The following is a 71,865-nucleotide window of genomic DNA, read 5'->3' on the forward strand; positions in this document are numbered from 1 at the left end:
TTGAAGAATTGCTTATTCCTCCAAATATGATCTCATGGGTGGGCATGTGACATAGGCTGGGCTACTCAGATGCTTGCCCCTTGGGATTTGAACCTGGAGCAGAAGAACACTAATCATGTCCTAGAGCTGCCATAACAAAGTACTACAAACAGGGTGGCTTAAAACAACAGAAACTTTTTGTCTTACAATTCTGAAGGCTACAATTCCAAAATCAAGTAGTTGACAGGGCCAACATGTTCCCTCTGAAATCTATCGGGGAGAATCCTTCCTTGCCTCTTCTAGCTTCTGGTGTTTGCTGGTAATCCTCGGCATTCCTCGGATGCATCAACCCAGTCTCTGCTCCCACCATCGCATCGTCTTCCCCCTACATGTCTCTGTCTCTCCTCCTATATGGACACCAGTCTGGATCAGCCACCCTACTCTGGCAGGACTTCATCTTAACTTGAGTACATCTACCAAAACCCTACCTCCCAATAAAGATCCCATTCATAGGCATGGAGAGCTAAAACTTCAACATATATTTTGGAGGGACACAATCTAACTCATAGTGACATGAAGCCTGAGAGCATATGGAACTTATTCATCTGAAGAGAGGAGCCTGAAGAGACTCCTTGGATCCTTAATATGCCTTGGACCCTGGTTTTCCAAAGTCTAATGGGGAGATTTTCCTTGATCCCATGAACTATACCTTCATATCCTTACCATAAACTCCTTTTAATTTTGTCTTTTTACCCTTTGAGACAGAATTGGTTCATGCTGCCTGCTACTGAAATATCCTAACAGCTAAACCCAGTCCTCCAAGACAAAGGGGCTGAGTGTGGAATACACACACACACACACACACACACACACACACACATACACACAGAGTCATCTCTCCCATCTCCCCCTTAGACCTTGAAAAATGAGTTTGGCAAGAAGAGGTCAAGGGGTCCCTTTATTAACTTAAATGAAAACAAAAGGACTTTCCCAGTTCCCCTTTATTCAACAAGGGCACCTCTTTGCCTCTGTATTTTAGTTCAAGAAGCTCAGATGGTTCACCAGCTGGATTGTGTTGAATTCTTGCCTAAACTTGTCACAGGGCTATCATGACAATTAAATAGGGGAAACAAATTTGAAAGAAAAACATGAGCTACAAAGTACTACACAATAATGAAGGCCCATATCTTCAAATGAGGAGGATTAAGCAGTAACTTTAGATTCAAAGACCCCTTCAGTTAAAAAACAATGCCTTATCCTACTTTATTTCCCTCTATAAACACTTTTATGATCTGAAATTATGTTTATTTGTATTTATTTACTTATCCACTATTGTTCTTTCTCCACTAGAATACAAGCTCCACAAAGGTAGGGGCTTGGTTTCATTCACTGCTGAACCCACAGTGCCGGAAGGAATAAATGAGGGAATGAAAGCAACAAGCTCCAAACCAGCTTGAATGTTAGCACTGTAGACAAATTACTTAACTTGAGTTTGAATTTCCCCATCACTAAAATGGGGATGGTAAAACCTACTTTGCTAGGTAATATCAGGAATTAAGAGGAAGTAGTAAGGCTGCCTATTCATAGTGTCATCTAGACACAACAGCATCAGCACCACCTGGGAGCTTGCTAGAATGCAGATTCTCAGGCTCCAACCCAGGCCCACTGAACCGGAATCTGCCTTTTAACAAGAAACACAAATGACACATATGCACATTATAGTCTGAGAATCTTTGAACAGAGGTATATGAAAATGTTTTATAAACAATAAAGCAATAAACACATACATTATCACTACCGTATTTTCAGTTGTTTGCCATTAAGTACCCTATTTCACTTATGTGTCACAGGCACATATCCCAAGAGCCTGGTAGAGCACTTACCACAGTTTAAATACTTAATGCAAGGGGCACCTGCGTGGCTCAGTCAGCTAAGTGTCTGACTTTGGCTCAGGACATGATCTCACAGCTCATGAGGTCAAGTCCCACATTGGGCTCTGTGCTGACAGCTCAGAGCCTGGAGCCTGCTTTGGATTATGTATCTCCCTCTCTCTCTGCCTCTCCCCTGCTTTCTCTCCTCCCCCCTCAAAAATAAACATTAAAAATTGTTTTTAATTTAAAATAAATAAATACTTAACATAAGACACTGCCTGATAACAATAAATAATAATCTTAGAGATCTGATATACTGCTGGAGAGTATATTAACATGTAAAATCTTTCTGGGAAAATACTCTTTAAACTTTTGTGCACATGCACACAATTTACCAAGATGTCTAGGACAACCTTCAGTTAGGGAAAAAGACAACTCAAGACAATATATTTGATGGGTTAAAATAAATTCTGTATACACAAACAACAGAAAGCTTGCAATCACATGATTAGGGAAATACTGTATCCCCACTACATTGACTAAGCAAGATTTATGCAGTCTAATTTTTTAAAATCATTCTATTGGGGTGCTTGGGTGGTTTACTCGGTTAGGCATCCAACTTTGGCCTAGGTCATGATCTCACCAGTCCCAAGTTCAAGCCCCACATATGGCTCTGTGCTGACAGCTTAGAGCCTGGAGCTTGTTTCAGATTCTGTGTCTACCTCTCTCTCTCTCTCTCTGCTCCTCCCCCACTCACGCTCTGTCTCTCTCAAAAAGAAATACACATTAAAAAAAATTTTTTAATTACTCTATTTGTTTCCCAGTCTGCCTATTGACACAGGAGGAGGGGTATTTATTCAGATGCCATATGCAAGAATTGTGTCCCCATGTTACCTACACTCTGTCTGACTTGGATACAAAATCAGGGGTTCCCACAACCTCCTTCCCTCAAGGCTTGATAATTTGCTGGAACTCACAGAACTCAGAAAAATGCTGCATTTACTCTATCAGTTAATTATAAAGAATACAAATGGACAAATGAAGGAGGTAGTTAGAGTGAGGTCCAGAAGGGTCCCAAAGGCAGTGGTCTTTGTCCCCTTGGGTTTGGGGTGCACCCCCCTTCTGGCATGTGGATGTGTTCACCAATTCAGAAGTTCTCCAAAACCCAGAGTTTAAGGGTTTTTATGGAGGTTTCTAAACGTAGGCATGATTGTAGCAGTTAGTGATTAACCCAATGTCCAGCCCACCTCCCTGATGATCAGAGGGTGTTGCTAAAAGTTCCCTGATTTTAATCAAGGTCTGATCTTTCCAGGCACCAGCCCCCATCCTGAAGCTATCTAGAGTCTCACCAAGAGTCACCACCTTAGACCAAGAGAACATTCCTGTCATTTTTATCATATGGGAAATTTGAGGGTTTTAGGAGCTCTGTGTCAGGAACCAACCAAAGACCAAATATCTTCCTTATTGTACCACAATAACAATGTTTACATTATCTCATAACTATAATTCATAGTTGCTTTGTTTGTAGATGAATTTTTAAAATTGAAAGAGTTATAATTTTATTTTATTTTCTACAGCCACTTGCTTTCCTGAATTTTCTGACTTTATTTTTACTTTTTGTACTATTTTGTTTTTACCATACCCCAGGTTTTTTTTCCCAAACTTCTTATAATACCAGATATTCTATGAGGTCTTCATTTGCCTCAGAGACCTCTTCCCAGGAACCTCAATTCTCCTTCTTACTCTTTTTGGATTGGATTTACTGTTTTCTGCATCCTGGGTCTTCCCCTTTCTGGATTCATTTGATCGTTTTCTAGAGCTCATCTTCGAGAACATTTCTAAGGCAGGTTATGTGAGAATCAAAGTTTGAGTCCTTCCAAATATCTTGACTGATAATTTGTCTGGGTATAGGATGTTGATTTGGGTCCCTTTGTAGGTAACTTGGTTTTTCTTACTAAAAGCTTTTGGGGTTTTTTGGGTTTTTTTCTTCCATAGTGATCTTACATTTCACAATGCTGTTCTTTGGTTTAGCTACTTCTTTTTCATTTGTTGGGTATCCAGTAGACTCTTTAAACTGGAGGCTCAGGTTCCTTATTTCTGGGCAGTTTCTTGTATTATTTCTGTGACCATTTGTTCCACTCCACTTTTGGTCTTCTCTTGTATTAATCTTCCAGGTTTCTTATCTTTGTACTCATTCATTTCTGTTAAATATTGTCATGTCAATTATAGGTCAATAAAACCAGAAAAAGTAAAATAAAGATTCAAAAAATATTTTTTATCTGCCTTGCATATTGGAGGATTTTCCTGAAAAAAAAAAAATACTTGAGAATAGGGAGATTTTTTTTTTTTTTTTAAATCTGGGAGCTCAGTGTCCAAGGTTCAACTGATAAGGTTTGCTAAGGGTGAGTGGAGAGTTGGCCTTTAAGCCAAGTAAACTTTCAAAGGAGACGTTTAACTTCTACAGAGTGAGCGCTCTGGATTTGGGCTGGCAGGGTGGAGATCTGGCATTCACAACTTAGCCTACAGGTGACAGTGGGGGACTGACTGTTCTGTATGGAGATGTTCTATTCATTCCCTTATTTTTGGCAACACATCTCACTACCACTGTCATACCTGGCATTTCCGAGTCCTGAGTTTCTCTGAAAACATTCTGGAAAGCCTCAGTTATACCTCCTTTTCACATACTCCTAGAGTATGGATTTCACTGCCCTTCATCATTACCAACCACTCTTCTTCAATGTTCCATCCTATAGAAAATCCTTGAAATCTCTCATTGCCTGATGACCTTTCTCCTGTTAACCTTTGTCATTGTAGGCTTATAGCTTTTTATTCCTATACTATTATTTTAGCAGGGAATTCCATAGGGAGAAATGATAAACAGGAGTAGCCAAGTTAAGTTAGATTTCAAAAAATAAAGAAACATGACTGTTCTCACACTCAGCATTCTAGATTTTTCAAAATCATAGCTGAGAAGTCATTCCTGTATTTCCAGAGTACCCTACAACCACACTGGGATTTGGAAAGAGTTCACCGTGGTGCTTTTCCTACTAACCTAGGAAGAAACGATCACATTTTTCCTGTGGTGCCATCTAAGAAAGTTAATAAAGTCACACAGGTTCACCTACATGACCGTTTCTCCCCTTGTTTGATCCCCTACCTGAGAGCAAGAAAAGAGGAGAGGGAATACAGTCCTACTTCCCTGAGATGAGATGCAACATTCGAGGAGTCTCCAGTTCCTCCTTTCTCCCCAAGACAACCTGCACTCTTTTTCTTTTTTTTTTAATGCTTATTTATTTTTGAGAGAGAAAGCATGAGTGGGAGAGAGGCAGAGAGAGAGGGGGACAGAGGATCTGAAGCGGGCTCTGTGCTGATAGCAGAGAGCCTGATATGGGGCTCGAACTCACGAACCGTGAGATCATGACCTGAGCCAAAATCAGATGCAACTGACCAAGCCACTGAGGTGCCCCCAACCCTCACTCTTTTCTTATTTACTACTCTAAATAAACTTATTGAACATTTACCATCTTTCAGGCTCTGTGCTCAAGTGCTTTACAAACATTCTCTCATTTCATAGTACCTTATGAAGTGGGTACTACTGCTCCCATTTTACAGAAGCAGAAACTAAGGCTCAGAGACCAAACTAAAACATGCCCAAGCCCTCTGATCTATTTAGTGTCAGCAATGCAAGCAGATAAACCCAGATTTGTCATTTTCCAAAACCTTTAAACCACCATCTTGTAAAGTCACTGCCCGAGGTGAGAATACCAAACATGGTCCCTAAACCACTATTAAGTTTGAAAACTCTGGGTTACAAGAGTCATCATCTGTAATAGTCTTCCCTCCCCCTGCTCACCAGAAGGTCATGGCTGGCTCCAGTACCCCAAGCCTCCTTACCCTCTTAGCAAGTTGCTTCAGGGTCAGGGCATGCTCCTATCCTCCCCCTCCTCCCTTTTCTCCTCTTCCTCCTCCTGGTTTTAAATAATTTTAGACTTACATAAAATGTCACAAAAATAGTACACAGAGAACCTTACACCTTTCACCCAGCTTCCTCTTGTTAACATCACACAAAACCACAGTACAATTACAGAAACCAAGAAATTAGTGTTGAAATAATGCTATTAACTAATCTACTGCCCTATTCAAACTTCAAAAGCTTTCCTTCTGATGTCCTCTCACTGCTCCAGGATTCAGTACAGGATCTCAGATGGCATTTAGTTGCCATGTCTCCTCAGTTTCCTCTTATCTGAGACAGTTCCTCAGTTTTTCTGCCTCCTATGACCGTGATGTTTTCTTGTGATTAAATTGAAGTTACACATTTGGGCAAGAATCCCACAGAAGGGATGCTCTGCCCTTCTCAGGAGGTGTGTGAGGTCAATGTGCATTACTACCAATGATGTTCATCTTGATCACCACTTCTTTCCACTGTTACTATCTTTCTCTAGGTAATTGACAAATACTTTGCAAGAAGATCCCTTGAAACTGCAAATATCCTGTTTCTCGTCACATTTTCACTCACTAATATTTAAATCTATCAATGATTCTTGGCTACGATGATTCCCCCAAGCACATCCTGTCTCCAGATCTCATTCACTTCCAAATTAAAGTCACATCTGAGTATACCTGAGGGACAGAGTCCACTTTGTAGGCCTGTGCCCCAGCTGCAGGGGAGGTCGGGAATTTGAGTCCTGATTTCTAGACTGGGATACTAACATAAGGATTTCTACAAACATAAAGAGGACTTTCCAAGGATGATAGGCAGTCATGAATATGACTGATATCCACTGTAATCACCAAGTTATTTTTTTTTAACGTTTATTTATTTTTGAGACCGAGAGAGAGACAGAGCATGAACGGGGGAGGGGCAGAGAGAGAGGGAGACACAGGATCGGAAACAGGCTCCAGGCTCTGAGCCATCAGCCCAGAGCCCGACGCGGGGCTCGAACTCACAGACCGCGAGATCGTGACCTGAGCTGAAGTCGGACGCTTAACCGACTGAGCCACCCAGGCGCCCCACCAAGTTATTTTAAAATGAAAAAAGCAAAAACACAAAACACTACTTAATACAATACTATCACTTGTACAAAGAGCAAAAATAGTCTACATGCATAGACTATCTCTGGAAGGTTCTAGAAGAAATAGGTAACTTTTTTCTGAGGAAGGGAACTTTATTATCAAAGAGGGGGAAGACTTGATTACCACTGTATACTCTTTTGTACCCTTTGATTGAGATGGATGTAAAGGAGGTAAGGAGAAAGAAAGAAGGGAGGGAGGAAGGGAAAGAAGGAGGGAGGGAATGACCATCTTTCTTGCTCCTGTCATCCTCAATGGTGGGCTCTAGTGTGGCCTCCAGCAAGGCCTTCTTAACTTTTCTTTCTCCATCTAGTGCCTGTAGGTACACCAGGACACACCCTTTCCACCCTCACAAGGAGAAAATTATAGAACTTGCCTGGGCATAGAAAGTGCTCGTTACCCATCCAGCTGGAAAGGAGGGTGTAGCTTTAATAGCCACATTCGGCTTCTTCGCACCGAACACAACATGTTCTCCACAAACACGAACACAGCTCCTTAGTCCTGAGGACTGAGTGAAAATAAAAATACATTTCAGAAATCAGTTGCCATTTCTTAGTTGCTAGACATTTAGCATGTTCCTAATACTTAACAAAGAAGTTTACATAGGATAACACCCTGTGTGGTCAAATAAAACCATAGATAAAGGAAAAAACAACAACAACAAACTCCACCCCTTTCTCCTCCCAGCAGCTTTTTCTCATTCTCTCTCAGTTAATTTATATGGAGGACTGAGGGCTCCTACAGTGGGAGTGCAAAGATGCTGGAGGAAGAAAGTTGTTTGTGTCTACAAGACAAGCAGGACCTTCAAAGGTCCTCTGAGCACTTATTTCCTTTTCCTGTTCAGTGAATAAGAATGTGGTCACATTTCTTATCCAGTCCAATCCACTCATATCCTATATGATAATGCAGACATGACTAACATACCTTTGGAGAACACTAATTGTCACATCAGTTTTTCAGTATCTCGGTGTCTGATAACAGTTATTGTTTTAATATTTGTTTGCACAGTGGACACAAAGTTTTGAGATCAGGAGACAGAGCTCCTCTTTATCCTCCACCTTCTGCCAACAGAAGCCAACCACAACTATCTGCTAACTTAAAAACATCTGAAAACAGGTTTCTAGACACTACAGGTTATTATAGGCAACTATCAAGCTCTTATCCAATGCTTCAAAGTGCATCTCAAAGGGGTGCCTGGGTGGCTCAGTCGGTTAAGCGTCCGACTTCGGCTCAGGTCATGATCTCACGGTTCGTGAGTTCAAGCCATGCGTCGGGCTCTGTGCTGACAGCTCAGAACCTGGAGCCTGTTTCAGATTCTGTGTCTCCCTCTCTCTCTCTGACCCTCCCCCATTCATGCTCTGTCTCAAAATAAACGTTAAAAAAATTTTTTTTAAATAAAAAAAAAATAAAGTGCATCTCAAAAATCATCTCCTTTCCAAAATCTTTTCTCATACTCCCCCCAACTCTGCAAATTTGAAGTAGATACCCCACTTCTGTATTCTCCAGCATCATAAATAGATCTGAAGATAAAGTCTGTGCCTAGATAATCTGAGTACTTTCAGCACATATCACAGTGTCTGGCCCATGGTAATACAATGCCTGAATAAATAAACTAATTCATTGCTTGATTAGTATCTGTAGATTAAATAACTGATTCTGTGTGTTTTTTAAGAAAGGGTGATTGTTGTGTGTGTGTGTGTGTATATATATATATATATACCTGTATACATATATATACATATGTATATACGTATACAGGTATATATATATATATATATATATATATATATATATATATATATATGTATGTATACATACATATATATGTATATTTATATACATATATATGAAATTTTAAAGCCAGAATACACCTTTTAATTCATTTCTAACCCAGGACCTTAAGGGATGTGTCAGACCTGTGTCATAAGAATGATAATAACCAGGTAGTAAGTAAAAAAAAAAAAAAAAAGTCAAGGACACAAAATATGGATGAAACTCAAACTCAAAAACATAATGTTAAACAAAGGAAACCAGACATTAAATAGCACATACATCCTGTATCATTTATGTACAATACAAAGATCAGCAAAACCCATGTAAGTAGTTAAAAGTCAGGATAGGGGTTCCTGCTGGGGGGACCGGGGCGGGGGGGAGTTGGGGTGGGTAGCTGCAACTAAAAGGGGGGACTAAGGAACTTTGGGGGACTGGTAATGTTCTATTTCTTAATCTTGATGCTCATTATACAGGTGTCTTCCATATGTGAAAATTCATCAGCTATATATTCATGATTTGTGTTCTTGCATAGAAATATAAAATATATTTCAATTAAAAGCTTAAAAGACAGAGGTGCCAGTGTGGCTCATTCGGCTAAACATCTGACTCTTGATTTCAGCTCAGGTCATGATCTCATGGTTCCTGAGATTGAGCCCTGCTTGGGATTCTCTCTCCCTCTCTCTCTGCCCACCCCCCCCCCCCACTCTCATGTGCTCGCTCTCAAAACAAATAAGTAAACATTTTTTTTAAAAAGCTTAAAGAATAACAGACCAAACAGAAAGCTTAAAGCCAACTAAATTCTTCAGCAAAACCCAGATATTTTCAACTAAAATGAGACCCCAATTTGGTATAAATGAAACCATTACTACTTCAAGGTCACACAGGAAATTGTAAAGAATGTCTATGTCCTAAGCAGCCATGCGCAGTCTCCACAAAGCAAACCTTTAAACATTTGCTGCCCCAGACAACATATCTGCTCAGTTGGTGTTGGGCACACAGGGAAGTGGGACCAGATGACAGCTGACATCATTCCCATAGTTGACAAACTTTACCAAATTAGGAAATTCAGTTTCAAGTTTTAATTGCTTTGTTTTAATTATAAAAACCCACATTTGCTAACAATTATTCAACTGACCTTTTAAAATTAAATGTAAAATACTTTCAAAACCCATTACAACGGCCGAATATGGTAATGTTCAAGCAAAAACAAAGATTCCACTTCTAAATTTTATAGCGTTTTAAATGAAGTTCTTACAAGCGTTATGTACTTGGTGTAAATCGCTTAAAGCCTATATTATACTGCATGAAATTCTGCCATGAACTGAATGAAATCCCACCCTGCAGTGGCTGTGGACTTTCCATCTCTCTACCCATTTCACAGATGAGGAAACTATCAATGCCTTGACTTTTTATAAAACCACTGCATCCTTAGAGCTCAGCCCCAGGCCCAGCACGTAGTAAACACTCAACGGATGTGCGTAATATGAACCAAGGAGGCTTGGACAGGTTGTGTAAACTGCCCAGTCACCCACCCTTCAGGGTGGCCCAGCCTTCTTCGGGAGTAAATCCGACCGGAGGCGACGGGCTGCACCAGGTGGTGAATCTGAGGTGAGCCACCGGATTCCGGCCTGGGGCATGGCCTTGGGTTGCCCCTGGGTCTCCCATTGTGCATATTTGCGGCGCCTCGCCCTTCTCCGGGGTCTACATCATCCTCTTACTCAGAGACGAGCCGCTCTTGTGATCGCAGGTCCCCAGGCTCTTTAAAGGAGACATGGGACTCTCCGGGCCTGGACGTACCCCCGGGGTGTGAGTGACAGGTATACCTGGAGGGCAGGGGACGTAGCCAGTCTAACCACCCGGGCTGCTAGCCCCAGCGGCGCCTCGGGGAACCGGGAAAACTGGAGGCGGCCTGCGAGGGTCGGCTGAAAGGTCGCTAGAGGGGCGCAGAGGGTGAGCGTCCGCCCCGGTTCTCCCCGCCATCCCGCCGCAGCCCTTCGGCCACCCTCGGCCCTCACAACTCTGCGGAGCGCTTCTCCGCTCCGGGAGCGAGACCCAGCAGGCCCGGGGCTGGGCGTGCCCTCACCTGCCGCGGCCCGGCCTCCGGGGTTCGCGCAGGGCGGAGACCGCGCACCCGGCGCCCCGCTGGAGGCGGGCGCCGAGCTTCGGCAGGAGGTCACGGGCGGCTTTCCCGCAGCGGCCGCGCGCAGCACGGCCGGCCCAGACCAGCGGAGCCGCCGCCTCCGCGAGCGCGGGCCCCGGCGCCCCGCTTCGCCAGTTTCGCCACCTTCGCGCGCCGGCCGGGCGGGGGGCGCCTCCGCTCCGGCTCTGGGGGCGCAGGCGTCCACGTGCGCGTCCGCGAGGCTGCACGCCACCCTCGGCCGGAAAGCAGGTGGGTGCCGAGGGCTGGCGGGGGCGGATAGGGGACTGAAACGGGCACCACCGATGCCCGAAACCCCTACCTCTTCTTTTCAGCAGCCCTTTGCACGTAAATAGGTGCTGAATTAAAAGTAATGTCCCTGCTTGGGACCACTTTCCCCAGCCTTGCGTATCTGGTCTCGCAAAATAAACTCTCCGTCTAGCCTCAGGGGCTGCGCTCATGGGTCGAGGAGCAGGTTTCTATCCACACACCACACACCTCCTGGCCCCAGGACCCTGCAGGGCTGCAAACCGACAGGCCCAGGGGCCTTTGGACAGGCACTCTGATCTTCTAGGGGAAGCATCAGGGGCTATTTCCCCCGTTTTTCTGTCTGGCCGCCTGTCTGCCTCTATGTCTGTCCTTCTTTCTTGCATTTTCTGTTTGCAAGGTGGACAGCTGGGCTTCACCCAGGGAAGGCAGGTCTGCTGGTGCACTTTGCTTCCCGTTCTGGTCTCCTTGGATGTACTTTCCCCGTTGGAGTTTGCTGCTCTCCTCAACAAGTAACAGCTTGCTGCAGATGAGTTCTCTCAAAAATGAAGGTGCAGAAAGATAGGAGAGGAATGTGGGGAAACCAGATTGTCTAATTTTAGCCTGAATTTCGCTGTAAGGGAATCACCATGTATTGCCTAGGTGAGAAGTGTTTTGACTGCCCAGGTTAGGAAAAGACCTATGACTGATACTCATGAAATAAGCAGTAAGGAGTCGCTTGAAAGTACAAATTTTTTAAAATACCTAAACCTCAAACCATAGCGTTTTAGAAATTGTGAGGGTCTTGAAGTCAAATAGTTCAATGCCAAGTTATGGAGTTATCTTTATTGCCTCCTCACTGGGAAAGATGTTAGTAGAAACACTTAGTGAAGGCTCCTGAGAGTTTAGCTCATGTGGTTGTAAGAGTTTTAGTTCATATTGGTGTTGCAACTTTGTCAAGGACGTGTTCCAGTGTAGTGGTTGAAAGTTTGGAGCTAGAAACACCTGGATTTCTGTCTGGGCTCCACCATCTAACTTGCTGTGTGACTTCCAACAAGTTGCCTTACCTCTCAGAGCCCGAGTTTCCTCATTTCTAAATGGGATTGCTGAGCAGGTAAAGAAGATAACACGTACTCCATGGTTCACACAGAATACTTCACCAGGTAAGTACAGAATAAATGATACTTGAGCCTGATGATGACAGTGAAGTGAGAGTTTAGGCCCAATTGCATAGCATTCACTGCCCATGCAAGAGGTGTCCGCAGGTGCCTCTGTGCATGCAGAGGTACAAGCGTTACATCGCTGGGCTCCTTCTGGTCATAAAAACACAAGGCGCTGCTTCCGAACTCTTGAACTTGATTTGAACAAATGAAATCTGTCCTAAGCCTGTTCAGATTTGCAGTGTATCATTTTTGTGTATTTTGAGATTCTCTGATGCTTTCAAACGTGAACAGTTTCAAATGCACAAAAAACTGGTATAACACTGGTGGTATCATTATTACTTATTATTAAAAGTAATGTTTCTCAGGTATCACCATGGTCCCTGGCTTAATATCGATTTGGGGTAGGTTGAAGGGGGGGACTGAGTCCTGGAGCTGATTGTTCACGTGGCTGTCTGGACTCAAAAGTGTGAGCCACAGACCAGTGTCACCAGGAGCTTGTTATAAATGCAGGGTCTCCACCTCTGAACAGAATCTGCTGAACAGAATCTGCAGGTTAATAGATGCCCAGCGGACTTGTGCACTTTCCATCGGAGAAGCTCCTTCTTAGGAGTTGGAGTGTACTGATGTTTCTCAAAAATAGGCCTTAAGTTAAAAACTGAGAATAGACCGAGGGTTGATGGGGGGCGGGAGGGAGGGGAAAGTGGGTGATGGGCATTGAGGAGGGCACCTGTTGGGATGAGCACTGGGTGTTGTATGGAAACCAATTTGACAATAAATTTCATGTTAAAAAAAAAAATAGGCCTTAAAGAAAACATGCATCTCTTATAAGCCGTCTCTATGTAGTAAAATGAAAAAGATGTGTTATCATTTAAATGCCTGATAATTTTATTTTAAATCTTTAAAAAAAATTTTTTTAATGTTTATTTATTTTTGAGAGAGAGACAGAGTGTAAGTGGGGGAGGAGCAGAGAGAGAGGGAGACACAAAATCTGAAGCAGGCTCCAGGCTCTGAACTGACAGCACAAAGCCCGATGCAAGGCTCAAACTCACGATCCATGAGATCATGACCTGAGCTGAAGTCGGACACTTGCCAACTGACCCACCCAGGCGCCCTATTTTAAATCTTTAAATAGCCAGGAGGGGTAGTATCATGAGCTTTCTGTTATAAAAAAAATTTTTTAATGTTTATTCATTCTTGAGAAACAGAAAGAGACAGGACATGAGCGGGGAAGGGGCAGAATGTGCTTTCTGTTTTAAAAGTAAGACAGAGCTGGGCTGCCTGGGGGGTTCAGTGGGTTGAGAAACCGACTTCCGCTCGGGTCATGATCTCACGGCTCGTGGGTTCGAGCCCCGTGTCGGGCTGTGTGCTGACAGCTCAGAGCCTGGAGCCTGCTTCAGATTCTGTGTCTCCCTCTCTCTCTGCCCCTCCCCCACTCATGCTCTGTCTCCCTGTCTCAGAAATAAACATTAAAAAAAAAAACCAACAAGGCAGAGTCCCCTGTTTAAAAAAAAAAAAAAAAGAAAAGAAAAGTAAAACAGAGCTGTCATTTTAAGTTCAGCCAGTTTTGGATTCAGTGTTCCTATTTCCCCCTGAAACATGTCAGTTGTGATACTGCTTAGCTCATTTTTATTCTTGTTCCTCGAAAGAGAGGAAACTCTGAGTCTGAAGTTTTCACCCCATCTGTGTTTTGAAGAGTGGGCTTTGTGTGTCTGTCATTCCTGTTTTCAATCTTTTACCAGAGTTTTGTCCAAAAACTTAATTGATGCACTGAATTTACCAACTCTTATATAATATAAAATGGTAACTCAAGTAAATCAAATACCTGGCAATAATTGTTAATGACCTATATCTTCATATGCATTTAAGGTAAAACTACATATTATATGACTGAAATAGAAACTATTTTGCTATACTTTTGTTTTTTTAATTTTCATACCAGAAGATGTCATCAATATTTGTAGGAGGAATATAATAATATACATAGATAAAGATTTTCATGGCATCCTTTTCTAAAATAAACTTTATCGAGGCATCATTTGTATATAACAAAGGCATCAAACTGTATGTTTAAAATCTGCATTTCTGTGGTGAGCACAGCATAACATAGAGTTGTTGAATCTTTATATTGGATACCTGAAACTAATGTAACATTGTCAACTATACTCAAAAAAGAATCCGTGCATTTTTATTGCATGCAAATTATACTTCCATGAAAGTGATTGTTTAAAAAGATATCAAGGATTGCCATGATTTGTTACCTATTGCCACAGTAGTTCAGAGAAAGTCAAGAAAAGTCCATAGAGACAGAAAATGAAGATTGATGCATTGGGCAGGCACAGAAAAAAAATAGGTCCTGGGGGAATAGAAAGATAAAGTTACACAAATCTGGAAAGCTTGAGACCTTATAAGACTTTTTGTCTTCAAGGTTCAGATGTTAAATTTAATATTGAGTACTGGGAACCCTGCAGAGTTCCTGAAGAAGAGGCTAAAATGGAAGAAAGTTTTGCCCTGCAGGACGTACTGGCAAGCTCCTGTTTCCTTCTCACTTTCTGATCCATGTCTCACTTTTTGTCGGCAGACACCTGCTTTTGCCACGATGCTCTCATCCACGGACTTTGCATCTGCTTCTTGGGAGCTTGTCGTCAGAGTTGACCATCCAAATGAGGAGGAGCAGAAAGATGTCACATTGAGAGTGGCTGGAGACCTGCATGTTGGGGGGCTGATGCTCAAGTTAGTAGAACAGATCAGTAAGTTCCCGTTTCTTGATGGTTTCCCTACCTTTGAAACCCTCTCTGTTGTAATAACAGTAAATGGCTAATCTAGGCTGTCTGATCATCTAAGTTTTTCTGTTTATTTTTCTTACGATGGCTCAGAGAGCAAGCCCCCTCCCCACAGGAGGAAGAGAAATAGAGGATCCTGCAAAAGGATGTGTCTGTTTCTTTCACGGTATCTAAATATCACTGTGGGGGTGCCTGGGTGGCTCAGTCAGTTAAGCTTCCGACTTCAGCTCAGGTCAAGATCTCGTGGTCCGTGAGTTCGAGCCCCGCGTCGGGCTCTGGGCTGATGGCTCAGAGCCTGGAGCCTGCTTCTGATTCTGTGTCTCCCTCTCTCTCTGCCCCTCCCCCGTTCATGCTCTGTCTCTCTCTGTCTCAAAAATAAATAAAAAACGTTAAAAAATTTTTTAAATATCACTGTGATGAGGTTCAGGCTCTGTTTTCTACCCACCCCACTTTAGAGACTTTGAAGAGGTGCTGAGGCTTGTTAAGCCTTAGGTTGTAAAAGGGAATGGGGAGCTGAAGACCCATTTGTTGAAGTTCTTGCACACAATGGATGGACTCTTAAAGTTCGTTCTTATTCTACTTCATCGTATTTTTCATGTTTGCAGACATATCCCAAGACTGGTCAGACTTTGCCCTTTGGTGGGAACAAAAGCATTGCTGGCTTCTGAAAACACACTGGACCCTGGACAAATATGGAGTCCAGGCAGATGCAAAGCTTCTCTTCACCCCTCAGCATAAAATGCTCCGCCTCCGCCTGCCAAATGTGAAGACAGTGAGATTGCGTGTCAGCTTCTCGGCTGTGGTTTTTAAAGCTGTCAGTGATATCTGCAAAATCCTGAGTGAGTACCCCAGAGGGGCCCTGTGCCCTTTGGACTGTTAGCAAAGGAGGGCAGGAAAATTATGTGTGCTTTCTGCCTGCAAGCATTTGGCTTTACAGAACATTTCCCTTACTAGGAAGCATACTTTTCAAGTCTGGTTCTGGGGACTTCAGCCATGTAAGTAGAGTTAAACCAAATGGAACATTATTGGAGGAAATCAGATTCACTTCCACAAAGCTTAAAGCTATTTCAAAAGAAGCCTTTAAACAGAAGAAACAGACCCATTAAGATCCCCGCCCCCCAAAACAAATTCATTCCTCTGAGCCATAGTAATATCATCATTATATTTAAGACAAACAAGCAAGAGTTCCATTAAATCATTACCACCATAGAGTTGATATATGTTTACTGATTTTGAGATAATAGTGTTGCAATGTCTTAACTGCTTTCCTAATGCTTGGCTCTAGTAAATACTCTATCCACAAAAATTATTTGTGGAGTTTAAGGAGAAAAGTACACTTAATTATGGATTGAAAACTAATTCTTATGGCTTTAACAGTCATTAGGGACAACACTACCCAAACCATTTATTTGTGGCACTTCTATAATGGAAGTAAACCCTGCATCATGGTTCTTATTTCATATTTTTTGAAAGCGTGTAGGTACATTCTATGGTTCCAAGGCTGAGATTCAGCATTTGAATATAGTATATACAATATATGAGTGAGTGACCTATCTTTCCCATTAAACTATTCATTCATTCCTTCAACAAATATATATTGATTAGGCAGGCATTGTGTTGAGTGCTAGAGATTGCTTAACAGTAAAAATAGGCCTAAATCCCTTCCCTGCTTGAGCTTACATTCTAGGATACAGAGGCATAAAATAAATAATAAATGTAAACATTAATTTAAAAATAGGATGTTTGGGGCGCCTGGGTGGCTCATTTGGTTGGGCATCTAACTTCGGCCCAGGTCATGATCCCGCGCTCCGTGGGTTCTTGCCCCGCGTCGGGCTCCGTGCTGACAGCTCGGAGCGTGGAGCCTGCTTCAGATTCTGTGTCTCCCTCTCTCTCTCTCTGCCCCTCCCCTGCTTGTATTCTGTATCCCAAAAATAAATAAATATTAAAAAAATTGGGGGGTGGGGGGCGCCTGGGTGACTCAGTCAGTTGAGCATCCAACTTCATTCGGCTCAGGTCATGATCTCACTGTTCGTGAGTTCGAGCCCTGCGTCCCACTCTGTGCTGACAGCTCAGAGCCTGGAACCTGCTTCGGATTCTGTGTCTCCCTTTCTCTCTGCTCCTCCCCTGCTTGTGCTCCCTCTCTCTCAAAACTAAATAAACATTAAAATTTTTTTTTTAATTTTTAATAAAAAATTTTAAAAAATAAGATGTTAAAAGGAGATTTTGGTAGAGAAAAAAAGAAAAGCTGTGACAGTATATGCAGGACTAGGAGTTCCAGTGGGCAGTAGGGGCTGGTGTGGTGTTAAATACGGTGAAGACAGAAGCCATTACTTGAGCACACCTGTGTTCTAATACCTAGCACAATGCCTGGCACACATTAGCTACTCATTAACTATTAAGCGAACAAATGAATGGAACCTTCTAGTACAGAACTCCTCAGCAGTGCCCTAATACATGGTGGGCAAATGGCAAGCACCAGGGCACCTTGTTTTCAGTAATATTCCAATGAGGATTGGAAAACAAAGTAAATGATCAAATAAAACCCAGTCCATAGTAGACTGGAAACACACATCATGGCTGGGACTGAAAATTTGAGGTTCCAAAATATACAGAAGCAGTCAGATGTTCTTCTCTTTTCCAGATTACGTCTTCATAGTAGTCATAAAGGGCTCAATGTGCCATTTTTAGTCACCTTTTTTATATCTGTTAAATTGAAGCTAAATCAAATTTAGTAATATGATGAGTTTTCCCACAAAGATAGGACAAGACACAAATCTTGGGCTTGGAGATGTAGGTTTTGTTTTGTTTTGTTTCTAATGCTTCTACTGGAAATTCTGATTCATCTCCAGGTCTCGTATATAAATTATGCATTTGGAATGGGCTCAGGTGTGTGTTGCAACCTGACAATCAAGCATCGTTAGTTATAGAGGAAAAGGATGGAGCTGAACTGCTAGCCTCAGCACTAAGCAATGTTTGAAAACTGGCAGGACCTATGGAATCAGTGCATTTGCCTCCCAGAAAGCTGCTCACAGACTCTAACGTCCATATTCCTTGGCTTTCACTTGGAATCATATAGAAGCTCATGGTGGTTCATGGTTATCAGGAGCTCTGATTGGCAATGGCAGTTATAAATATATTGGACTAATGCAAAAAAAATGGGAATCATCTTGGTTTGAGTTCTCCAGAAGCAGACCCTGAGATAAGAATTCAAGTACAAACATTTATTTTGGGGGGAGGAGATTCCAGAAAACACTGGTTGGGGGTGAGGAAGTAAGACTGGAAAGAGAAGCTCTTCAGTAAGAGAGCGTCACCAATCAAATCACACTCGGGGGCAATTGGGGGGCTTCTGGGAGACAATGTAAACATGCCTCAGAGCTATCCCACCCAATGGGTCAGGGACTGGGGATATTAATATACCGCTCATGTCAGTCACTGATGTCTGTTTTTGGAAGTGTTAATTCTCTGAACTTGTGTGGCCTGTTGCATCAGTATTTGGGCAGTGCACACTCTGGCATCCAGAGCAAGCCCTCAGGCAGAAAGACTCTTGTCCTTTCTGCCACTGGAAGTCGGGTCAGAGTGCACTGAAATGGTGAGGGCCCAGAAGAGATGGGCAGGACACCAATACTGTCTGCCGCAGGGATGAAATTAGCGATTGTGCACAGTGAAAGGGAAAGGTTCTCGGGATCTGTGTTCAAGAAAGAAAATGGTGGGGTTCTTGGTTGTTATTTTTTTTTTTTTAATTTTTTTTTTCAACGATTATTTATTTTTGGGACAGAGAGAGACAGAGCATGAACGGGGGAGGGGCAGAGAGAGAGAGGGAGACACAGAATCGGAAACAGGCTCCAGGCTCTGAGCCATCAGCCCAGAGCCCGACGCGGGGCTCGAACTCCCGGACCGCGAGATCGTGACCTGGCTGAAGTCGGACGCTTAACCGACTGCGCCACCCAGGCGCCCCTTGGTTGTTATTTAAAAAAAAAACTGAAGAAAGAAAAAAGAGAGGGAGGGGAAATTATAGCCAAATGCTACCTGGGTGATGAAAGCATGAGGAGGCCATTATACTATTCCTTTTGCTTTGTGTATGTCTGAAATATTTTCATAAGTTAAAAAACAACTAGAAATTTTATTAGACTAAATCTTCTGATCTTTGACCCCCACCCCCCCACACACACCCATCTATTTCTTCCAAAGGGATGCAATTTAGTTCCATTTACTTCTCAGGAATTTCCTGAGAAATTATTTCAGATGCCTAGCATGACTCTGAGTCTTAGAAGGTATTTTCTTTTTACTCTTTGATAGTTTTTCTTCCTTCTTTATATTTATTCAATTGTCTGTTAGACATTAGAAGATCAGAAGAACTCTCCTTGTTAAAGCCTTCTGGTGACTATTTTAAAAAGAAGAAAAAGAAAGACAAAACTAACAAGGAGCCCATAATTGAAGATATTTTAAATCTGGAGGGGTCTCCAACGACTTCAGGTCCACCAGGTATGATTCATGACAGGTGTTTTGTTTTATTCCATGCTTCAATCCAAGGATTTCTTAAATCCCAAGAAATCTCACTCCTCGGCTCCTCCCTCCTCTTCTTCCCTCCCCTCCCTTCTCCTCCCCTCCCCTCCCTTCTCCTCCCCTCCCCTCCCCTCCCCCCCCCCAAAGAAGGACTAAAATTGCAGGATTCCTGTGATGAGGAAAGGATATGCAATTAATTTTAGAACTCACAGAATTTTTTTAACAAGGTTTTTTTTATATTTCATTATTTTTTTAAGTAGGCTCCACGTTCGACGTGGGGCTTGAACTCATGACCCTGAGATCAAGAGTCGTGTGCTCTACCTGCTGTAGAGCTCATTATTTTAACTGTGTTAAATAATGTTACTGATGAAAGCAAAACTTTAGGAGAATTGGCTGTGAATTTGGGGAGAAAAGAGATTAATTGGATCATTCAAATATGCTTTTCCTGATCCTATCTTCATGTGATTCTTTTCTGAATGCAGTTTAAATTTTGCATTGGGCATATGGATGGGGTACCTGAGTGGCTCAGTCGGATAAGCGTCCGACTTCGGCTCAGGTCATGATCTCGCGGTTTGTGAGCTTGAGCCCCGCGTCAGGCTCTCTGCTGACAGCTCAGAGCCTGGAGCCTGCTTCAGATTCTGTGTCTTCCTCTCTCTCTGTCCCTCCCCTGCTCACGTTGTCTGTCTGTCTCTCTCTCAAAAATAAATAAAACATAAAAAATTTTTTTAAATAAATTTTGCATTGGGCATGTAACAGGAGGGCAGGTAAAAATTCTGGAGAGACAATATCCTTGTCTTTTTATATAAAAACAAACTGCTTACAATATCAAAGGTTTTCATGCAGAGTATATCCCAATGCAAAGAGTAAAAGGGATTATTTGCATTTTCCTTACACAAACCATGTGATTTATAAGCCATCAACTAGCTAGGTTCTTAAAACTGGCAAGTACTATTATTTGTTTAAAGGATTTGCCCAAAACTATAGTCTGTACATGCATTCTGTGAGATCTTCTGTTCTCTAATGGTGCCAAAACTTACTGCTGAAATAGAATTTTGGGGTTTTTTTTTTTAAGTTTATTTATTTATTTTGAAAGAGAGCGCACACAACTGGGAGGAGCAGAGAGACAGGGAGAGAGAGGGAGAATCCCAAGCAGGCTCTGCACTGCCAGCAGAGAGCCCGATGTGGGACTTGAACTCACAAACCATGAGATTATGACTTGAGCCAAAACCAAGAGTTGGACACTTAACCGACTGAGCCACTCAGGTGCCCCAAATAGAATTTTGAATTACTGAGAAGGAGATAGTCCCCAGCATTTGTCTGGGTTGGTTTTGGAAGCTTTTGCGGCCTGTGAGTTCTCAGCCTTCCCAGGAGGTAAAAAACGCCTCCCCCATCATGACTCATCTCCTTACTTTAAATAGTGCAAACAATTAAATTCAAAATCCATTTTAGCATAAGCAGTATTAGTATTTATTTTCCCAAAGATTCCTCCCTCTGAGTCTCATGTCATAGTACAAGCTTGCCTCTGCCTTGCAGTAAGTCCTGGATTATATAGTAGAACCATGACTCCCACATATGATCCCATCAATGGAACGCCGGCGTCATCCACCATGACATGGTTCAGTGACAGCCCTTTGACCGAACAAAACTGCAGCATCCTCGCATTCAGCCAGCCCCCCCAATCACCAGAGGCACTGGCTGATATGTACCAGCCTCGGTCTCTGGTTGACAAAACGAAGCTTAACGCAGGGTAAGGACATGGCTCCATTTTCCTTCTCTGTTAACTGGTGTTGTTGATACAGTAAGAGAGATGCCACAGAGGTGGGGGAGAGGGGATTGTTTAATTTTTAAGTTAGCATGCCTGGGGATTGTACACTATTAGCAAAAATCAGCGCAGATTTTGGCTACAGAAGGGAGAAATGCCACCTTTGGTCATTGCAAGAACATTTGAAGTATGGCAACATTTATGTGTTCTGGTAACTCAATGGATTGCCCTATGTGAATACTACTTCTCCATCCCTGTGGATGTGCAAAGTGTTTTTGAAGGGATGTAGAGCAGTGTATAAGTGGGTTGGTCCCATGGGGCAGTGGGAAGATCCAAGGTGGCCCACCTGGCCCTCATCGCCTTTTGTGGAACACCACACCTTCCCTTAGGTGTTTGAATGAGTGAGTCCTTCAGCTTTGAAGTCATCTCAGAACATACACTCAGACTACTTCTCAAACCACCATTTCTTTCACTCCCCACTGTTCACCACATAAAGTCAAGTTGTTCACAGCCTTCTACTCCCAATGAGAGCTGGCCCAGCAGATGTCTCCATCCCGTGCACTCACATACCCCATTCCCCCTACGGTGCACACACACAGTTTCTATCACTACCTTTGCTCTGCTGCAAGATTCTTTTCCTTCTTCCTGCTCGACCCAGCCACGTACTGTCTCCTACTCAGAAACACCATTCTGGATGGGTTCACCTCCTTGCACTCCTGTTCTGACACTTACTCGCTCCCGTGCCACCATTTCCTACCTTATGATGCTCACTCCCCCACTGGACTGCCACTTCCTTTAGGACAGAGGTTGCATTTCAGTCATCCTGATGTTCCCCGCCCCCCCCCCCCCCGAAAGCCTGTTATAATAGACTTTCAAGCCATCTTCATTCTGTGGTACTGGATGCCACTCATCCCTGCCTCGTTCTGCTGTTAACTTTTCGTCTCCACCCCTCACCATTGCCCAGTACTTACTTTTCAACTCTAGAACTGTACCACCCAGTATAGGAGTCTCTAGCCACATGTGGATATTTACATTTAAATTTGAATTTAATTAAAATTAAAGTGTGGCACGAGCCACATTTAAATCTTCAGTAGCCACATGTGACTAGTGGATACTCTATTGGACAGGGCAATATAGAATAGTTCCATTGTTACAGAAAGTTCTGGACAATAAGATAGACCCAGCGTTGAGTCGGACCAGCTGGTGTAGAGGAGAGGCTGTGTGGGAAGTCCGCAGGTACAGATTTTCATTCTGGCTCCACGACAAGGCACATGACCTTGAACATATATATCACTTAATGTCACTAAGACTCCATTTTCTCACGTATAAAACTGAGAAGATAAGAACTGCCTTGGCTCCTTCACTGGGTTACTTTAAAGTATCTGTGTAAACAAAATATATATACAGAAAGCACTTAGAAAGTTGTAAAAGCTATAAAATGAAATGCAGATACAAGTTATTATCAAGTCCTCTCCCTTACAGGTTTTTGGTTATATTACTTGGACTTTGTTCAAGGAAATACACACACACGCGCGCGTGCGCGCGCACACACACACACGTGTACATTTATATATACGTGTATATGTAAATGTAAATGCATGTATATAAATTTAAGTATGTATACAAACATGTTATGTAATATTGTAATATATGTGTGTAAAATGGATTGACTTTTAAAACCCATCCTATTGTTTTCTAGTTGGCTGGACTCCTCCCGTTCCCTTATGGAACAAGGCATCCAGGAGGATGAACAGCTGCTGTTACGATTTAAATACTACACTTTTTTTGACTTGAATCCCAAAGTAAGATACTTTTTCTCTTCTGTCTCTCCTTTTGCTTTAATGTGAATGCATGGAAGTGTAAAATTGAGTCATTGAGTTATCAGAAGTAGGGTTCATGTGTATAATCTTCTGTTTCGCTATGTAGGGTTAGAACGATCAATGTATATATACTGTCTTTGGATTTTCGTCTTTTACTTTCTGGCAGGTATGGTCAGCTGCCCCTGAGTTGGCAAGAGTTTGTGGGGGTCTTCCCGCCCAGCACAGTGTGCTCTGCCCCTTTCCATCTACATAAACAAAGGAACAAGAGGAGAGTGGCTCACAGAGCCGGAATCCTTAACGCTTAGGAAGGAAGCCAAGGTTAAGAGCAGGTTCTCATGAACAAGCCCCATGATGGTGCACACTACACTCCCCACTGCAGGGAAGAGGGACCGTCTGTACCCCAGCTGGCTACCAACTCCCATTACGTGCACACCTGCCGCCTGAAGTTTACTAGGACAACTGAGCGGTGAAATAAATCCTCTGAATTTCTGCCCCTTCCTCACCCCTGCGTGGCCCTTTTGTGGAGCTGTAAGTCAGCACTTAACTGGCCAAATGTAGAAAATGTAAACTGAGTCACCAGCCGCCACGCGCACAGGGTGGTTTTATCCCAGTTTCATGCTTATTGCTCTTTCCCGTTCATTGCCAGGCACCTGTTTGAGGAGGATGCCTCAGGCACCTCTTCTGTGTAGACCCTTCTCTCGTGCGCGGTGGTGATTCTGCCTCTCGTGGCACTGTCTTCTCCTTGATCCTGATTTGAAGTCTGGTCTTCAAAGGCACATCTCCGCTCCCACTTCTTCCTTAACTGGCATCTTCTTCAAAATAAGCCCTATTCCTTGTCATTTCTGTGGAGCTCCTGCTCAGTCTTTGGTTTAGATCCAACTTAATGCCCATGGCCCTAGCTTGTGTCTAGAGTGCATAACTTCCACTGAGTCATGGCAAAAGAGCGAATTCTGGCTCTTTGAAAAAACCAAACCTTCAGGAGAAACTACCCTACGTCTTCTCCTAAAAGGGAAGGGATTTTTTTGTTTTGATTTTTTTCCAAGGGCACTGTGAATGTCATGTTTGCTTAACTGGTAAGCAGTTCTCTCTGTATGGCTCATGAACAAAACTGATTCAGATCAAACAGCCAAATAGAAGCTGTCCCCCCAAAGGTGACAGGAAGACTCAGGCTTTGGGGATACAGCTTTGGGGCATAAGAACAGTGATCCCCAACCACTTTAGCGTTCCCTTCTCCCCCCTTCTAAAGTAGGGAATGCTATAAATATAACCTAATTGAAGGTTCTTACTATGTGCTGAGTAGATAGAGGGGTACAGAAATTTAAGATGTGGTTCATGTTTTCATAAAACCTACAATCAACTCTAGAAGAACAAAGACATCACCCAGAAAACCATTGTAAAGCTGACAAGGCACCCTACACATGGGAACCAAACTGTGCAGTAGGGTCAGGGAGCTTCTCTTCTCCAGCTTTCAGAAGAGAGATGCAGGCAGGCTGTAGCACTGGGGTAGCAGGTACTGATTGAAATCTCAGATATACAAAAATACTAGAATATACAAAGTTTCAAAAATAATATACTTTAAAAATACAAAACCCAGCATCCATAAAAGAAAACATTGGTACATTCGTAAAAAATGAAAGTTTTATGCGTGCCAAGAAACTATATACAAAGTTTAAAAGTCTTGGCAACACATACAGATAAAAGGTTAATTCCCCTAATAGAAAGCCCCCAGAAATCAATAATAAAAAGACCAACAACCCAGTAGACTAATGATCAAAGGATGGGAACACACAGTTCATAGAAAAGGAACTACAATGGCTTTTAGCCTTGTACTGACAAAGATCAAAAAGTTTCATGCACTATCTTTGCAAGAGCGTTGGGAAAACGGCTCTCTCGTACACTGCTTGTAGGTCAAAGTACAAATTAATCTGATCCCTATGGAGGGCAGTTTGACAATATGTATCAGAATTACAATTCTACATAGCTCTGACCAGGCAAATCCACTCCTTGGTATTTATACACAGTTATACTCAAATATGTGAATTAACATGTCTGCACAAGAACAGCCTTTGCTACATAATTTGAGGAAGAAAATGGGAAACTACCTAAACATCCGTCAGCAGGGAAGTGGTTAAGGACCTTATGATACATGCATACAGTGTTGTAGCTAAGAAGAATGAATCAGGTTTCTTTTGATGTAGAACATATTCAAGGTATATTATCGAGTGAAAAAAAAAAAAACAAGGAACAAAACAGTCTATAGAGAAACTACCATTTGTGGGGGGAAGGGAAGGGAAGGAGACTTAACTTTTTAGTGTACATGATTTTGTCCCTTTAGGATTCATTCAAAATAAATTTCTTCATTGTGTATTATTTTTCCCCCATTTAAATGTGTGGATTAAAAAAACTTTTATAATTCCAATAATTCACAGTATTTTTTTTAAAGGTTCAGTAGAGAAAAGGCACTTCAGTTTCAATGAGAATCCTAGAGGACACTGACAGTCGCCTCACAGCTAATAGGGAATCCTGAGTGATTAGATCTAAATAGTAATCCTTTCCTGAGAGAGTGAAACCGTGGGAAGCAGGTTTTGTTATTTGTTTGTATTGGTTTCGGGTGGAAAGACAGAGGGGTTCACTGAATTGACTGGAGGGGGAGAAACAGGGATTCAGGCAATGGAGGTGGTAGAAACCACAGCTTCCAGTCTGGGGTTTCTATTTTCAGTAAACCAGAAGACAAAGGAAATCTAGGGCCAAGGAGAAGGCAAGAGTAGCCAATCCCCACCAAGGGAAACATTTGCAGTCCCCACCAAGGGAAACCTTTGTTTCTAAGTTGGGAAAACCACTGACTGAGTTCTCAAAGAGAAAAAGACCTGTCAGGGTGCCTGTTAATAAGTGACCTGCAGGGGCGCCTGGGTGGCTCAGTTGGTTAAGTGTCTGACTTCGGCTCAAGTCATGATCTCACAACTCGTGGGTTTGTGCCCCTAATCGGGCTCTGTGCTCACAGCTTAGAGCCTGGAGCCTGCTTCAGATTCTGTGTCCCTCTCTTGGTCTGCCCCTCCCTCCCTCATTCATTCTCTCTCTCTCTCTCTCTCTCTCTCTCTCTCTCTCTCTCTCTGTCTCTCTCTCTCTCTCTCTCTCTCTCTCTCTCTCAAGAGTAAACATTAAAAATAAATAAGTGACCCATAAAACCTGGGACCTTGTGATGTTCCAGAGCCTCAGGGGGGAACGTGAACAAGCCTCCAAAGAAGAAAATCCAGAGCTCTGCTGGCTCCACCGAGAAATCCAGTATTCCTCAGTGAGAGCCAGGCTTATCCTGTCCTTTCTAACATCTTCTACTAGATCCTGTTCTCCTGATGTCAATTTGTAAATGTAGGTAACTTTTTCTTTCAAGGAATTGTTTTACTTGGCTTCAAGGGAGTGGTGGGGAAATTAGGTTTGTTCAAGTGTGGAAGCTTTGATTTTTTTTAATCTTTACTGACTGCATTGGAGAGAAAAGCCTTATCAGGTGATTTGACTTACTCTCACTAAAAGTCCTACAGCATTAGGATTGTAGACACTGACTGAGTGGCAGACAGACAGATATGATATGACAATCCAATTCAAATTTTAGTGGCTGCACATACTCTTTAGATTTTTGTCTTTAGACTGTTAATTAAGCAGGGGTCTTTGGGGGGGGAGGGGCAGAGATTGTTTAGTTTCTGGTGTGCGTTGTGTGTGTGTGTGTTTTAGTTGTTGTGTCTTGATTGCAGTATAGTGCCATAAAATTCTAATATAATGATTGTTAGTACATTCACGTGGTTGTGCAATCATCACCACAATCCAAAAAAGTTTTGCATCACCCAAAAAAGTTTCCTTATACCCCATTTGTTGTCATTCCCTGCTCCCAGCCCACCACTGGTCTGCTTTCCCTCTCAAGGTTTGCCTTTTCTGGAAGCTTCACATAGATGGAAGCCTTCAGAATATAATCTTGTGCATCTGAACTCTTTGACTCACCATGTTTCTGAGGTCCCCACTACATATCAGTAGTGTGCTCCCTCTTACTGCTCAGTGGCCTCCCGTCATGCATGTGACCCACATTTTGTTGAGGGACATTCACCAGTTCACCAGCTGAGGGACACTGGAGCGTTCCCAGCTCAGGGTTGCCATGAATAACACTGTTGTGAACATTCTCACATGTGTTCTGTTTGGGCTTGTTGGGGGAGGCGACTGGGGTTAGCTCCTGAGGTGTACCATGACACCTGGCAAAGTTCAGGAAGCAAAGACAGACTTTCTTAAGGTTCTTAGTGTTCCAGCTTCCGGAATACCACACTTTTGGGTTTTCACTTGTCTTGCCTGGCCAGCAGCGTTAGCACTGTTGAGGAGGAGCGTGCCTGTGGACAGGTCCCGTTTCCTGCTGGACCGACAGCAGTGCTGTTGCTGGTTTGGGCTTGCTATGGGTTTTTACCTCCCCTGTCACCTTTCTTCTAGTGTGTATAAGGGTAATGCAAAAGGAAAAATAAACTAATGATAATCAACCTTTGATAAATCTGTTTAGGTGCTCTATCTTTCCGTTCCTCCTCCATACTTTCTTCAACTTTTGTTTAGAGGATATAGTAAATTGTATACTCCCTGTGGGGAGTACAATGGATACAGAGCTGCAGTTTTGCAAGATGAAGAGAGTCCTGTAGATGGATGGTGGTGATGGGTTTTCCCTCCAGTGGAAGTGGTGATGAAAGAGAGGGGGAAATAACGGAATCGAGATGGTCTATTTGGCCCCTTGAAGATGCTCTGGAAAATATTTTGAGAAGGTGCTAAGTTCGGAAGTAAAATCAACTGAGGTGGTGGAAAGAAAGAGAGAGGTATTTCCTTCACTTATATGAATGCAAGTTTATTGTTTCTGATGAACAAGGAATGGCCTCAGTTATTCCAGAATTTTTGTACTGAGGAATATAAATACGTGCCCTCCACCAACACACACACCTACCTGTTTCTTTCTTTAGTATGATGCTGTCCGAATAAACCAACTCTATGAACAAGCCAGGTGGGCCATTCTCTTAGAAGAAATTGACTGCACGGAAGAAGAAATGATGATCTTTGCAGCATTACAGGTATGAGAACTTCAATACGTTTTTTCTGGAAGAAAATGAACTCATTTTCTTAAAGTTTCGTTTTCTTCATACTGTTTTTTTCTTTGAAGAAAGAATTGAAAATGAGGGGAGTCTATTTAAATTTAAAATACGCCTCACAACCCACACACATGCCCATCTTATATAAGGTGTTAGTCTTGCAATTCTTATCCTCACTACAAGTTCAACCAGTGGTGGGGAAGAATCGAGTTTGAACACAACTAAATATAAATCTCAAAATAATTCAGATTAAAACGTCGTCTTCCCTTCATAGGAGAGAGATCTTCCAGGAGATGTTTGTTACTATGAGGGAGTGGGGGGGATTGCCTTCAAAAAGGAGAAATGGCTAATGGATTTATTTGAGCTTATAACATTTCTAAAACCTCTGTTTGCATTGTAGTATCACATTAGCAAACTGTCATTGTCAGCTGAAACACAGGACTTTACACATGAGTCCGAGGTCGACGAAGTAGAAGCAGCACTTTCTAATTTGGAAGTGACCCTAGAAGGTGGAAAAATGGACAATACCTTGGTATGAACTTTTCTGGTAACTCAGAACTGTGGCTGTGTTCTCATGGATTGACAAACGTTAAATGAGTTGTTTTTTTGTTTTTTTGTTTTTAATTTGAACTAAGAGAAAAATGGCGAGCAAGGGAGAAGGGCAGAGGGAGAGAGAGAAAGAGAATCTTAAGCAGGCTCCATGCCGAGAATATGAAAGCGGTCCCTTCACTCAGGTCTAGAGAGAACCACCCAGTCCATGGCATGGCTAGCTATGAGAATGAAGAAGATGCTTTACAGATACAAAGCCTATGATCTACCTAGTCATCATGCGTTGCACCTGGGCAAGGTGGACACAGTGAGGGCCTTTATTCTGGGACACTGTAAAAAGTTTGTGACACCTACTGACTTCAGGAAATAAACAAAACCTTCCGGTGAAACATAAAGTAGTACAACTATTTTATCATATCCTTATCCATGAAATGTAGCCAAACAGCACCTTTATAATCAGAATGCCTCTCCTATCTGATTCATTCGTTGAATGCCGCCCTTCCTTTAACTTCTTCAAACGGTAGGAGTAAATATTAGTTTAATTCACATTGAATTAGACAGTGGATCCATTGTAACTGAATATAAATAGTAACATAAAAATGAGTCATATGTTCTTAGCTATTTGGTTCATGTTTCCTTATGATTAATTTCCTTCAAATGGGAAACTGGTATCACGCAAACGCAAATATTCTGTACAAACTAAATGCCAAGATTCTGTAGAAATTCAGAGCCCTGTCTCACATTCATGGGAAACACAGGCCCATGAAATTGGAGCTCCCTTTTGTCTACTTCCTCCACTAACTTAGATACATGATGACCATTCTCAGAATAAATGAAAAATTCCCTCCTCCTTCCCTCGATATTTTCATGCGATGCTAAACAGTAGGCTTTTCACTTAGGAGGCAGGCACCAACAGACACTGCAGAATGAACTTTGAACCAGGTTCCTTTTGAGAAGTTAATCAGTGAACTAAACGTAAGGAGAGCTACTCGCTCTGAGGTAGAATTTGTACAATATTTTGTTTGTACATAAAAGTAGCAGTTTCTAACTCAGATTTTTAACTTGAAAGGTAGCGTTTGGTCAGTTTTTTTAACCCCTTTTTTCATTTGCATGACACATGACATAAACAGAAAAGTGAAAAAACAAAAAGCAACCTGTAGCTTAACAAATTTGTATTAAATTATCACCCACATCACCACCCAAATCAAGAACTAGAACTTTGCCAGCCACCAAGAAGCCCCTGCACATGCCCCATCCTACTGTCCGCCCTCCTCCACTCCCCAGCCGCTGAGGTAACTGCTAGAAATGTGGCTAGTATGATTGAGGAACTGAGTTTCTCATTTTATTTAATTTTAATTAATTCAGATTTTAATAACTCCATGTGATGAGTGGCTATAGCTATAAATAAAATGAGTTTCTCATTTTATTTAATTTTAATTAATTCAGATTTTAATAACTCCATGTGATGAGTGGCTATATATGAGTGTGAGTACTCGACAGTGCAGGTATAGAGTATCAACACCACCTAATTACTGCTTATGAAATATTATCTTTTTCCTTAGGAGGACATTACTGATATCCCTCAACTTGCAGATAACCTCAAATTATTTAGGTAAGTCACCTTGAAGGAGAAAGAGATTGCTCATAACAAAACCTTGCAGGTAAAGAGTCCAGGTATTTACATTTTTTTTAATGTTTATTTATTTTTTGAGAGACAGAGACAGAGTATGAGAGAGGGGGAGTCACAGATTCTGAAGCAGGCTCCAGGCTCTGAGCTGTCAGCACAGAGCCCGACGCGGGGCTCGAACCCATGAACCATGAGATCATGACCTGAGCTGACGTCGGCTGCCTAACCGACTGAGCCACCCAGGTGCCCCTTTATTTATTTTATTTTATTTTTTTTTAATGTTAAATTGAACCTCATTAGTCAGGTTCATGGTTCAAAGGTAAGAGCATGGGCTGTGGTATCAGATAGACAATGGCCTGAATCCTAGCTCAACAACACACACTAGCTGAGTTACCTAGGGCATTGTCATGTATTGGAGCCTCGGTTTCCTAATCTATAAAATACGGATATACCTCCTCTTGGATTTATTGGGGGGAATTAAATGAAATAATATATATGAAGCATTGAGCATGGTGCCTGGATCACATTAAATGTTCAGTAAATGAGGGTGCCTGGGTGGCTCAGTTGGTTAAGTGTCCCAGCTTTGGCTCAGGTCATGATCCCATGGTTTATGAGTTCCAGCCCATCAGGCTCTGTGCTGACAGCTCAGAGCCGGGAGCTTGCTTCAGATTCTGTCTCTGCCTCTCTCTCTGCTCACCCCTCCCCCCACTTGCAGTCTTCCTCTCTCTCTCTCTCTCTCTCAAAAATAACATTAAAAAAAATTTTTAATGTTCAATAAATGGTGGTGTAAACATGGCCAGTGTTGGCAATTAGTGAACATATATACTAGACTGGAGTTTCTGTCATGGTCATCTGTGAGGCTCAGGACTTGACATCATTTGAAGGTTCTTTCATGGTTTAAAAATCAATTGTCTCTAGAATGTTGGTGCTGGACTTGCACACAGTGGTCACCCAGGTTTATCTACCTCTGCCTGTTAAGGTGTTTCTGAAAAACTCCCCAGTGACCTCAGATCAATCTGAAACTGTTAAAAAGGCAGAGAATTTTTTTTATTTTGTGGAAAGAAAGGACTGCTACATTTGTGACGGTGCCAGAGTGTGTTAAGATGAAAAGAATAAGACCCCTTTGAAGTTCTATCAGTTATTCATGTCACTTTATGGTTTGTTGACTTTTCTTAACAAGCCGGCACCTCACTGGGTCAGTTGGCCCGAAAAGAAACACAAGTTGCTTTTGGTAATACATGATGCACAAAAAGACTTGGAAAAGTGAACAGTGAATCAGGTATAAATGAGAAACAAGCATCCAAAGGTACCCATATTTGTCACTGGGTTTCTACAGGTTGCTTTTTTTTTTAATATGGGATGTGGTCTCAAACAGTAGGATCATTAATTTAACTTTTGTGGCATAAATGGTTGCAACCACACATATTGTTATAGCCAGAGCTACAGAAAAAAAAAGTAATCATTTGAATCCACAAATACATCTTTATAATTTTTAAACAATCATTCTATGGAGACAGTAGGTTGCCATGTTCCCTGTATAGAGCAAATCCGGCTCTTGACAAACCAAGTAACCACCGTTCCCTTCCTATAGAGTTTTCAGTGAAGGAGACGATATCCCAGAGTTAAGCCCTACATCCACTTCACTTTAATGTGATTGCTTTGCTCAGGCTCACAAAATTGTCTTCATGTTTCACGGTGGTCACTATATCTACCAAAGGTCTAAAGGTGTTGAATTTAATAGACAATATAGTTCATGGAAGAAAGAAAGAAAGAAAGAAAGAAAAGAAAGAAAGAAAGAAAGAAAGAAAGAAAGAAAGAAAGAAAGAAAGAAAGAAAGAAAGAAGAAAGAAAGAAAGAAAGAAAGAAAGAAAGAAAGAAAGAAAGAAGATAAGGAAGAAGGAAGCAAAGAAAAAAAGAGACAGGAAGAGAGGAATGGAGCTCTATTCCTGGTGGGTGTGTGATCCATAAAGGCCCTTCGTTTCCTTGGCCTTCCTTTCTTTATCAGTAGAAAAGCACTGAGCTAGTCCTTTGATTTTTAATGTTTCTTTTTCTTTAACAGTGAAGCTCTTTTTTTTCCCTAAACAAAATCAGTTGAACCCACTATATAAACACTGGATTTCAGTTTCCAGCAACTGATTTAAATGCACCCAATCTAATGCAAACCTCAGTCTTGCCATAAATACCTAAGAGTGCTAGATAAAGGAAAAATAAAAGAATTGTAAATACAGCGTTGAGGTGAGACTGGGAAAGTCCAGTTTGCAGGAAATACAGAGGAAACCTAATTCTACAAATGAAGCCTCAGATGCACAGATTATCATGGCCTAGGGCTGGGATTTTAGTCCCTGGGCACAGATAGGAGATGAAGTTTTAGGCCTATTGTAAGGCCTAAAGCACAGGACTAAAGCCCGTGCCTAAAAACAAAAACTCACAAGGGCTGCCTTCTGTGTTTAACAGGGAGAGACTGTCCACCAGCCAGGAAGCAGTAAGTTCATCCTTGCATGGGGTTCCGTGTGGGGAAATGAAAAGTCTCTCCGGAGAAAATGGAGCCAAATCCTGTGTCACCCAAGGATGTAGATCTAAATTTAAGTGTCTTATATGATAGGAGAATTCTGAAAACAAAACAAAACAAAACAAACAAAAAAAAACAAAAAAACAGAAACTGGCCCATGACACAAAACCTGTGAAGCCCTAGCAAATGTAATTGCTACCTGGAGGGAAATATCCACAATCTAGCATGCATGGGCCTTATAGAGAAAATAATAACACTCTAAAAAATGAGCCCCCAATAAAAACTAACCATGTAAGTTCATGAACTACCATAAAGGAAAGACAGCAGACCCAACAAGCAAGAAGATTAGCAGTTTCAATAATTTTAGGTAAGAGAACAATCTGAAAAAAACATAAAATGAGTATGTTTAGAATCCTTAAGGAAATTAAAAGGTAACAAACACCATGAAAGAGAAGAGGCGATATTGAAAAGGAACCAAATAGAAAATCTGGAAACAAAAAATTTAGTCATCGAAATTTAAAACAGAATAGGTGCATTGAATGTCAAGTTTAAAAACACAGTTGAAGAGAGAAAACAGAAAGGTAGAAATGGGAAATATGTTATCAGTAGAATGAGAAGTTTCATTATATAGCTACTAGGAGTTCTATAAGAAAATATGGGAGAGAAGCAAGAATTCAAAAAAGAATGCTTGAGAATTTTCCAGAATTGTTAAAGACAAAAATACCTAAATTCAGGAATGGTAAATCCCAAGCAAAATAAATCACTATAGATGCACATCTTAATAAGGCCAGCCATTGATAAGGGAAAGTCTTTAAATCAGAGAGAAAAAAATGGATTTCCTAGCAAGAAAAACAGCGGAGTGTGTAACAGACTTTTCGTTGGCTGGGAAATATCTTGAAAGTGCTAAGAGAAAGTAGCAATCAGTCTAGAACTTTATGCTCAACCAGCCTTTCAAGATTCTACCTTATACAAACCCCTAAATATAAACCAGACAAGATACAATTCTATTAGTAAGTTACATATTTAATAAAAAAACAATGATTCATGTCCAAACTGTAAGGTGTGACCAGTGTTGGAGAGACTACTTTGGAAACAATTAAATGGCTCCACTAGAGGATACAGAGACAGAAGCCACACATAAAATCCATTCATTACATCATTCACAGACAAGTTACTGTAGGGAAATAGGCAAGTTACTATAGCAAAGAACATCCCAGGCAGATTTACACAATGTGCTATAGGAGATTATCAGTGAGAAGAATACAAGACCCCAAAAACACAGAGGAATCTTTATAATACTTCATAAAGAGAGAGTGACTATGAAAACCTTTGGTCCCACGAAGACACACTGGTTATCACATAGAAAAATATCTCTAAGTGGAGTTATGCACTCTTGCTTTTTTTTTTTTTTTAATTTATTTTTTTGAGAGAGAGAGAGTGCTAGCAGGGGAGGGGCAGAGAGAGAGGGAGACACAGAATCCAAAGCAGGCTCCAGGCTCCAAGCTATTAGCACAGAGCCATACACGGGGCTCAAACTCATGAACCGCGAGATCATGACCTGAGCTGAAGTTGGATACTTAAGCAACTTAGCCACCCAGGTGCCCCGATACACTCTTGTTTTTTTAAAAGCTAGTGTTCCAAATTTATGACCTCTCTGTGATGACAACTGGCCATCATTAATAAGCCTCCAGATGCTTTCAAAATAAGAAACCTCTCCTTTAAGGAAAAGGTGATTGTGAAATGAGTAAGAACGTAATCAGTATTTGAAAGAGATTAGTGCTATAAAGAGACCATTATTTGCAAATATTTCCATGGTCATAGTGTTGCCAGTAATGATACTGCCTATTAAAACAGTATTATCTTGCCTTAAATTTTGATCACATCTCTCAGTTAAGCTGACAGTCTGATCAAAAGGGGGGAATTGTTAAAAAGAAAACCACAGGCCCAAAATGGCATCGCTTAGACCAAGTCACCAAACTGGGGCTTTATACCTAATTGCAATTTCAACCTTCCCCAGAAATTAGTCTTAACTGGTCAGGAGAAAATTTTCCAATCAGTACCGCTGAAGTCATCTGTCACATGGGCCTTCCATCTCCCAAAAGATGAGGTTAATTCACCTAACAAGACCTCCTGCCCTTCCGCACCAGGAAGGTGACCTTGCCTAGAACAGTCCTTTCTTTTGCTAATAACTTTCTTACCCCAACTTCCTTCCTATAACAATCCTCCATTTTGTACCATACCTTAGAGCTCTCCTCTACTTGCTAGATGGGATGATGCCCAATTTATGAATCACTTAATAAAGCCAATTAGACTTTCAAAGTTTAAAAAATAATATTATCTGCACACCTTTAAAACTTGGAAACAGAATTTGTCTGCATTAAACTCCATCCAAATGAAGTTACAGTATTTTTTTTTTAAGTTTAAGAAAGAGAGCACACACAAGCAGGGTAGGGACAGAGATTGAGAGAGAGAGAGAGAGAGAGAGAGAGAGAGAGAGTCCCAAGCTGGCTCCACACTGTCAGTACAGAGCCCAACGCAGGGCTCCATCCCACAAACTGTGAGACCATGACCTGAGCCGAAATCAAGAGTTGGATGCTCAACCAACTGAGCCACCGAGGTGGACCGAAGTTATAGTGTGTTTTAAACCCACTTATTAAAAATATAAAAATGCAACATATTCTGATTAATCTGCATAAGTGGGTGATTGACATGAGGGAAGATGGAACTCCATAGCTTTGTTTCAACAAAAACCTTCAAAACTAGGTAGATGGCACTATACAATGAACATTGTGATTTGGAGTAAGCATGGCCACTAATGTACTTCCTCAACTGGGATTTATGTAACTGAGTAACAACCTCCCTTTTTAAAACAAACTGAGTTCTTCATATTCATTTTTAATTAATATATTTGTAAAGGTTTTATAATGTATGTTACAAATACTACAAATTAACAATTGTAAATATGTTAAGCGAAGGGTATTATATTTACATAATATATATGGGTAATATTTACCCAGCTCTTGCTTACAAGGTGCCCAGCTCTGACTCACCTCTACACTTTGCATGTGCTGTTGCTACCTTCTGAAATTTCTCTTCCCTTTTCTCCAAATTCTTACCCATCCTTTATTCTATATTTAAACGCTGTGTCCTCTGTAACTCACCACGCTGCACATCCTTGTTCCATAACGTAGCATATTTTATTCATTGATATGTGCATTTCCCTCTCGACCCTATGGGCTCCATGAAGATTCAGAAGACTGCCTCAATTCTTGTGTTTATCATGCCCCATGCAGCCACCTTCTCCACTTCTTCCCCTACACTGTCCTGCTCCAGCCTCTGGAACATGGAATAGGAGCAATAATCATTAGCTTTGGGAATTAATGGAAGTGCCCTGGAAGACAAACCAAACTGGAAGACGATAGCAGTGGGAATCTTTTGATACTCTTAAAGTCCAGTTAAAATGGAGCAGCAGAGTTTCATTCTTAATTATGAATAGAAATATTTAAATGCCTAGGACGTAACTGAGACCTTACTATCTTTTGTGTAAAGGCTTGTCTTCTGATTCTATTTTGAAAATACTATTACTTTTGGAGATTCTGATTCTTAGACAAATAACCTTCAAATGCGTTCCTTAGAATTATCGTAACTACAGCTTTCAACATAACAAATATTATTTTGATGCAATGGCTTTCTAAATCTTGGAAATGTTACCTGCATATAATGTTTTTCCATTTTATTTTATACTTTCTGTGTTATACACTGGCTTTTTAATGAACATTTTCTCTCTTATCTTTGTGTGAAGTGTAACACATTTTTAGCTAAGGAAAGACGATGGTTGACATGTTAAAAGTCTTGCCCCAAATGATGTATGAGTGGGGTTAACACAAGGCTTTCTCTCTTCCTCTCATTCTTGAATGCAGAAATCCACTGCTCTAGCATGAGATTCACCCCCACAGCCGGGACTGCTCCACAGAACCATGGACAGCCCATGTTATCTTTTCTCTGACTAGCTGTACCCCCTTTCCCACTTCCCAGCTCTCTCTCATGTTTTCTATTTTCAGTGACCCAATTGAGACCTGCTATTGGCACCACCAACCTTGTCCAGCCCAGAGTACAAAATGTTCCGGCCCCCACAGATATCACTTTTGGAGATCTTCCCCCAAAACATTTTTTAATAACAGCAGAATCTATACAGATTAGCTGTAGGGTTTTTGTGATTTCCATGACTCGGTGGAAATTCTCTGGGGGGTTTCTCTTAAGGATCAAGAGGAAACCACAGAAAACGTTGCTTACTTTTAGATCTAATTTTTAGTCCTGTAACTTGAAAACTGTGTTGTCCATATGGACAGCTTTTTCAGATACAAGAAGTATACTGAAATTACAGGTGTCCCCAGATTCATGGATGTTTCTCAAATAACAGTAATAGTTTATTGAGCACTTCAGTCATGCCAGGTCCTGTGATAAGCACTTTCAGAGATTACCTCTTTCTATCCTCACAGAAGCCCTGTGAGTTGGAGGCTCAGCAGTCACACAGAGGCAGTGCACGTGGCCTAGGCAGATGAAGTGTCTTTCCCAGGGTCACACATTAGGCATCAGCAGAGCCAGAATGGTCTAACTCCTGAGATTCTGCATTTTCTACATATCATATTAAAAACCCCATTTTTACTTTTTAGAAATGAGTTAGCAATTTGAAAAGTACTTTCAGAAATAAAGAGTATGTCATATGAATGGGTTTCTAGAGCATCTTGATCCACTTAAAATTTGCAATGCGTCCCTGTGTTTCTAGGTGGTTGTTAAAAGGCTAATTGTACTTTAATTTGCAGGCCCAAGAAGCTAATACTGAAAGCTTTCAAACAATATTGGTTCATCTTTAAAGACACATCTATAGCCTACTTTAAAAATAAGGAGCTTGAACAAGGAGAACCAGTAGAAAAACTAAATCTGAGAGGTAAGAGAGTCCTACATGAAGGTATGGGCTTGTCATGACCCAGCTAGCATGCATATGAAAGCCAAGGTTCCTACCCAGTGAAGCAGGGTTGACTTCCAGAGGAACCGCTCTATCTCACTGGTTTCCACACAGCAGCCTGTCTGCAGCATTCTGCTGTCCTTTCTTCCCCAGTGTGGCCAAGCCTATGAAGTGGTGGTAATTGCTGTCATCAGGGTAGTACATGAGGCCTTGTAGGATCCCGAAAACTTTCTAAATTCCAGGATGGTTCTGTTTAATTCAGTGTCGCTTCAGTTTCTGTACCAATTTCTGAAAGTGGCTGTGAGTGTACTGGTAACTCCATTAACTGAAAATACTTAACCATTGCACTCAATTTCCTTATCATATGGTGACAGTGAGAAAACTCCCTCTGCCCTGATTTATTTTAAAAGTTTATATTCATAACTCAGTGCTACTATGAGGCAGAATAGCCAAACCAACCTGGAAAATGAATTCAGTTGATGACATGTTTAAAGTGATAAGAGGGGCGCCTGGGTGGCTCAGTTGGTTAAGCGGCCGACTTCGGCCCAGATCATGATCTCGCAGTCCGTGAGTTCGAGCCCCGCGTCGGGCTCTGTGCTGACAGCTCAGAGCCTGGAGCCTGTTTCAGATTCTGTGTCTCCCTCTCTCTGGCCCTCCCCCGTTCATGCTTTGTCTCTCTCTGTCTCAAAAATAAATAAACGTTAAAAAAAAATTTTAAATGATAAGAGAAAATAGTTTTTGTTATCCATGTTAGTTATTCATGAGTCTTATTTAGTTATCCTTTAATTAATGTTGTCTGCTTGCTCCTCAGTTTTTCAAAAGAGAACCAAATCTGAAGGGCTTACGTTCAAAGTGTTTCTTTTAGATGCACATCTGATATTGATATAACAGATTTCTCAGAACTCAGTTTTGTCCCTTCCTTTTATCATTCAGGCTGTGAAGTTGTGCCAGATGTAAATGTAGCAGGGAGAAAATTTGGAATCAAGTTACTAATCCCTGTTGCTGATGGTATGAATGAAGTGTATCTCAGATGTGATCATGTGAGTAAAACCACAAAAATGCTAACTCCCTTCACCTTTATTAAACCTAAGGACAAACCAGCTGAGATGCTTTCTCAAATCAGAACACTCATCAGTCAGCTATTACTTTGTAACAAACAACCACAAAATCAAATGACACATACCAGTAAACCGTGGTCTCTGAAACATCTATGGGCTTGGATGATCCAGCCTTGTGTCAGCTGAACAGATCTGCTTCCAGCCACAGGTCTGGCTAGGCTTGGCTCCTTACTGGAGGTAAGCGCACTGTATTCTGGGTACCCAGCTGCCTGGGGAGGCTCTGCTCATAGTGATGGCGGAAGTGCAAGAGAGGAACTACAAACGTGGCAGACCTCCTAAAACTTGAGCTTTGAGTGAGTACACTGTTATTTCCACCTACGTTCCATCAGCTAACGTAAGTCCATGGTGAGGCTCAAAGTCAAGAGGTGGGAAATTACACCCCGTCTCCAATGAGACAGATCGTAAAATTACATGGCAAAAGGTGTGGATACCAGGAGGATGAAGATTGAGGTCAGTAATTCAGCATACCATACTTACTGTTGCTCTGAAGAATTCGACCGTTCATCTGCATCCCCTCAGCTTCTGAGACCACTCCACTTGGTTCCCTGAGGTGAAAAATGAGCACACACAGTAAAGAACAATAGAGGCCGCCACTGACTGGTTCAGAGCCCATCAGTGGACCTGATTCCTACTATGGGATTCAAATCTTTAGTAAGAATAGGCCAGGGTAGACATTATATGGGAAATCAGTTAATGATTTTTTTCCTCATGTCCTTCTGTAATAGAGATCAGACATGATATGAAAATGGAAATATACATCAAGCAAGTCTGGTGGGTAGCTTGGGTTTTCATCTGTCTGTGCTCCATGGAGCTCCTGTGTCCTCGGTTTATCTTTAAATGCAAAGTTCTCTGCATGGAATTTATCACAGCTGACATTCCTATTCTCTAGCCCTTTAGCATAGAGAAACTCAACATGGGACTCAAAAGCTTTTGTTGGGTGTTAAATTAGGTGATTGACAGCCACTCAGAACATGTGCCACTTCACATCTTTCCTTGCTTGGTAGGTGACAGTTTGGTATATTGTCGAGATAAGAGCCCACCTCCTGCTCTGTTCGCAGCAGGGTGGCTCTGTACTTGAATTTGTGTCTCAGCCCTCTGATGTTTGCTGCAGGAGAATCAGTATGCCCAATGGATGGCTGCCTGCATCTTGGCATCAAAGGGCAAAACCATGGCAGACAGTTCCTACCAGCCAGAGGTTCTCAACATCCTTTCATTTTTGAGGATGAAAAATCGGAGCTCAGCATCTCAGGTGGCTTCCAATATCGAAACCATGGACATAAACCCGGAATGTTTTGTGTCGCCTCGGTGTGCAAAAAAACACAAGTCTAAGCAGGTACTGCTAATCTTGTTTGAGTGATTGTTTGCAGTAAATTCTGTATTTTCTGAAGTAAAATGAGGAATTAAAATGATTGAGGCCATCATCATGAAAAAATCAGCTCATGGGGATATTTGACTTTGGACTCCGTATTAGACCATGTTAAGAGATTATTGTTCATTTTGTTAGCGCTGACTACTGCTACCTAAACATGGTAATATTCCCAGATTTAATTAAAATTATTTAGTCCCCACAAATTAAAACTTTACATTGTGCTTCCATCAGAGGGGGTTAAAAAGTTACGCAAATAGACTGATGTAAGTGGAACCATTGTCCGTGGACACTATATAGACCCTAGAAAGAGGGACCCAGAACTCTCCATCTCCATGAACCTTACAAGTTTATGTGTTGGTTGATCTTGTTCCTTCTTGTCCCCAGTGATTTACATGTTTTGTTTCAGAAGGAGAGAGAGGAAGCGAGAATGAATGAATGGGTGAATGAATGAATGAAAATGAATTCTCTTTGTAGAGCTACAGTTGGGCCTTGCATTTATTTTTCTGACTGGGGATCTGAGCCAAAAGGATGATTATAGAATAGTCACTGTATGCTAAGGACAGTTTGATGTCTACCACTTCTGCTTAGCTGGCAGCCCGGATTCTAGAAGCCCACCAGAATGTGGCTCAGATGCCCCTGGTCGAAGCCAAGCTGCGGTTCATCCAGGCATGGCAATCTCTACCTGAATTCGGCCTCACCTACTACCTTGTCAGGTGATTACAATGTTCACTTGCCTCTCTTGCTCTCTATGTGTTTCTAAGTGCCTTTCTTGGATCCCAGTTTCTTCTCAGTCTAGAACATAGAACCCTTTTTATTTTAGAATATTGTCCTTTCACAAATGGCCCAAACACACTGGCTGCCCATAACAATCTTCTATACCTTCTCTTCACAGACCTACCTGGGCTCCCTGCTTCTCCCCTTGTTCCCTAAGTTTTCAAGTTGGCAGCCTGAGTGATGTGTTTAAGATCTGAGTCAAACCATGGCAGCCTCTGCCCAGAACCATCTGAAGGCCTTCTGGCTCACTCAGTGTATAAGCCAAATCCTTACAATGGTCCTACAAGACCTTAGCTCCAGAATTTCACACCTCTGCTCCTCCTTCACTGTGCCCAGCCCCACCGGCCTCCTGTGACAGGTCTTTGAGCGTGCACACACACACACACACACACACACACACAAATACATACATACATACATACATACATAAAATGCTGCAGCCTTGCACTGGCTATGCCCTCTGCCTACAATACTCTTTCCCCAGATACCCACATAGCACAGTCCCTCACCAGCATCTTTAATCAAGTGGCCTCTCTCACTACAGCCTACAGTTGTAAAACTGTAACCACCCCATTTGCCAGTATTCCCCGGCCCCATTCTGTGTTTTATTTTCCTTTATGATCTTATCTGCCATATATATTTCACTTACTCATGACCCTGTCCCCCCACTAGAATACAAGCTCCATGAAGATAGACATTTTCTATCTACTGAGATCACTACTATATTCCTTGTGCCTAGAACAGTGCGTGGCACACACAGTTGGCAATTTTAAATTAATTGACTTGACCCTTTCTTACTTTGCTTTCCCATGATGTCAGTTTTATGTAAATGATGTGTACAGGGCAGCCTTATTAATTCTCTCCATTCTTCATATGTTCTTCATATCACAATAAAAACACCCTTCTTCTGTAGAAAGCTAATCCTTCACTGTCCATTCTTTGGATGCCATTTAGAAATGTTCATATTATCTTTAAGAAGTTGTATATGAATGAAAATCATATTACAGGAAGCAGTTGCTTCTTTTAATTCATATTTTTTTTTAGATTTAAAGGAAGCAAGAAAGATGATATTCTGGGAGTTTCCTATAATAGGTTGATTAGAATCGATGCAACCACTGGGATTCCAATTACAACATGGAGATTCACAAATATGAAGCAGTGGAATGTAAACTGGGAAATCCGGCAGGTACAGTGAAAGTTTTTGGTACATTCAGCGTTGAGCCTATATATGTGTGTTCCATCGGAATTGTACATTATTCTGTTCATACATTTAGAACTCAGAAACCACAGGCATATGGTCATTGTCTGCTAAAATAATCACATGCAATTCTGGGCAGTTTCCTAACAAGTACAGGCCGAATGGTTTTGAATTAACACCATGGGTTGGCTTAGTCTCCATATGGACTTGCCATACATACTCTAAAATTGCTGAGCAATTTGACTAGTTTCCTTCAACTCAGCATAGGATTATGTAAGACTTAGACTGAATTACTTAGTGGAAACTACCTGAGAACTGTCACCCAAAATGAATCCAAAAAGGCCTCATCTAATGGCTGCCAAGAAGTCCAACTAGTTGAGGACTCAGAGGCTCAACTGCCCACCTGGAGAGCATTCCAGTCCCAAAAAGTAAAAACTACTAGAGAAGCAAGTGATGTGAGCAGGGATGACTGAGAAAAGCTTTGCCTCTTGAGTTAAGGGGACCCCAAACCGTCTGCCTCCCGTTAATGGCACCCCAGGAGCTAAGTTCAAGCCAAAGCTATAAGCTGGGAAATTGTAGATCAAGTCAGAGGCGCCTTAGCATCCAGATGATTTAACACATTCTGATATTGATAAAGAATCTTTTCTCCTTTGTTTTCTCATTTTTCCAGTAGAAAGCCATCTACCTAGAGGGATGATAAGAGACATACACTGTATTTTAAATTTTTTTAATGTTTATTTTTGGGAGACAGAGCACAAGCAGAGGAGGAACAGAGAGAGAGGAAGACACAGAATCAGAAGCAGGCTCCAGGCTCTGAGCTGCCAGCACAGAGCCCAGTGCCGTGAGATCATGACCTGAGCCGAAATTAGATGCTCAACCAACTGAGCCACCCAAGCACCCCAAACTCACACTTTTTTTTAAAGAACCATGGATTCCTTTCAGTGGAGGCACTCATTTGTAGAATAAAAGTCTGAGATTAGGTGGCCTCTAAGACAGTGGCTCTAAATCCTGGTTGAGTATTAGGATCACCTGGGGAACTTGAAAACACCACTGCCCAGGCCACATCCTAGACCAATCAAATCCCAGTCTCTGGGAGTGGGAGCCTGGCATCAGTAATTTTCAAAAGTCCACTTGGGCAACCAAGGTTTGAGAACCAGTGAAGAATGTTTCTTCTGATTTAGAGTTTGTGACTTTCAGCTGGGAAGGGGTGCAGGGCTGTTGGGTGCAGGAAAATTCAGGGAAGCCTTTTATTCTCCATCCAAAAGTCTGCAAAGTACCCTGCCCCTGGACAGATGGAATGCTTAGGAAGTTCTTAACATCTAAACAAGAGTGACAGAAAGTATCTATGTGTGCTGGGAGTTAGAATGTTTTCCCAAATGTATAGCAAAGTTGACACCACAAGAGGGCGCAAAGAGAGCAAAGACAAGATTGCTGTAAGCGTCTAATGGAAGTGGTGATTGTTTTTGGAGTTGTTTTGGAGGGTTTGGTTTTGTTTTTTGTCTGTGGGGTTCTGGGGAGAGAGAGGGAGAGAAATCCCAAGCAGGGGGAGTTATCTGTAAGCCACCTAGGCAGTCCTCAGCTCTGACGCCATCACAAGGCGTTTTTTTCCTCATTTTCCTTGTCAGAGTTTAAGCTTACCTGTGCCTTCCTCTTCCAGGTGGCAATCGAATTTGACCAGAATGTCTCCATTGCATTCACCTGCCTGAGTGCGGATTGCAAGATTGTGCATGAATACATCGGTGGCTACATTTTCCTGTCCACCCGGTCCAAGGACCAGAATGAGACACTTGATGAGGACCTGTTCCACAAGTTGACTGGTGGTCAGGACTGAAGCAAAACAGATCTGCCTACACAGACAGTGAGACAAGGATGGTCCTCCCTGGACATATGGGATCCTTGGCCCACCCAATGTGTAGAGTCCAGACTGACAGACAACCATATACTTACCGCTGGTCACTCAGATGAGGATCCTTGCCTCATTTCAAACACACTGCCTAGCATATCCCTTTCCTTTTGTTTGCCCTGTCCTACCAGTAACAGAGGAGGCCTCAGTTGCCTTTTCTGTAAAATGGGTAGGTAGAAGACAGGCTAATACTACTATATCCCAGTATGTAGCTACAGTTCTGTGACTTCCAGAACCTGCGAGTGTATGGCCAGAAGTCACCAGTGTGCCTTTCTGCTCTGTTGCTAAGTCAGCGGAAAGACAGAAAGGTTAAAAGCACATGTAGCCAAGGATCTACCTTACTCCCTAACTCAGGTACAAAAAGAAATCTGTCTTTCCTTAACAGAACTGCTTTTAGTTCCCATATTGTGAAAATGGCAGAGGGAGTCCACACTCACACGTTTCCCCTTATAGGTCAAGGTCTGGGGGAGGGGAGGGGAGAGGTGGGGGTACCTGGTACTAGTTGGTGACAAGGGGTCAGAGCAGTGGCCTACAGTGTCATCAGTTCACAGTGACTTCTGCAGAGGTGACTGCTGACCCATCTGGTCTTGGACATCGGTCCCCTCAGGTTACTGCTGCCACCTGCAGCTCCTTTTCCATTCCTCGGCCACCTTTAAGTCCTTCCTGATGACGCGGGTGACATAGAGGAACAGGGAAATCCATTCCTCAACCCAGCTGCATGTCTCAACTGCTTCTACTCTGAGCTGGGGCTCAGGAAGATGGGTCTAGTTCTCTCTGTTCATAAAAACCACCTCCCTGCATCCAGGCTTACAATGGGGTCTCCGTCCCAGCTGGTCATGGAGAGAAGGACAAACCTCTTCTCCAAGATCACCAAGTTCAGGGGTTGATGGCTTCCTCACTGGCTTCCATCTACATTTGGTAAATTAGGAGCTGATAATAGACCTTTTTTTTTTTCTTTTTGCTCTTGTCACCTCTACCTCCAGACATGAGCGTGAGCCAATTAATAACTGCCCTCAATTGTCATTTTCTGTTTTGGTTTGTCAGCTTTGGGAGGAATGGGTTTTGAGAAGGAAAGAAGCAGTATCAGGGGTAGTGGGTAATATCAGATAGCATTTAATTATGTTTTTATAAATGTTCTCCTGTCACAGAAAGGACTTGGGTTGCCAGGGTAAAGCAGAGGGTCCATTTCCATTTTGAAATTCTTTTAAGATCCACTGTGCTTTATTTTCCAACTAAGACATTTGAGAAGAGAGATCTCCACTGCTCCAGGAACCACATTAAGACAGCCCTGTCTAGGGAACCCCAGGCCCTGAGCTGGAAGCTGTTGCTTGAAAGTCCTCTTTCAGCCCCTCCTTTAGAGGTCAATGTTCATGAAAACTCCCCAGGCACCAGCTGAACTTCCAAGGCCCAGCTTAAATCTAGGAAGTGGCTTAGGCACTTGGAAAGTCTGGTCCACATCATAAAGAACTTTGCTTGAAATGTCTTCTATACAAACTAGTGCTGAGCATACTGTTTTACTTGGTGTTGGTCATTTCTACATAGTCTTAGGCTCTATTATTTTAGAACCTAAGTCAGGTCTTTAATATGATGTCAGGCCCTAGGTTAAAATAATGCTGCTTGAGGCCACATGTCACCTGTCTGCTGCGAAGCACAGCTCTACATAACTTAACCAGAGCTGGACCTTCAGTATAACTCTCTTCCTTGGCTTTCCATGGTTGCCTGACATTTCTATGAAAACACTCAAAGGAGGTGACTGGTCTTCACCAAACTTTCCAGGGAACACTTCTTCCATGACTATACGACCACATCCCAAGTGTGACCACCAAAGCCTAAATGCTGCTATTCCCAGGAGCAATGTAAGGACTCTTTTTACACTGGGTGCAAAAGGTCATCTGACTTCCTATGATGAAATTTTAAATTAACGTGTCTTTCAGCCTCCTTCGCTTTCTTATCTATACTAGATGGGGAAATCTGCATTTTTTACTATTTTTATGAATTTTTTTAATTAAAAGCTTTATCTGGATTTGAGTATCGTCTGGTTGTGTCCTCTCCAGTCTGCTGTCTCTAAACAGGTGAATATTTTCTACCCCCTGAGAAAGGAATGCAACTTTCAAGTTTAATGCGTAGAATTCCAAGATTCAAGCTCATTCCTCCCCGTGAGATTGACTTAGAAACCTCACTTACCTGTTGGCTTTAACTCCTTTCCCATTGAAGGTCCCTAGATTTCCTGACATCATAAGCTCTTTTTTCCACATCTACATTTTAGAAAAAGCATGAGAGAGCCAACAAAAACCCAAAGGTGAAGGAGCATCAGAGGGCCTCTGACTTGATGGATGAATTTCCAAAACATTTGGATTTGATTTAGCTGTAGATGGTCCATAACAGGTAGTAATGTGCAGCTTATAGATGTCCCTTCATACAGTTCTCACGTCAACCCATTGTGGGGCAGGAATGGCTTGCCTTCTCATTTCACAAAGGAGGAAACAGGTTCATAAGGTGAAATAACTTGCCCAAAGCCACGCCACCAGTAAGCAAAACCAGAATTCAAAGCCAGGTGTGTCTTACTAACACTGTCCAAAGACCTACACTGTTGGCATTTTGGGTTCTGTCTTTTCAGCCTTTATACCAACTTGTATACTGGTTTCTGGTTTTGTATTTTAATATTATATCTATTAAGTCATTACACATTCATGGAAATTGAATAAGTCATGAGATATTCACTGAGGAAAAGAAGAGTAGCTATTTAACTGCTGGCTGAATGCAAAGTAAGGGGCTATGATTCTGCCTGAAAGCAGCTTAAAACGTCCCCACCTTCACACATTTCCTCCACCTTCCATCCCCCACATCTGACAACCATCAATCTATTCTATGAGTTTGTTTCTTTTAGATTCCACATATAAGTAAGATTATACAGTATTTGTCTTTTTCTGCCTGACTTATTTCACCTAGTATGATGCCCTCAAGGTCCATCCATGTTGTTGCAAATGGCAGAATTTCCCTCTTCTTAGTGGCTGAATAATATTCCATCGTGTATATATACATGTATATATATACCTCACATACACACACACACATTTTATCTACATCCATTTACCCAGCAATAGACACTTAGACTGTTTCTATATCTTGGCTATTGTGAATAATGCTGCAATGAACATGGGAATACAGATATCTCTTCAAGACAGGTATTGTATTAGCCTGATCAAAAAGGAAACTGAAACAACAAAAACGGAAAATCCAAGCCCCCACCTGAGAGCATATGTCTCCTCATCTGTAAAACAAGGGTTTGGATTGTGCGGTTTATTACAGCCCTTCGTCTCCAGCATTCCTTGGTTGTGGTTCATTTTCCCCACAATCCACTTGGGGTACATCCTCCACTCCTATGCACCATGCACACACTTTCCTTCTGAAACTCTAGCATCACTCTGCCAACACAGGCCCATTATTCGAGTCAAACCACATAGTTCTATAACTCGAATTTCAGGGCAGGTTGACAGGCTGCCCTGACAAATAAACCACAGGGGCAAAACAGATACCAAGAGGTTAAATGGTTGTGCCAACCAATGTCAGAGCAAGTCAGATCTTGTGTCTGCCTCCCCAGATAATATCCTCAACAATAGAGTTGTTATTACATGGTTAAAAGAATTAGAATGCTAACATGTATTAAGGAGTATCACTTGTGCTTCCCATGAGTCCTCTCAATTCAGCCTCTGGGTAAGGTAAGTATTGTCAGCCTCATTGTACAGATTAGGAAACATGCAGTGGTTGCTGGTAAATACAGGGGGAGACCTGATTCACCCATTTCCTTGGTGTAAAGACTCCCACCGTAGACAGCATGGCATCTATGAAAACAATTGGGAAGATACCCAGCTCTCTGACAGGGACAAGCCAGCTCTAGCATACACCGGAACTACTGTGTACAGAGTCAAGCAACTTGTATTTTAATAAGCAACTTGTCAAGGTCACCCAACTGGAGTGTTGAAAGCAAGGATTTGAACCTAGACCTCCTGACTTGAGTGGTATTCTCTAGCACCACTTGATAATCCTGTGTGAATGGCAAGGCCTCTTGAGTCAAGAGCCCTAGATTGTCTTTATTTGCGATAATCCCTCTTGAGGTGATTTGTCCCCATCCCACCCCAACATACGTCAGTAAGGCCTACAAAACTCCACATTTTTTTTTCCTTCAATTACATTATACCAGATTTCAAATGTCAAAAGAGTGAAATTTTCTACTAAAAAAATTTTTCAGATCCCAACGGCTGGCCCACTTGTCCAATATGATACCTGATTGCAAATTTGGGTCAGAGGTAGAATTCAGGAGGGTGGGAAAGAGTTCTGCCTTCTTCCCAGCAAAGAAAACACCAACCCATGACCAGAGAAAACCCCATCCACCCCCATCCCCACAAATGGTTGGCCCTGATCCTGCCATTGCATATAAGTGATTAATGCCAATTCCACCACAGAGAGGCAACTTTCCCTCAGGGTCTGAGCTCTGTTTTTAGAGGCTGAGTGAAATGTTCTTATTCTGACCTTTTCCTCCCTTTACAAATGGTTCTTTGAGTCAGGTAGACATCAGAAGAGCAAATGGGCAGCCAAACACTTGGCAAGAAGCTGTTGAATAATCCACTCATTATAACCTAAGCAAAGTTCATTCTAGGACAAGGGGCTGCAAATGCTACTGTGTTTGGGGGGAGGTGATGTACACAGACACAGTCAGATATGAGACACAGGGATTTGCGAAGCATGCCCTGACTAGTAGTCACAGATCTTAAAATATGTGAATAATCTCTAATATATCCGAGAACCTAATGTAGCCTATGGGCCTACAGTTGTCAATCCATGCTAGGGTTCAGCCAACTGTATTTCAGCCAGTTCAGTTAAACAAACACATACACACAAACACACACATGTATATAATCTATATGTTTCATATAAGCTATATAACATATAAATATACAGTTGATATAACTTACTATATTTATTATATGTTTGTATATTATATTTATGTATAATATAAATTATATATACATATATATTTCTATCAGTTAAAATTGCTTAGCTACAAGTACATATACAGATATATATATATATATATACATACACATATATATGTGTATGTATATATATGTGTGTGTGTATATAAATACATACATACACACACACATATATATGTAATATATATAAAATAATAGTGGCTCAAACAAGAGATGTTTTTCTCTCTTCCACCTGACACTCCTAAGGCAAGTCTGGGCCAATAAAGCACATATACCATGTCAAGGACCCATGTCATTGCATCTTTTCCATCCACTATGTATAGCTTCTATTCACAAAGTCCTCTCATGATCCAACATGGCTGCTCTGGCTCCAGGCGTTATGTCATATGGCTTCAATTAACTATAAGGGAGGTTGAAATATTTGGTCTTTGTTCAAAGTAGCCATGGCCTCAACTACAAATCAGAGTTCCTTTACTGATAAACAGGGTGAGAGTAGATATCAGGAAACAAGTAGCTCCATCTGCCATAAGCACCTACTATGTGCTAGGCACTACACTAGCTGCCAAGGATAATACAATCTAGCAAGAGACAGGCAGCTGAGTAAATAACTCTGTAATGTTGTATAACAGGCCTTATTCTTGATACATTAAAGACATATGAGCACAATAGAGAGGGAGTAGTTTTGTTAGAGTCAAGAGCAAAGGAGGAAGGATCTTCCCAGAAAGAAAGGACATTTAGACTGGGTCTTGAAGGATGAATAAGAGTTTTGCAAGTGGGAGAAGGACAGAAATAAGGTCAAGCTTGGAAGAGGGGCCATTAGTGATTGGTGTGTGTGTGTGTGTGCGCGCGCGTGTGTGTGAAACTCATTCTGAAAGCAATTCCAGAACAAGCATTACAAACATGTTTTCAACACTTGAAAGCATCATCTGTAAAACGACATCATCTACCAAGTACCTTTGCTCAAGACCAACCCTTGCCAGATAATTTTTTTAATTCACTCTCAGGAGGTGATGATCCAAACATCCTCTTCAAGTAAAATAAACATGTTCTCAATTCTCCTAAGAAAATGATCTCAGAGTTCTAATCTTGGATTCTTTCTCAGGCTTACTTCATGAAACTAATGCTAGTTCCTCCAGCAACAAAATGGAAATATAATATCATGTGATCCCATCTAAAAGAATTGGTCAGAACTTCCTAGAATTTAGAGTATCTCAGATAGGTTCCATAAACAGTTGGTATAATTAATAATCACTAAAAAGTAATTATCTTAATATATTATTAAGGATTCATCATCATGTACTTACAATCTATACTATTTTCAGTAATGACAAAAAGCCATCACTGTTAAAATCTTTTCAAAAAAATACTTAACATTCCAACTCTCTGATATTACCATTTCATACCTTCCTTTCTTTTCAACCCGCCTCAACACCTACCCTCAGCTGATGATCTGTAACAGAATGACCTGCATGTTACTGAGCACAGTGATGTCATCATATGGGAAGAGCCTCATCTCTTCACTCTTCATCTGTCCTCACAATGTCTTTCTTCCCTCTTGCCTCAGTTGGAAAAGTGCCTAATCCACAGCCTTCTGAGCACTGTCCCCTCATGACCTCCAAAGCACTCAATTCCTGCAGTTTCCTCCTCTCTCTCTTGCATCATTCTCTTCTCCCCATCTCTTGACACATTCCCATCAGACTGCAAACATGTTCTCTCTCTTTGGGGGTTTTAAAATACAGCTACAAACTCTCTCAGTGTCCTCCCATCAAGAGATGGGATCTGAGTCCCCTCACCCTAAATCTGAGTAGGCTTGTGGCTGGATTGACCAATAGAGTACAGCAAAAGTAATGCTATGTGACTTCTAACTGTAAGTCATAAAAGGCCATGTAGCTTCTGTTTTGTCCACAGGATACTCCCTCTTCGAGCCCTGAGGCCACCATGCTAGGGAAGCCACAAGTAGGCACTCCAACCAACAATCTCAGCAGAGCCCGGCCCTCAGGTCATCCCTACCAAGGTGCCAGACCCATGAGTAAATCCATCTTGAAGCCTCAAAACCAGTCCAATGAACAGCTGAATACTACCAATGACTAATCAATGCTAAATGGAACGAAAGAGTCATCTAGCCAAACTCCGACCAAATTCCTGACCCTCAAAAATCATGTAATAGAATAGAATAAATGTTGCTTTAAGCCACTAAGTTTTGGGGGTACTTACTGGGCAGCCATAGATAACTACAACGATATTCCCCACCTTATAAAAGGTTTGAACTCTGCCCCATTTTTCTGCTCCTGCTCACAGCAAAAGTTCTCCGAATACGTAGGAAAGCTAACACATATTTTCTCATGCCCTTAACTCACTCCTCTCTGGCTTCTGTCCCTCCCCCCCCCCCACCCCCAATCAACCCTTCTCTTGTCCAGCTCATAAAAGTCCTCCATTATTTAGTCTGTCAAAACCTGGCTGGCTGTGCCCCTCTTAATGAAATATTGTTGTCTCTTAACTTTCATGATTCCAAATTTTCCTGATTTTTCTCCTACCTCCCTGGCTTTCTCTCAGCATGCTAGGCTGATTTCTCTTCCTCTGTTCCACTAGCAAATGTTGGCTTGTTTCTCTTCTCTTCTCTTTCTACGCACTTGCCCTAGGTGGCCTCAACCAGTCTACTGGCTTCAAGCACCATCTATATGGTGATGCCTCCCAAATGTAACTTTCCAGCTCTGACCTCTCCCCAGAATTCCAGTTGGATGTCCAGTTATCTCCCTCAGTATCTCCTTGTAGGTCTAACAGACATCTCAAACTTAATATGGTCAAAACAGAGCCTATGATTTTCCTCCCCCAAATCTGTTGCTGTCTTAGACTTCTCTTTCCCAGTAAATGGCCTCTCAGTCCATCAATCCTTTCAATGTCCTCAGGTCCAAGAACTTAGGGATCATCATTTTTTTTAATGTTTATTTATTTATTTTGAGAGAGAAAGAGAGAGAGAGTGAGAGTGACAGAGTGAGAGTGAGAGCGAGCGAGCGCACCAGCAGGGGTGGGGCAGAGAGTTGGGGGAGAGAATCCCAGGCAGACTCTGTGCTGTCAGCACAGAGCCCAACGCAGGGCTTGATCTCACAACCCGGGAGATCATGCCCTGAGCCTAAATCAAGAGTCAGACACTTACCCAACTGAGCCACCCAAGCGGCTTAGGGATCATGCTTGATACTTTTTCTCTCATCCCTCATGTATTAGTTTTCCCTAGCTGCTATAACAAATCACCACAATTAAAACAATATACAATATCATTCAGCCACAAAAAGGAACAAAATTTTGATATATGCTACAACATGATTGACCTGGGCATTAAACATTATGTGAAGGGTACCTGAGTGGCTCAGTTGGTGAAACGCCCAACTTTGGCTAAGGTCATGATCTCATGGTTTGTGAGTTTGAGCCCCGTGTTGTGTGCTGATACCTCAGAGCCTGGAGCCTACTTCATATTCTGTATCTCCCTCTCTCTCTGCCTCTCCCCTGCTCGTGCTCTCTCTCTCTCAAATAAATAAATAAATAAATAAATAAATAAATAAATAAACAAACAAACATTAAACATTATGCCTGGTGACATAAGCCAGACAAAGGACAAATATTGTACGATTCCACTGAGAGGAGGTATCTAGAATAGACCAATATAGAGACAGAGAGTAGAACAGAGGTTACCAGCAGTTGGGGAGGCAGAGAAAGGAGAGTTGTCATTTAATGAGTAAAGTTTTTGTTGTGATGACAGCAATGTTTCAGGCATAGATAACAGTTATACAACATTATGAATGTATTTAATGCCACTGAATTGTATACCTAAGGAGTGGTTAAAATGATACATATTGTTCTATATATTTTACCACAATAAAAACAATGACATATGCATTTATTCTCTCAGAGTTCTAGAAATGAGCATTCTGAAATCAGTTTCCCTGAGCCCAAATCAAAGTGCCAGCAGAGCCATACTCCCTCAGGAGGGATTGGGGACAATCCATGTCCTTGCCTTTCTAGCTTCTGCATTCCTAGACCCTCCTCCTATCTTCATTGGTTAAGTATATTTATTTGTTTTGAGGAAGGGGGAGAGAGAGCATGAGCAGGGGAGGGGTGGAGACAGAGGGAGAAAGAGGGAGAGGGGGAGAGAGAGAAACTGAGAGAGAAAGAGAGATAGAAAGAAAGAGAGAGAGAGGAGAGAGACAGACTCCCAAGCAGGCTTCCTGCTGTCAGCACAGAGCCTGACACAGGGTTCAATCTCATGAACTGTGAGATCATGACCTGAGCTGCAATCAAGAGCCAGATGCTTAACTGACTGAGCCACCCAGGTGCCCCTTCCTCTATCTTCAAAGCCCATAGCATAGCATCTTCCTTCGGTCTCCACATGGCCTTCCTCTTCTCTGTAGTAAACTCTGCCTCTGCCTCTATCTTATAAAGACACCTGTGCTTCCATCAGGAGCCCATCCAGATGATCCAGGATAATCTCTCCATCTCAAGACTCTTACCTTAATCTCATATGCAAACTCCTGTTGCCATTTAAGTAACATCTACAGGTTCCAGCAATTAAAATGTGTGTGTCTTTGGGGCCATTATCCAGCCTACCACACCTCACTTCCAACCCACTTACAAGTCTTGTGGATCCCACTTTCACAACATATTTCAAATGTGAACACTCTTCTCCACGTTCACTATCCTCACTGTCAAACCAGCATCATCTCCTCCCCCTTGGACACTTTCAACACCCCCTTAATGTAGCTCTCTTGCCTACAATAGATACAGCAACTAGAGTGACCTTTAACACAACCCCCCTTCCCACCTGTCCCCTCTCCCACCATCCTCTAGCCACAAAGATCTGCTTTCTGTGACTCACACACAGCAGGCTCTTTCCTGCTTCCAAATCTTTGCTCATTTGCTCTGGAATATTATTCCCCATGGCCCTTTGCTTGACAGCTCCATCCCACCCCAGGCCTCAGTGCAAATGAAGCAAGCCTTCCGATGACCACCTCCACTCTCCTCCCCAATTCCTTTACATCACATCAGTCTGTTTATATCCTTTATAATTCTTACTGTAATCTGTAATTATCATATTCACTTACTATTTCCCAATATAGGCACAGCAGCCTCAGGGGAACTCTGGTCTTCCTAAGGACCCAGGCTGACACAACAGCCACCTTCCCAAATACTGCCAATTTTCAGAGGGGAAGAGAGAGCCCTGGAGGGTCTCACACCCGCAGCTAAATGCATTGTCTGGAAGTGATACTCATTGGCCAGAACAAAATATGGAAACATTCAACCACAAGGGGCCAGGAAGTATAATCTTACTGAGTGACCAGAAGGAAGAAGAGCTGAAATACATGGCAAATAGCGCTAATGATCACAACAAAGCCTTTTACAAAATGACCCCCAAATAATGTTTCCGATGTCTTCTCCCTACATTCCTCCACCATGGCTCCTGCTAGTCTCCTACCATATTGAACTGTCCATTCCCTCAACACACCAGGTCTTGTCATACCTCCAATTCCTTAATACATACTGAGCCATGCACCTCAGATGTTCTTCAAAAATAACCACTATTCTGGGGCGCCTGGGTGGCTTGGTCGGTTAAGCGTCCAACTTCAGCTCAGGCCATGATCTCATGGTCCGTGAGTTCGAGCCCTGCGTCGGGCTCTGTGCTGACAGCTCAGAGCCTGGAGCCTGTTTCAGATTCTGTGTCTTCCTCTCTCTCTGCCCCTCCCCTGTTCATGCTCTGTCTCTCTCTGTTTCAAAAATAAATAAACGTTAAAAAAAATTTTTTTTTAAATAACCACTATTCTGAAGATTAATTAGTTTTGTCTCTTCTCGAACTTCACATAAATGGAACCATATAGTACAAACTCTTGTGCCTGGCTTCTGCTGTTCAACAAAGTGTCTGTGAGAATCATCTCTGTTGTTGAGTTCATTGTTCACTGTGACTGTGCCGTCGTATGACTATGCCATAATTTATGTATTCATTTTCCTACTTATAGCCCTTTGGGTTGTGTTCAGTTTGGGGCCTTCATGAATAAAGTTGTTATAAACATTCTTTTGGTGGATATATATGCTCATTTCTCTTGAGTATCAAGAGTGCACCTGCTGAGTCATTATGTAGATATATGCTTGTCATTCATCAAAACTGCCAGTTTTGGGGAATGCAAGCTGATGCAGCCACTCTGGAAAACAGTATGGAGGTTCCTCAAAAAATTGAACATAGATCTACCCTACGACCCCGCAATTACACTACTAGGCATTTATCCAAGGGATACAGGTGTGCTGTTTCAAAGGGACACATGCACCCCCATGTTTATAGCAGCACTATCGACAATAGCCAAAGTATGGAAAGCGCCCAAATGTCCATCGATGGATGAATGGATAAAGAAGATGTGGTATATATATACAATGAAGTATTACTTGGCAATCAAAAAGAATGAAATCTTGCCATTTGCAACTACATGGATGGACTGGAGAGTATCATGCTAAGTGAAATTAGTCAGTCATAGAAGACAAATATCATATGACTTCGCTCATATGAGGACTTTGAGATACAAAAAAAGATGAACATAAGGGAAGGGAAGCAAAAATAATATACAAACAGAAAGAGGGACAAAACATAAGAGACTCTTAAATATAGAGAACAAACAGAGGGCTGCTGGAGGGGTTGTGGGAGGGGGGATGGGCTAAATGGGAAGGGGCATTAAGGAATCTACTGAAATCATTGTTGCACCATATGCTAACTTAGATGTAAATTAAACAATAATTTAAAATAATTAATTAAAAAACTGCCAATTTTCCAAAGTAGCTGCACCGTCTGACATTCGCACCAGCAGTGTCTAATAATTCTACTTACTCCACACCCTTTCCCAAACTTGGTCCTCTCAGTCCCTTTAATTTTGGTCATTCTGGTGGGTGCACAGTAGTATCTCATTGTGGTTCGAATTTGCATTTCCACGTTAAGTAATAACATTAAGCACATGCTCATATGCTTGATGGATAGTGTGCGTTTTTTCTTTCAACAAAATGTTATCGTGTCTGCAAGTCGCTGTAGCAATGGGGAATAAACAACATCCAAGCTCTGTAAGATTCTAAATTATGACCTTGTGTATGCAACTTGAATACTTTTGCTTCGGGAAGAATCTTCTTTAACATACTAAAAAGTCCATACAAGCAAACCATCACTGTTCTGTGGAAAACCCCAAAGAAAGGAAATAGAACCGATCAGAAACAAAAGAAGCGAAGGACATAGTTAATAAATGCTCATTTGGGGCGCCTGGGTGGCGCAGTCGGTTAAGTGTCCGACTTCAGCCAGGTCACGATCTCGCGGTCCGTGAGTTCGAGCCCCGCGTCGGGCTCTGGGCTGATGGCTCAGAGCCTGGAGCCTGTTTCCGATTCTGTGTCTCCCTCTCTCTCTGCCCCTCCCCTGTTCATGCTCTGTCTCTCTCTGTCCCAAAAATAAATAAACGTTGAAATAAATGCTCATTTGTTCAGCAAATGTTTCTTTTTTTAATTTTTTTTAATGTTTCTTTATTTTTGAGAGACAGAGTGTGAGCAGGGGAAGGGCAGTGTTAGAGGGAGACACAGAATCCGAAGCAGGCTCCAGGCTCTGAGCTGTCAGCACAGAGCCCGACATGGGGCTCAAACCCACCAACTGTGAGATCATGACCTGAGCTGAAGCCAGATGCTCAACTGCCTGAGCCACCCAGAGGGCCCCTCATTCAGCAAATGTTTCTTAAATACCCATTGTATGCAGGTACTGCCAGACGCTGGGATGCAGAAGTGAACAAGCTAGACGCACGTTCCCTGGGCTAACAGAGCTTGCATTTCAGCCTTCTGTGACAAGAAGATAGTGTACTCACACTGATGGTGACTTTTCTCTGTCTTCCACCCCTTCTAGACTGGGAACTGCTTGAAGGGCATGGTTCAGGTCTTATTCATCTCTGAGTCCCCATTTTATACACTGAGCCCCTAGGGCATGCACTGGCATGTTCTCAGGGACGTGTGTGCTGAATTGTTAACCCTGGACTGATCTATTTACTTATAGATGAGAAATATGAGACAGAAGCTCAAGAATACAGATGCTGTATTCTTATAAATAATTCTTATAAAAAATTCTTATAAAAGAATTCTTATAAATTCTTATAAAAGAATAATATAAATAATTCTTATAAAAAAGGAGCAGCATTAAAATGCAAACCCAGTGGGGCACCTGGATGGCTCAGTCTTTTAAGCATCCGACTTCGGTTCAGGTCATGATCTCGCGATTTGTGAGTTCGAGCCCTGGGTCAGGCTCTGTGCTGACAGCTCAGAGCCTGGAGCCTGCTGGGGATTCTGCGTGTCCCTCTCTCTCTGTCCCTCCCCTGCTCACACACACACACACACACACACACACTCTCTCTCTCTCTCTCTCTCTCTCTCTCAAAAGCAAATAAACTAAAAAAAAAAAAAAAACATTTTTTTAAATGCAAACCCAATATCTTGCCCCAGTTTTAGGACCTTTCCACTCATGTGCTGTCTCGGGCTGTAATGAATTCCAGAATGTGCTTTATAAAAACAGCCCATGTACTGTCTTATCCCACTCCTTACGTGCAAAATAAAGGGGCAGATTAAAGTCTGACCTCTCATTTCAGTTTGAATCCTTCCCACTACAATTTTAACAGAATCTCAAATGGCATTTTTTTAAAACTCTAAGCATTCTACAAATCCTTATGCTGCAAGCTTACTGCTATTGAGGGACGCCTCAACAGAAAAATAAACAGGACTCTCAACCCATGACTATTTTATTCCCTGAAGATCATTTCCTCACAGGCAGGTCAGCCACGTCAGTGGAGCCCACTCAGGCATCTTGGTCCCCACCACCTGAAGGCCCCTTTCCTGCATTCCATTCCGTGAGAGCTGGCTGCTGGAGACCTGACAACCTGGTACTATCTCCTCCCTCAGACACTCCCCCATTCCTCCAGCTTATCTCTATCAGAGAAGAATGCAGCCTTCAAGCTAGTACATTCCGGCTCCAGCGCTTACAGGAAGAACCCTCAGCAGAACTGTCTGGCATCTGGAAAGCAGGGCAGAGGCAGCTGGCTGAACAGTCACCTGCCACCTAGGCCGGCATCCCAGGCTGCTACAGCTGTGAACAGAGCTGGACAGGACTCCTGGGGAAGCACCAATTCTGGATCTCTGGGGCAACCTATATTAGGGGTATTCATTTCTGGAGTTCTGGGGATAGGTTGGAGAGAACAGGGGTAAGAACCCCCAGAAATTCTGCCCAGCGACCTGATGCTCATCAGATGTGTTCAATTGGTCAGACCAACGGGGAAAGACCCTGCTAATGCCAGGGCAGGTGAAACCCAATCGACTATGCAGATGGCTATGCAGATGACCCCAGAATAGAATAGGGAGAATGAGGTCACCCTTCCTTCTCACTAGATTGCTAGGATTCACCTCTGTGACCTCAGATAAGCCAATTTCCCTCTCTAGGGCCATTTTCTCCCTCTAAAGTAGACAGGGGAGGGTAGAACCAGACACGTTGTAATGTCACTCTTAAGGCCAAGAATCCACAAGTCTGATTTTGATCTAAATCCAGAAAAGGAGTGTGACCAAATGTATAATTAATTGCTGGCTCATTTTTTTTTCTTCTGCAGGCTTTGGTTTTATTAACACTCTGACCTTGCGATCTTCTTCCATGTGATCTTTCCCCAAAAAAATCCATGAGAGTGTCAGGAGTCTGAGTTGGAAATTTCTTTGTGACCCAATTCTCTCCTTCCACTTCCACCCCCACCCACCATACCCCTTGTCAACCCTCACCTGAGCTCTTTCAATGCTGGGATGCTGGCGGGCCTGGGAATTCTATGTTTACTGTTTTGAGTCCTGCCCCATCCACTCCTGGCACTGTGGAGGACACCGTGACTCACCACATACTCTTCCCATTCATTTAGCAAACATTTCTCCGGAGTGCCAGGTTCCACGCCGGGCACCAGGACTACTGAGAACAACAACGTGGTGCAGTTCTCAGGAAGTTTTAATCCATATATTAGAGAGATGCCATGTCAGGGCGCTTAGGTGGCTCAGTCGGTTTAGTGTCTGATTCTTGATTTCAGCTCGGGTCACGATCTCATGGTTTGTGAGTTCGAGCCCCATGCTGGGCTCTGCGCTGACAGCACGGAGCCTGCTTGGGATTCTCTCTCTCTCCCTCTCTCTGCCCCTCCCCTGCTTGCACACTCTCTCTCTCAAAATAAATAAATAAAATATTTTAGAACGATACCATGTCAATCCACCTGATGGCAGTTGGCCTAGGTCAGAGAGAACACCAAGAAGGGCCTGCCTGGGCAAAATCTTGAAGGGTGCTATAGCTGAGGCTTTTGGTGCCCACTCCTAGCCCACTCAATCCATGCTCAGGACAAGCCAGGCATGTCAGGGAGTTGAAGCCCCAAGAAGAACCCTCAAGCCAACAAGAAACAGAAGCTGGCAGGTAAATGCCCCAATTCCTCTCCCACTTGATCCTGATCAAGTATGCTCAAACCCAATGGGATTGAGTGATCAGCTCATTAAGGCACCTGTAGTGGCTTACTTTCCCTAACTCATTTCCTACTCCCTATCCATGCTCCTTGAGGCCACCACCCCCAATAAACTACCTGCTCTGAAGTCCTTATCTCAAGGTCAGCTCTTGAGAGACCCCAGAGTAGATATGGAAGAGTAAGCTTAAATGGAAAGCCAGGTGGTCAAGGGGGAGAGCACCTAGGCAGAGGGAGCCACTTGGGTAAAGTGATGGAGGTCAGGACGTGGCATGGGATTTGGAGGACACAAACTTACTGTTTCCAGGACTCTGTTGTGGGACCTTAGCATCCTTGTCCAGACGGGACAAACACTTCAGTCATCTTTTCCTGACCTCCCAAAAGGGCTGGAAGAGAAGGGGCTGAAAAAGATGGCCAGGGCCTTCCTGAGAGGTGCCCAGTGGCCCTGCCCAGGTATCTGCCTCAGTCCTGTGCCCTCAGGGGTACAAGAGGTTTCTTCTGAAAATGAGCTGCTCAACTAGGAAAAGGAATTTCCCAACTGTCCTGGCTGCTTGCATAATTTGGGTCTATCTAAATATTTGGAAAAGGTTCTCTTGTGCTTATAGGGAGTATTACAGTGTCAAATGTTGAGGCCTATGGAAGGCAGTATGAAGGAGTGGTTAAGCCAGAGAGACTAGCTAGTCTAGGCAGCCCCTGTGAACCTGTTTCCTTATCTGTACCATGGGAATAATAGTACCTGGTGAGGATTCAATGAGATCATGCATATGGCATTAGGCTCTGACTATAACAGATGCTCAATTTTTAAAAGATGGTGTGGTGACAAGCAGAGTGCACCCACTGGGGCAAGGCCAACCAGCCACCAGGAAGCAAGCTCTGCCATGAAGCGTCTGCCACCAGACTCTCCAGCTCAAAGCTCAACTGGGCAGCCCACCAGGGGCGTGGGTCAGAGCAAACCAGATGGCCAAGCTCAGACATTGGGTCAGCCTGTCCAGGCCAGGACTTTGCCACCATGGATGAGGTAGCCAGCAAGCAGCAGGGACAAGAAGTTGGCTCAGAAGGCCTGGGGCTCTGGGCAAGTGCAGGGCAATGCCTCAGTGGGCTTACTCAGCCCTGGTCTCTCCAGACCCCTTACCCCACTGGAGTACAGAGGAGCACCCAACATTCACTGGGATCTTCTTTTATAGGCCTCCATGGCAGTGGGGGGGACCACTGCTTTCCTCATCAGGGTCCCTGTTTCAATAGATTTGGCCCCTCACATCTGGGGAGACCTGCCTGCACTCCCTAAACCCCTGCCAGCCTGTAGTGTAGACCTGGCTGGTTTAACTCTGAGAGAAGGTTGGAAGGGAGGGGCACTGGAGCCTAGTCTCTGGCTCCCTGGACAGTGACTGCACTGCCCCAGACAGGGTTGTACAGAACAGGCCTCTCCCTGCCCCCCACCTGGGCCAGACGAAAGAATGCTTCCGAGCAGCAAGCCCCAGACTGGCACTTCGGCTGATATTTTGAGGCTGTGAGTAGAGAAGGCCTCAAAGGAGATCCCAGGGGACTTGCAATTATCCAATTAACACAATATGCCAGTCTCGAGGTGTCCTGGAGTTCCTCAGGGCTACTCAGATAAGGACTGACAGGGGGACAGATCCATGAAGTTCTGGTCCTTGTCTGTGTGCACAATGCTGGGGATGATTAACCCCGGGCCTGGGAGCGGTGGCAGGAAGGGGATGAGGGTGGGGGGTGAAGATCAAAGGCTCTCAGATAAAATGGCCAGTCTTGGAACTCTGGGGAAGAAAGGCTCTGCTCTAAACGAAGCATTTTTAGCATCGTCACAGCTTCAGCATCAACCACTTCAGTCCTAAGGCAGAAATGTTCTTTCTGCATTTCTGCCCTCTTTATTTATCTTCACAAGATGGAGAGACAAACATCCATGATGTCACCGAACTGGGTCCTAGAGAAACCAACCCCAGCGTTCTTGGGGACTCCTGGATCTGGCTCGAGCCTGCCCCTGCCCCCCAGGCTCCTCTGAGGACCTCTTCTCCTGCCACTTTGTCCTCTGAAGCTCTGCAAGCTTTCCTACGGACCGGGGTGCCTTCCTCCTTGGGAAGAGGGCTTCCCCCTCATTGCAGCTGATCATTCAGCCTCCAACCATCCCAGGAGTGGGAACGACCTGGCAGGAGGATCAGATTCCTGGGAGGTGACTGTGCTGCCTCTGCATCACTGCACCCTTGAGCCCTCAGCACTCCCTTCAGCCAAGGAGAGCTGACTCCCTCCCTTTGTCAGGCCCCCAAAAGGCAGTGTCAGGAGAGGTGAAGATGGGGGAGGGCAGGGAGGAGGTGCCAGGCCTAAAAAAGAGCAGGTTCAGGCCCAGTGGGGGAGGAGGGAGACAGGCAGTGAAAGCGTGGGCTAAGAACCATACTGTCTTGGTGGGGAGGGAGGGGCTGCAGGGACTGGAGTATCTCAGGCCCTTGTAGTGGGTGGGGCCGGGAGCAGGGGCACCTGGGAAACAGGCCTCCCTCTGGAATTCACAGTTTAGCGGCTAAGTCACTGACCCCTGGAATCTGCAAGACAAGATAGAGGACTGCAAAGGGGCATCTGGGGGTGCTACACTCCTAAAGGACAGCTTAGGGTGAGTATGACACATTGCCGGATGGGTGGACTCCTGGCCTCAGTTTTCAGGATCCTTCTCATTGCCTTGACCCCCAACTAGCAGGAGGGAAGCCCTTCCCCTGTAGCCTGGCTGCTCTGAAACCTGGTGGCCAGCAGAGACAGCAGGGTAGAGGAAGTGGGGCTATATGAAGCAGTGACCTCAAGGCCAAGCCTGGTTAGAAGTAACTTTGCCGCTCCCAAACCAGCCCACGGCCACATGATCTACCCCTACCTGATCTCCCAGCTGCTCTGAGAAATTCTGGGTACTCTAGAAACTCCACACCTAGGAGCCTTCAGCCATCCCTCCAGAGCAAGGCTGACCTCAGGGGCCCTAGCTTTGTCTGGGACCAGCATGAGACCGGGAAATCTTGACTCCACGTTCTTAACCCTCACAGCTTTCTGGGGGCTCTTTTTTTCCCAAAGCGAACCTCTCAGGAAAGAGCCCTCTCAACAGAAAGTTCTGCCTTCAGAACTTGCTTTAAAATAAGGGGTGCCTGGGTGGCTGGGTCGGTTAGGCATCCAACTTTGGCTCAGGTCATGATCTTGAGGCCTGTGAGTCTGAGCCCCGAGTTGGACTCTGTGCTGACAGCCCGGAGCCTGCTTCGGATTCTGTCTCCCTGTCTCTTTGCTCCTCCCCTGTCCATGTTCTGTCTCTCCCTCTCTCTCAAAAATAAATAAACATTAAAAAATTTACAATAAAACATGATCTGCAAACCAGATCACATGCAAAACAGACTGACCTGTGGCTGGGCAGTTCTCAGGGGGAAAATTGAGGCAACTGAGTTTCCCTGGAATTGATAAAATCTTCCAGAAGTTCCATGTTTCTATTCCAATAGGGCTTATCCTGACGGGAGTCATGCACTGGCTCATTATTAATAGATGTTTCTGGAGCAGCATCTGTGGACCTGGGGAAAGTTTACAGTAATAAAGAGCACAGTCTCTTCCCTCCAGAAGCTCATGCAATGGGGACAAGGAAGGAGGTTACTTGAAAGTTCAAGGCCAGAGGGGACAGATGAAGGAGGCCTTCTGCAAGCGGTCACCTGTGGATGCTGAGCCACAAGGGAATTAGGAGGAAAGGCATCGCTGGGAGCAGGAAGGTCAGGTGTCACAGGAGCGTCCCCCGCCCTTCAGGGTACATCCAGGGCCTGTGCTTCTCCTCAGAGCCCGAGGTTAGCGGGGGGGACATTTGCTGGCTTTAAGGGGCTGTCCCGCTCTTCTCTCCCCAGCCACGCACCATGTGGTGGTTCCTGCTGCCGCTGCTGCTGCGCCCCAGCTGGGCAGGGCCTCCCCAGGAGAGGGCCCCTCTTTTCCGGCTGACTCAGCAGGGCCCCTGGGAGAGCGGGGCCAGCAACGCCACGGTCTCCCCCTGCGAGGGGCTGCCCGTCGCGGGAGCCACGACCTTGACCCTCGCCAACAGCAGCCTGGAGCGCCTGCCCGACTGTCTGCCGCCCACGCTGCGCAGCCTCGACGGCAGCCACAACCTGCTGCGCTCCCTGAGCGCGGCCGAGCTCGGCCACCTGCCGCAGCTGCAGGTGCTGACGCTGCGCCACAACCGCATGGCGGCGCTGCGCTGGGGCCCCGGGGGGCCGGCGGGGCTGCACACGCTGGACCTCAGCTACAACCGGCTGGCCGCGCTGCCGCCCTGCGCCGGGCCCGCTCTGCCCGGCCTCCGCTCGCTGGCGCTCGCCGGGAACCCGCTGCGGGAGCTGCAGCCCGGGGCCTTCGCCTGCCTCCCCGCGCTGCGCCTCCTCAACCTCTCCTGCACCGAGCTCGGCCGCGACCCCGGGGCGGGCATCGCAGACGCGGCCTTCGCGGGGGCGGGCGGCGCGCTCGAGGTCCTGGACCTCAGCGGCACGTCCCTGGAGCAGGGTGAGTCCGGGCCGCGCCGGGAGTTGGGAGCCGGGCTGGGCATGCCCTCCGGGGCAAGGCCGTGAACTTCCTCTAGGGGTGGCTACCGGGCGCCCTGTGCCGGGGTGGGCCAGGACGGCTGGAAACTAACCCCACCTCGACTTCCAAAGCCCAGCGGGCCCTGTTCGAAGGGCCACAGTGGGGTCAACTTCCGGAGGCCCAGGAGGTGGGAATTATTATTATCTATCATAGGGAGTTAACTCCTGGAAGCCCAAGAGGTGGGGACTGTTATTATCTATCTCTGCTTCACAAAGGGGGGGAAGGGCATGGACGGGAAGGCGACCACTGGCCTGTGGTCTCACAGCTCGTGCTAACCCAAAGCAACAGATGTCCTGAGGGTGAATTCATTGGTCTTCCTACTTGGTTGACTCGAATTGTTCTGTGAATTCTGTGAACGTTGGGTCTTTCAAACAAGACACAGGAGGGAGGTGAGAATACCAGCTCCCCTGTACTTGGCCATGTTCTGACTCTAATTCACAAGGTTGGTTTTATTTTTTAAAAAAAACACTTCATGTGTCTGTAATCACCTGTTCCACCACAGGCAGAAAAAAGAGCGAGAATGGGAAGCAGGGGAAGTGTGAAGTATGGTCTCCATTTGTTAAGAGAGCCCCGAAGCTAGGTTCTGGGCCCTCCTCCAGCCTTGCTCCTCCTCTCCTACTTCCTCACCTCTCTCAAAAATGTCTCCAGTCCTTGTAGCCATCAGAGTGAACAAGAGGGTGTTTAACAAGAGGGTGGGGCAGCAGAGGCCTTGGAGACAGTGTCCTGGGTTCAAGTCCTGGTTCTGCTCCCACCCAGCTGTGTGGCCCTGGGCCTGTCATTCTCCTCTCTGACCTTGGCTGCCCCGGGGTGGGCAGGCAGGCAGGAAGGACAGACAGGCGGTCTCTGAGGGCTCTTCCAGCTGAAATGGCTATGCTTCTAGATTCCCAAAGCTGTTAACTGTGCCCGTGCTCAGCAATGATCTTCATGACTCACTTTGTCCCTCTTTGTTTCCTTAATGCTGGGCTAGCCTCTTGATGTCTTCCTGGGTAGTGGGCAGTTCCCCCTCTGTGTTTCAGTTCAGTCCGGGTGGATCAGAGACCTGAGAAAGCTCAGGTCTCTCCACCTGAGGAAGATGCCCAGGCTGAGAACCCTGGAGGGGGACATTTTCAAGATGACCCCTGACTTGCAGCAGCTGGATTGTCAAGACTCTTCAGCACTTACCTTTGTCCACACACACATCTTCGAAGACACTCCTCGCCTACAGGTCCTTCTATTCCAGAAGTAAGTGTTTCTTTCTTTCTTTTTTTTAATGTTTATTTTTGAGAAAGAGAGACAGACAGAGAGCAAGCAAGGGAGGGGCGGGGGGACAGAAGATCCAAAGCAGGCTCTGTGCTGACGGCAGAGGGCCTGATGCGGGGCTTGAACTTGCAAACCATGAGATCATGCCTGGAGCCGAAGTCGGACGCTTAATGAACTGAGCCACCCAGGCGCCCCGAAGTAAGTGTTCCTAAGACCCATCTGAATCACATAACTGATTTCTGCCACTGCGCTAAGTTGAACACGTGTAACCATTCTATAGAACTAACCAGACCTTGATTCTTCTCCCTCTGCTCCTTCCCATCCTCTCGGGGCTTCTGTTCTTCCTCATCCTTTGGGTGATATCGTGGTCAGGTACCAGATAGTGCATCGGCCTAATAACCATGGAACTCAGTCTTCTCCAGAGTAATACTAAAACTCCAAAGTCTCATGTATGTAAACTTCCCTTTAAGCCCAGGATGAGAAACTTGTAGCGGAAACAGGGGATGAGGCATCAGGTTCTTTTCTATCTATGGATCCACCTGCTTCCCCAGGTGTTTATTTCAGCCTTCCAAGGTTTGAACGGGCCAAGGAGGAAAGGTGAAAGGCTAGAAGGGTCCTTCTTGCAGTTGGGACCCCAGGTCAGTGTTTTCAGGCCTACTTATCTGAAGTATCACTACATTCACCCTCCTTCTCAACAGGAAGGTGACTTCAACAGGAAGGGCAGTGTCACTTTGAAGATGACCCCAGGCTGCCTGCTTTCCTGAGGGCCCACATCTGGGCCCTGGGAAGCTGGCACCTTTGCCCTATCATCACTTTCAATGTAGCCACATCTCTCCTTTCTCTGCTAGCCCCAGCCACAGCTGGACTATTCACTCTGGGGCTTGTCATGACAGCAAAACAAATAGAACAGGCACACAGAGCTCTTAGGTCAGCGCCTGGCACAGGGCCCATGCTGTAACATTCGTGAAGATGATGGTGGCTGTGAAGAAGGTGATGGGAAGGATGGCAGTAACAGTGATGGTGGTGATGGTGATGATGTGGGTAATGATCGTGAATCGGTGATAGTGGATGGTAATTGTGATGATGATGGTGGTGGTGATGGTGGTGAGTGTAATGTCCTCTCTGGCTCAGACTCCTCTTCTGAGCTTCAGACTTGTGTCTAAGGTATGAGGTGTGGAGCCAAACTGCCCTGGCTCAAATCCTGACTCCATCCACTTTCACATACCCTGTCTCTTCCTATCCCCAGTTAAGAACACTGGCAGTTCAGCCAAGAGATTCTTCTTGGCTGAAGAAGCCAAGGGATCTGTCTAAATCATAATCTGATGGAGTCTCCTACCAAATGAAAACACTGCAGTGCTTTATGAAGGACAGGATTTAATTCCTTCTGGCTCATCCTAGGCCCCCCACTGCACCACCTGTGCTCCAACTGGGGGTGGGGAGGAGCCACTTGCTTTCTGGGTGCTCTCAAGCTTCAGAAGCTCATTAAATGCTATCTGACCTACTGGACCCTCTCTCCCTCTTTTCAGCCTGGCCTGCTCTTGGCTCTCCTTAGCTCACCCACAACCTCCCCCAGGAGGCTGTGATAAATCCTGAGTGATGTGTGGCTGCCCTGACATAGGGAGCACCCACTAGAGAGGGGATGGGCACCTTCCTGGCTGCTCTGCCAACCCAGCATGCCCAAAGCCCTCCACAGTCCCCTCTGACATGCAGGAGGGAGGGGCGGTATTTCAGCAAAGAGTGAAAAGAGAGAGCAAATGGAAACTTCTTTCACACTAGGGCTCTGTCAGTTCAGATGTAGAGACATACAGGCATGCACCAGGATGTGAGCCATCCCTCAGCATGTGGGTGGTAATTCAACTTGATTTTATCAAGTGCAAGTCACATTGGTGGCAGATATGACCACCAGAGAAGGAAAGGACACATTTTCCTTATCTGTAAAATGAGCAAAATATTATTACCTCACTGAACTGTCCTAATGATGTCAACATGAGATAATGGATGTAAAGCACTGGGCAATGTTACCTGCTCAAAAATACGATAATCCTTTCCTCTCTCCCTTCAGGCAAAAAGAGCAGGGGCGCCTGGGTGGCGCAGTCGGTTAAGCGTCCGACTTCAGCCAGGTCACGATCTCGCGGTCCGTGAGTTCGAGCCCCGCGTCGGGTTCTGGGCTGATGGCTCAGAGCCTGGAGCCTGTTTCCGATTCTGTGTCTCCCTCTCTCTCTGCCCCTCCCCCGTTCATGCTCTGTCTCTCTCTGTCCCAGGAATGAATAAACGTTGGAAAAAAAAAAAAATTAAAAAAAAAAAAAAGAGCAATATTTCCTTCGTGTGCTGAAGTGCTAAGTAAACTCTCATTCTAAGATTTCTACTCTAGCTCTGTGAAATCTCCTAAGACAAGCACATGTATGTATATACTCACATGTGTGCATATATATGTATATACCCATATGTGTGCGTTGAATTTCAATATAAATAGCACACACATTATGTCTGGTGTCCCACGGGAACAGCTGCCAGGTCCCCACCACCCCGGAGTGTTAGAGCAGACCTGGGGAGTGGGTCCTTCCTCCTCTAGTACATGAGTAGCCCCCTCAGAGCAGTTGGGGAAGGCACATGGTTCCCAGGCAGATGGAGGAAAGCCAGCCTTTGGTCAGAAGAAACCTGAAGGGAAAGTGCAGCTCCTGTTGCTCTAGATAAATTGTGACTGGGTATATGTAAAGGAGGCTAAGGGGCTTGGGGAGTTGAAAACATTGAGGCCAAACGCTCTGTAAGACCCTAGGGAAGAAAGAACTGAGTGTTGGGAGGGGCCCTGCCATTGCTGGGTGTTCTAAACCCTTTGCAAAACGGCCCCAATAAGTCCTCCCATCCTTGTAGACACACCCCTTCTCAATGTGACTTTGCAGCTCCCCCTGTCAAGAAGTGGAGTCTATTCTCCACCTCTAGAAGCTTGGCTTGGCCATGTGACCGGCTTAGGCAAGTGTGGCATTAGCAAAAGTGATGTGAGGTGAGACTTAAAAGCAGTTGAGGAGGATTGGAGCTTTCCCCTCTTCGATGATGGGGACCCCTCCACCACCATATGCACTAGCCTGGGGCTAGCCTCCTGAATGATGAAGGGCGCATGAAGAGGGGCCCCAGCCTAGTGGAGGCTCCATGTATGTGAGGCCATCTTAGATCTTCCAGCCCTAGCTGAACTTGCCCAGACCACAAGAACCACAGAAGCATAAGAATAAATATTTGTTGTTTTAAGCTACTAAGTTTTGGGGAAATTCTGTACTCACAAGAGCTTCACTGATACACTTCAGTGAGGCGTGTTCCAAAGGACTGGTGTTGAGTGTCATCAGCTACAGTTCAACTGCAAGAGTATATATTCAAGAGTGTTCTCATTAATAAACAGTTTCTGTCACTTCTTGTGACTGGGTCTGGAATAACAATACCTTACTTTTGTGTGGAGATTTACACTTACAAACATTTTTGTTATCACAGACTCTTTTTTGATACAACAGTGGGCAAGAGAGTATTGTCTTCATTTGATATGAGGGGTGACAGCAACTGAATTGGGTTGGTATCTCCACTTTACAGATGACTAAAAATGAAGTCTAAGGTCATTAAGAGTTTTATCCAAGGTAGTATCACCTAAGCCCTAACAGGATGGTTTTGCCATGACACCACCATGGCTCTCTGGGGATAGTCTTGACTTGATTTTTAAAGCCTGACTTGGGGTGCCTCTTTTGGTTGAGCGTCCGACTCTTGGTTTCGGCTCAGCTCATGATCTCACGGTTCATGAGGTTGAGCCCCACGTTAGGGGGGCTGTGCTGATAATGTGGAATTTTCTGTCTCCCAATCTCTCTCTCTGCCCCTTACCTACTTGCGCTTTCTCTCTCTCTCTCTCTCTCTCTCTCTCAAAAATAAATAAATAAATTTAAAATAAAATAAAATAAAGTAAAGCCTGACTTAATGGATTTTTTGTGTATTTCAGCTGCAACTTGAGTTCCTTCCCTCCTTGGAGTCTGCATTCCTCCCAGGTCCTAACCATTAACCTCTTCGGCAACCCCCTCATTTGCAGCTGTGAATTGTCCTGGCTCCTGAAGGATGCAAAGAGGACTGTCCTAAGCAGGTAATACATTTACAAAGCAGATGACTGAGGGGTGAGCTGAAGTTCTCACAGCATTTGCCTTGCTCACCTTGGGCAGTATAGCAGTGTTGGGCAGGGTGGCCACCCCCAGAGAGTCACACGCAGGGCCCCCAAGGAGAACGGCCTTTTATTGCAGCCAGCCAGAGTAGCAGAGAGCATGGAGGAGCAGACATGGTGGTTTTAATGGGCCAAGCCAGGAGGAAGGGGGCACTCATCACTTCCACTCACATCTCAGTGGCCAGATGTCAGTCAGAGGCCACACCTATCACAAGGGAGGCTAGGAAATGTAGCCTAGTTGTATGCCCAGTAGGGGGAAAAAAAAAAAAAAAGAATGGGCTAAGTGAACAGCTAGCTTGTCTCTGCCAAGGCAGTCTTATCATTGCCCCATTTTACAGATGAGTGGGTTGGGGCCCAAAGAGAGGAAGTGCTCACTTAGGTTCATGCAGCTTCTGGGCAGAGGAGGCAGGATCTGTCTTCCTCGAAAACTGTGCTCTTAACCACCGGGCCCCTCTACTGAGTCCCTAAGATGTAGCCTGGTCTCCTGCATCATTCAGTCCAAGACCAATGGGCTCTTATGGGACAGGGGAAAAAAAGAAGTCCTTCAGACTTCCCATTGGCTGTTGGCTACAAGAGCTGTTTTTACAGTGGGGAGCCATGCCCAGGCTGGCCACCAGGAGAGAACGGGGAGGGGGGGGGGGCAGGGCTGGCAGGGGACACTTCTGATCCTGAATACTCTCAAACCAGCTCCACTAGCTAAACTCTCCTCCTTGCAGCTCACTTTAGGAGACACCGCCCCCCCCCCATCCTGTGTGGTTTTTTTCTCACGTCCCACCCAAACCCAGCCGTGAAACAGGGCTCGGTCTACCCCCATCCCCTTCGTGTTACCTCCAAAGATAAGTAGCTAGGCCCTTTGCAGTGAAGGGTCTCACTACAGTATTAATAAGGAGGTTGAAAAAAATGAAGACTGAGAAAGAAGGAAGAAAAAAAAAAAGAGGTTGAGAGTGCAGCCTCTTCACAGCACTTACTACTATTGATTTTGGCTGCATGGCTTTAACCTCTCTGTGCCTCTATTTCTTCATCTGTAAAATGGGGATAATAACGTACCTCCTAAGGTTATACAGATTAAATTAGTTGATACAGTTAAGTGCTGACAGTAGTCACTAGCACATGGCAAGCACTCAGAAAACGTTGGCTAGTGTGAGTATTGTTACTGGTACTCAGCCGGGAAGCAGACAGGTGAGAACAAGATGGCAGACCACACTGGGAGAATCTGGACCACCATTCACAGTGCTGGCGCTGGGTGTTGGTTCTGCCACTTGCTGTCTTGGGCAGTCAGTTCCTCTTGCTGAGCTTGGGTTTCTTTCTCTGCCCAGTGGGAGTGTCTCCTCCACAGGTTGCCCTGAGGGTCAGTGAGTGAAGCAGGTAGAGTGTGTAGCATGTTGAGACAGTTTGAGGGGAGCAATTGTCTGCACCGAGGACTCAAAGCCCAGCACACAAGCGGCCCTGATGCCGAATACCCTCTAACTGGTTGGCCTCCCCTCTAGGGCAGCAGACACTGTGTGCACACCAGCGGCAGGATCCCAAGACACCTTCTCAGCCCCTCTTTCGCTGTCCTATCTGCCCAGTATGTGCCATTTGGACCAAAGCACTACCCTCCTGGATTCCAACTCGACCTACTCTGTTCCCGTCACCCACGCACTATCTACACAGAGTCCTGCCACCCCACAGAGCACAGCCCCCTTTACTCCACCTTTGGAAGTCAGACAGAGTGTCACCAAGATCCCCTCCCTCCCTGCGGATTCCTCCACAAGGACTGCATGGTCGCGCAGTGGCATCAGGACGGGGCCCACCCCCTCCGCTGCCATCTCCCCAGCAGATGCCAGCAACTCTAGCGCTCTGCGCAGGGCTGCAAGCACAGCCGAGACAGAGCACGCCGCCAGGCTTGCCCATGAGTCTGGCATCCCAGCTGCCGCCACCCCATCCACCAGCGAACACCTTGGGCTCTTCCCCACCTCCTGGAACCCGGTGAGGATGCCCCAGCCCGACCACAGGCCACAGGCCACCCCGCAGGTGCCCCACCCGAGTCCTTCCGATGACACGATTCCAATCTTGCTGTTGGACGACTCCAGTGAGGAGGAGGAGGAGGAGGAGGAAGGGGCGGGGAAGAAGGAGGAGGTGGGAGCGCC

General features: G+C 44.1%; 2 protein-coding genes across 3 annotated transcripts in view; both read left to right on the forward strand.

The window, feature by feature from the left end:
* The first annotated feature begins 10,867 nt into the window (after window positions 1-10,867).
* Window positions 10,868-46,242, forward strand: FERMT1 (FERM domain containing kindlin 1). 2 transcript variants are annotated; one of them, XM_086701721.1, is made up of 15 exons: window positions 10,868-11,082; window positions 14,818-14,986; window positions 15,625-15,858; window positions 19,355-19,501; window positions 21,056-21,269; window positions 22,984-23,086; window positions 28,081-28,188; window positions 28,607-28,738; window positions 30,318-30,367; window positions 37,715-37,839; window positions 38,791-38,897; window positions 40,087-40,308; window positions 40,933-41,057; window positions 42,163-42,304; window positions 43,974-46,242. In XM_086701721.1, the coding sequence occupies exons 2-15, from the start codon at window positions 14,836-14,838 to the stop codon at window positions 44,145-44,147; spliced, it is 2,034 nt and encodes a 677-aa protein (XP_086557847.1). In that variant the 5' UTR covers window positions 10,868-11,082; window positions 14,818-14,835; the 3' UTR covers window positions 44,148-46,242. The 2 variants fall into 2 exon arrangements, with proteins under 2 accessions (XP_086557847.1, XP_086557848.1); XM_086701722.1 differs by lacking the exon at window positions 10,868-11,082 and having other exon boundaries at window positions 14,855-14,969.
* A 15,887-nt stretch (window positions 46,243-62,129) lies between these two features.
* The window catches only part of LRRN4 (leucine rich repeat neuronal 4), an 11,828-nt gene continuing 2,092 nt past the window's right edge, over window positions 62,130-71,865 (forward strand). The window contains exons 1-5 of the mRNA XM_086701723.1: window positions 62,130-62,344; window positions 63,591-64,233; window positions 65,328-65,532; window positions 69,524-69,661; window positions 71,224-71,865. The exon at window positions 71,224-71,865 is cut by the window's right edge and continues 2,092 nt beyond it. Of these exons, the coding sequence (XP_086557849.1) occupies window positions 63,600-64,233; window positions 65,328-65,532; window positions 69,524-69,661; window positions 71,224-71,865 (1,619 nt within the window). The 5' untranslated portion in view covers window positions 62,130-62,344; window positions 63,591-63,599. The remainder of the gene's footprint in view (window positions 62,345-63,590; window positions 64,234-65,327; window positions 65,533-69,523; window positions 69,662-71,223) is intronic.

Source organism: Puma concolor, chromosome A3, assembly GCF_028749965.1.
Source record: "Puma concolor isolate L17-30 chromosome A3, mPumCon1.1.hap2, whole genome shotgun sequence".
Classification (NCBI taxonomy): Eukaryota; Metazoa; Chordata; class Mammalia; order Carnivora; family Felidae; genus Puma; species Puma concolor.

Coding starts and splice junctions, on each gene's coding strand:
- FERMT1 (XM_086701721.1), top strand. CDS start 14,836: ATGCTCTCATCCACGGACTTTGCATCTGCTTCTTGGGAGCTTGTCGTC. Junction 14,987..15,624: donor CAAGTTAGTAGAACAGATCA/GTAAGTTCCCGT, acceptor TCATGTTTGCAG/ACATATCCCAAGACTGGTCA. Junction 40,309..40,932: donor AAAAACACAAGTCTAAGCAG/GTACTGCTAATC, acceptor ACTTCTGCTTAG/CTGGCAGCCCGGATTCTAGA.